Genomic DNA, 70861 nt, shown 5'->3' on the forward strand with positions numbered 1-70861 from the left:
AGCTAGTCCGCCATCTTGTGTCTTAGCCACACCTACCGCGCCGCCATCTTGCGACGCTTGGGGCCTCCCCCTTCCACCTCCCCCTTCGGCGAGCTCCCCCTCAGAGCCGCTGCCGGCAGCTGCCGCCGCTCCTCCCACCCTGCCGACTAACAACCCCTGGCTGCCTTCTACACCTCAAGGCAACCCTTAGGACAGCGCTGCCCCTGCCCCCACTCCCGTGCCAGGCCCTCTACTTTGGGTGCACCCCGCTAAAAGCCGGCTTAGGAAAATTTGCCCCGCAGTGCGGCTCTGGATCAGCCTAGCTTCAGATCTAGTCACTCTGGCTGTTCATGTATTTCGAGAGCCGCCGGAAAAAATTGTTTGGCCCCTGGACGCAGGCCAAACCCGCCTGCTTATACGTGATAACCCAGACATGCAAATCCTCTTAGAAGGATTTCAGGGGGAATTCAGCTGCCACTATCCTAGCCATCGACTGTTACAGGGGCTCGCCAAGCTTCCCTTCCGCAGCCCCTTCCATCCTTTCCCCTCCTCTGCACCCATCCCGGGTGCCACTACCGTCTTCACTGACGCCTCCAAAACCCGTTTCGCCTTCCTTTCTTATTCTCAGGACCACCCAAGACCCCGCCTATTCAGCTATGTCAACATTCATTCAGTCCAAGTGGGGGAAATTCTGGCGGTATCCTACGCGCTAAACGCCCACTGCAACCACCCAGTAAACATTTTCACAGACAGCCTCTACACGTATCAGGTCTGCCGAGTCCTCGCGTTTTCCACCTTTTTCCAGGGAGACTCGGCCATTGATAAAGCACTTTCTAACCTCAGAAGCATCCTGGAGCATCGACAGAATCCTTGGTTCATTAGCCACATTCGTAGTCACTCAGGCCTTCCGGGGCCCCTGGCTAATGGCAACAGTATAGTAGACCAAGCGGTCTCAGCTCAAAATACCCAAGCTATGCTGACCCACACAGCGGCCCCTCCGGGGGACGCTGTTAACCAGGCCAAGTTATTGCATTCCAGGTTTCACTTTTTGGCTACATCGTTACATCATTTATGTGGCCTCCCCCTAGACACCTGTAAACATCTTGTCCGCAATTGTACAACTTGTGCGCCCTTCGCGCCGCTTGGCCCCCTGCAACCTCAGGGAGTCAACCCACGAGGCCTAAAACCCAATTCTAGATGGCAAATGGACGTAACTCACGTTCCGTCCTTTGGGCGCCTCAAATATGTACATGTAATGATTGACACCTTCTCAGCCATGTGTTATGCAGTCCCCCTCGCCGGGGAAACGGCCAAACACTGTATCAAGGCCCTGAGACAAGGAATTCTCTTCATGGGAGTCCCCTGGGACCTAAAAACGGACAATGGGCCTGCCTATCGCAGTGCCTCCTTTGCGGCCTTTCTTCAGTTATATAACATCACCCATCATTTCGGCATCCCCTATAATCCACAGGGGCAAGCCATTGTGGAAGCAGTCCATCGCTGCTTAAAAACACAAATTGAAAAAGAAAGGGCAATGCTCCCCCAGGCGACTCCAGGGGACCTTGTTATAGCAGCCCTTATTCACCTTAATCTACTCACATTCAATAAGGAAGGGCTTTCGCCCCTACATAAACATTGGGGGCCCTCGTATAGGCCCACCCAGGCCCCGATGGTCTACTGGAAGGACCCAGAGAATAATGCCTGGAAGGGTCCCTCCCCACTCCTCGCCCAGGGGCGTGGGTTTGCTTGTGTTTTCCCAGATGATGCAGCACAACCAATCTGGATCCCAGGAAGGGCAATCCGGCCTGCCACCAGCAACCACGCGTCTAACGAGATGAGAACGCCGTCGTCTCCGCAACCTGGTGCACCAGATGACAAGAGTACACCTGGGCCTGGACCCCAGTCCGAGTGAACCCCCTTTTTCCACAGCCCTCCAGCCGCACCTCAGCTCCAACCAGCCGCACCTCATCTGCAAACAACGCATCGCCAACCCCACCACCCCAACCTTTTCTGCCCCCCTCTCGTTACTCCTCTCCCCTCCTCGGCCTTATCCAAGCGGCCTTCACCTCAGTGAATTCCTCCAACCCCAATCTTACCTCCTCTTGTTGGCTTTGCCTCTCCACCTCCTTCCCCCTGTATGAGCCAGTTGCCTCCAACCTCTCCTTTTCAGAAACACAGAGGACAGCCCCTCGAAATGCAATTGGAATACCTCTGCCGTCCCCCTAACCTTTCATTCAGTCTCCTTTACAGGAAAGTGCATCCGCCCTCGCTCAAGTAACTCTCCCAACCTCACAGCTTGTGCCAACTACTCATCTCCCAGCAGCTCTGCCAAATTTCTCATTCCTCATAACTCCTCCCAATGGCTCTGCCCCTCTACAGGGCTTACCCCCTGCCTTAACGTGCAAACCATCAATATAACTAATGAAACTTGCCTCCTAATTGTCCTTATCCCTAGGGTCCTATACCACAGCGAAGAAGACTTCTTCCTCTGCCTGGAAAGAACTGCAGCTCCTGCCCCTCTGCAAAAGCGAGAGCCCATCACCGCCCTCACAATTGCCTCCCTCCTAGGTCTTGCAGGCGCTGGCACCGGAATCGCTGCATTAGCCAGTCAAGTTTCCGCCCTAACTCACCTCCGGGCGGCTGTTGACGAGGACATTCGTCACCTACAAAACGCTATTTCCCATCTTAAAAATTCTGTGAACTCCCTCTCTGAGGTAGTGCTCCAAAACCGCCGAGGTCTCGACCTTCTTCTCCTCAAAGAAGGAGGCCTTTGCGCCGCTCTAGGAGAAGAATGCTGTGTCTATGCCAATTCCACAGGTCTCGCCGAAGACAGCCTAAAGAAAGTCCGAGAGGGACTAGAACAACACAAAAGGGACCGTGAAGCTGCCAACTATTGGTCCCACATCTTTACCTCCCTCTTCCCTTACCTCCTCCCCCTCATAGGCCCCCTACTAATAATTATTCTAGCTCTCACCCTAGGGCCCTGTATTATCCGCAGAATTGGCCAACTTGCTAAAAGCCAGGCCAATACCAATGCTGTCCTCTCATCATTTGTGCAAGTCCAGTATCAACAACTTGCCTCCACTGAAAAAGCTAACCCTCCTCAGCGTCGCCACCCTCGTCCATCCCGCAAGCAGCAAGGCCCCTGTCGAGCGCCCGGGCGCCACACCAACGCCGAGCTCCAGCCTCGCTGAGCCACCGTCAATCCCTTTTCCCCTCCCTGGCCTCCCCCTTCCCTCATCCCTTAGCGGACCTCTCTGGTAAGCTTCTTCCTTCAATTAGAAAAGAAGGGGGAAATGCGGGACACTGATTACGTGCTTCAACTTGGCGGGCCTGGGCCAGGGGACCGGATCCGCCCCTGGGGAGGGTGGTGGGCACGGGCGACAGCGCCCTCCACAGCCCCCCAGGCCTGAGAAGTGATGGCCGGAGGCAGGCCCCATTTCCTCACCCAAAATACCACCGTTAGGGGAGGCTTGCCGGGGGGAACCGCCTTTTCCCCACCCCCTTATCTTGCCCGGACACTCCCCGTTGCCAGTGCAACTCCCATCACCACCAGTGCGCATACATTGTTGCCAGACACCGTTACCGGAGCAACTCTCGCCCCTTTTCAATCAACCTCCGCGCCCTCTCAGAACCAATCCAAGCCTTTAACCTCTACAGCTACCCCGCCCTCTAAACGCCCGATATAAGCTTGTACTCTCCCCTAATAAACACTCTTGGCTTCTTCACCGTCAAAGAACCGTGTCCTGCCTGTTCCTTCTCGCCGCCCTCCACACCTTGCACGCCTCCGCCGGGGACCGGGCCCAGTCCCCCGCCTCGCCCTCGCCTCCGGGAAAGAGCCCCCGCCGCCGGTACCCTCCGAGCAACGCCAAGAGCTGAGGGTTCAGCAACCGGCCGCCCCCCCCCAGACGAATCAACTGCGACCGCAGGGCATGTGCCGGAAGTGCCGTTTGCCTAGTGGTTTTCGTCTCAGAGCATGTCTTTCAGGAAAATTCTGGAGGTATTTGGGTCATTAGAGGTCCTATGTCTACATAGTCCAGCCTCTCTGGCTATAGGTCATGTCACTACTAGTTAACAACATTAACTACCGTTGCTGGGCTCTTCCAACTACTGCTTCTTAAGCCCATGAACAGATAGACACTATCTTTAATTTTGATGATTAGTAGAATGTGATGATTTTGATCCCAGTGGATATATTTTCCCCAATGATGGGCTTTAAATATTTTACAGATTTTTTTAAGAGTGTACCAAAAAGAGTACTTTGGAGACCCTGGAATGTTTTGTTTGTAAGAAAGGAAAAGAGATTAAAAATAAAATAACTTCAGGAAAAAGGTGGTGACTATCCAGGCAAAAATAAAGACATAGGAGTCTAAGCCCCATGCCTCACGTCTGAAGCAGGTAACTTTCCTGACCCAGTAGAAAGGTATTTTCCTTTTAAGTAGCACAACATAGTTGACTAAGCTTTTGCTCTTTAAAAAATACCCCTTCCCTCGTTACCTCAGGAAGAGCAAGTGAGGATAAAACCACCGGGGATGCTCGCTGCCGCCTGGGACGCCTTCGGCTCGGAGGTGCGCCTGGGCCCAGCCCCGGGTGGTGGAGGGGGAGCCGCCGCCCCAGCACCTCGGGGTGGTAAAGTGCGCCTTCGACTCCAGGCAAGCAGCCCAAACTCGGACAACTTCATCTCCTGCTTTTGCCAAAGAGCCAGCTGCAAGATTCTGGTTCCATCGCTATTAGGGAAAAAATGACTTAATCGTAAACCCGTGGCCTCACCCTAATAACCACGTACTAGTCATTTCAAAGGAAAGCTGCCCTCTCCATTCCTGTCAACTTGCAAACGAAACAAATTACATCTGAACATGATAATATTCATTAGCAGTTATTCCATGAGTTTACCCCACACTTAACCCAGACAACTAAAACTGTAGCGCATCCCCCCGCCAAGGAGTGGGTACGCTCGAGGGGCCCCGCTCTGTCCCACGGTGAGCCCAGGAGCCTCTTCCCTCCGTGGAGACCCGGCGCAGCCGAAGAGAAACCAACCAAGGGACCAGCCTAACAGGCAGCATTAGAGAGACATTTCTCTGATTTAAGTTAATTCTTATGGAAAATAGTGACTGAGGCACAGCGAACAAGGGGGCAGGGGGCACGCGGGGCTGCGGCTCCAGTCGTTCAGCAAACCTGCGATTGCAGCGCCTGAAGGGAGCTGGGGGCTCCTCGGGGCTCCGCAGTTCCCCGCATGCCCCGCTCCCTGCCCTCACCCTCCCTCTCGCAGGAGCCTCTCAGAACTTGCGGAGAGCGCACGGGCCCTCCAGAGCCCCTGGCTGAAGGAACAAAATATAAAATAGTATAAAAAGAAGGAAACATCCAACAGGGCCTCTGCCTGGATCCCTCATATTTCCATTAATTCGGGGAGACTTTTCAGAGCTCGACTGACTTCATCCATCTGTAAGCACAGAACCAACGGTCTCGAAACAGCCGTAACTGGACAAGTGGGAACGTTCACAACCGTCAGGCGCTCTTCAGAGCCAGCCTTGGCCCCCGAGCTCTCTTGAGTTGTATCTACTTTATTTCTTGGTTACAACTGCTAGAAGCCTGCCTGCCCTGGCCTTTGGGCCGTGGGCTGGACCGTTTCGTGCAGGACATGTCATTATAGCCTGGAAACGGCTGAGTTAGTGCACAACTCAGATGAAACCAAGCACAAATATGTACTTTTAAAGTTATACAGTTTCTAATCAATTTATCATGTTCTGTGGAAAATAATCATGCCGAAAAAATGCAGGCACAACTCGCTTTATTGTGCTTCACTTCATTGTGCTTCGCGAATACTGCATTTTTTACACTTGAAGGTCTGTGCAATCTTGCATAAAGCAAGCCTATCGGCACCATTTCCCAAAAGCATCTGTCACATTTTGTTAATTCTCATAGTATCTCAAACATTTTCATTATTATCCCATCTGATATGGTGACTTGTGATCAGTGATTGTAATCGCTTCGGGGCACCGTGAACTGCACCGTGTAAGACGGCGAACGTAGTCGATGAATGTGTGTGTTCTGACTGCCACGCTGACCGGGGTTCCCTGTCTCCCTCCCTCTCCTCGGGCCTCCCTATTCCCTGAGACACGACGCATCGAAATTAGGCCAGTTAATAACCCCACGATGGCCTCTGAGTGCCAGGTGAAAGGAAAAGTCGCACTTCTCTCACTTTAAGATTAAGCTCCCGAGGAAGGCATGCCTGAGGCCGAGACAGGCCCAAAGGGAGGCCTCTTGCACCAGTGGTGAATGCCCAGGAAAAGCTCTTGAAGGAAATGAGAAGTGCTGCTCCCGTGAACACACGAATGATGAGAAAGTGAGGAAGTTTCATGATGTGGCCAGAAGACCAAAGCAGCCACAACATGCCCGTAAGCCAAAGCCTAATCCAGAGCAAGGCCCCAACTCTCTTCAAGTCTTTGAGGACTGAGAGAGGTGAGGAAGCTGCAGAAGGATGTTGGAAGCTACCAGAGGTTGGTTCATGAGGTTTAAGGAAAGAAGCCATCTCCATAACGTAGAAGTGCACGTGCTGATGTAGAAGCTGCAGCAAGTGACCCAGAAGATCCAGCTAAGATGATGGATGATGGCAGCTACGCTCAACAACAGATTTTCCGTTAAGTGAAACAGCCTCCTTTGGAAGATGAAGTCTAGAATATTCATAGCTAGAGAGGAGAAGATGATGTCTGGCTTCAAAGTTTCAAAGCACAACCTGAGTCCCTTGTTAGGGGCTAATGCAGCTGGTGACTTTAAGTTGAAGCCAGTGCTCATTTATCATTCCAGAAGTCCTAGGGTCCTTAAGAATCAGCCAGATCTACTCTGCCTGTGTTTTATAGATGGAACAACAAAGCCTGGATGACAACACATCTGTTTACAACAGGGCTTACTGCACATTTTAAGCTCACTGTTGAGACCTACTGATGAGAAAAAAGATTCCTTTCAAAATATTACTGCTCATTGACAGTGCTTCTGCTCACCCAGGAGCTCTGATGGAGACGTACAAGGAGATGAACGGTGTTTCCCTGCCTGCTGAACACATCATCCGTTCTGCAGCCCATGGATCAAGAAGCCCTTTCAGCTTTCAAGTCTCACTCGTTAAGAAATACGTGTCATAAGGCTACAGCTGCCATAGAGTGATTGAACGTAGTTGCAATGACAACAAAGGATTAGAATATTGCATAAACTTGGGTGATAGAACAGTGGCAGGGTTTGAGAGGATTGACTCCAATTTTGAAAGAAATTCTACTGTGGGTAAAATGCTATCAAACAGCATCACACACTACAGAGAAATCGTTCATGAAACGAAGAGTCAACTGATGCACCAAACTTCATTGTGGTCTTATTATAAGAAATTCCACAGCCACTGCAGCCTTCATCATCCACCACCTGATCAGTTGGCAGCCATCGACATTGAGGCAAGACCCTCCACCAGCAAAAAGATGACTCACAGAAGGCTCAGGTGATGGTTAGCATTTTTTAGCAGTAAAGTATTTTTAAATTAAAGCAGGTATATGGTTTCTTAGGACATAATGCTATTGCATGCTTGATAGACTACATTATAGTGTAAACATAACTTTTATTGCACCGGGAATCCAAGAAATTTGACTTGTTTTATTGCGGTGGTCTGGAGCCAAGCCCCTGCTGCCCCTGAGGTGAGCTGTAGAAGGGCTGGTTTCCCTCCACGACAGGTCAGGAAAGACACGTAGGGCCACATAACAGGAAACGCCTTTTGCATTAGAGATATCGACCTCTCTGATTTTGTGTCTTCTTTCGGTGAGTTGACTGCATTTGACTAGATTAAGCACAAGGTCAGCTGATTTACCTTCCTCCACCTTTTAAGAGTTTTGTTCTTTGCAGAACTGGGTTTAGTTGTGGGATTGATGTTGACACAATGACCCCGAGGTGGGGGCCACTGTTTCCTTAGAAGGTGGAGGTGCTGAGAGGATGTTGGGATCCCGAAACAGATTCTATTCCATTGCCCCTTGTGCCAGAGATAGCTGCAAACCTTAAGGTGTATTTCAGGTGTTTTCAAAATGCTGAGAACAAGTGCTCCTGAGCCCAGCGGGCTCTCCAGCCTCTTACTGAGCTCTAGCTCCATGTCCTCATGTCCTTGTCCCTGGCCCCCAGGTTAACTGAGCCGAGTCCAGACTTGTTGGGAGCAAGGTCAAGGGTCATGACAAACCCTGGCTACTTTGCAGAAACCTCCATGATAGAGATCAAATATGTATTTCTGTGTAAACACAGGCACATGCACACACATTCAGGGAAATTAAAACCTACAAACCACTAGAATTAATTTAAATAAAAACCCCAATTTTCTAAGTGTGCTAGCTTTTTGGTTCAGATATTTTAGGGGCTGCAATGCCAAATGCACAATTCAAATAGGAAGAAAATAATTCTTACTGGATTTGTTTTGCTTCAAAAATAAACTTATGATGCAGTGGTGAACCTAAGTGGTTCTCATTTTACAGCAAAAATTATTAAGCTGATTCTTTTCTCTTTCTGCATGGCTCAGATACGGGGAGCGGCCTTTTGACGGTCTTAATATGTAATGAGTCGCTTCATGTCTGTTTGTCCCTCCTCATCCGAGGCAGCAGGAGAACAGGAATTGATTCTTGTTTTTCCCTTTATTGGCACAAGGTGTGTACACCTGCACGCTCGTAAAGGAGACGACGGGTGTGTGGATGGCTGGACAAGTAAGTGGAAGGAAGGAAGGAGGGAAGGAAGGAAGGAGGGAGGAGGGACGAGGGAAGGAGGGGAGGAGGGAGGGGGAGGGGGGGAGGAGGGGAGGAAGGAGGGGAGGAGGGAGGAGGGGAGGAGGGAGGGGGAAGGGGGAGGAGGGGAGGGGGAGGAGGGGAGGAGGGAGGGGGAGGAGGGAGGAGGGGAAGAGGGAGGGGGAGGAGGGGAAGAGGGAGGGGGAGGAGGGGAGGAGGGAGGGGAGGGGAGGGGGGAGGAGTGGAGGAGGGAGGGAGGAGGGGAGAAGGGAGGAAGGAGGGAGGGAGGGAGGAGGCAGGTGGAGACCAGGGGGCAGTGGGGTCCTTTTCATCATGTCTTTCCTTCTAAAATACAGTTTCTCTTTTAAATAAAATGAAAGCAAAAATGCTACAATGTTGCTGTCGGAAAACACCTTTCTCTAACAATGAAACCAGTTGTCTTGTGTATATTTTCTGTAATGTTTGTGTTGGCCTCTTTGCCGTAGTCAAATCTTGTGAACGTTCAAGATTTGTGACTTTCTTGAGAAAGACCAGAAAGCCATCGACGGTCGGAGTGGCCGTTCCGCCGCCCAAGCCCGTTCGTGCCTCACGCAGTCGCTGCCGGGGCCCCCGCGGCCCGTCGTGCCCTCGCCGAGCCCCCTGCCCACCAGCTGCGGCCTCCTCGCCCTGCGGCCTGTCCCTGTCGCTGCAGAAGCTCCCTCTTCCCCTCCTAAGGGGTCCGGGCGGTGCTGGAGGAAGCAGGACCGTGCCCTCCACACGCCGCTCCCCAGATGACCTACCCCAGGGGGCTCGGCTCATGATTGCTTAGAAAACATTTCAGAAAAATGGTTTCTATTGGCTGAGAAAAAGTAAAAGCGCCCCGTCCCCCTCCTGTCACCTGCCCTGAGGCCCTCGGGGGCCAGGGGCGGAGCTAACCGGGGGATAGGAAATCGCGGTGGGGGGCTTTCCTGCAGTCACCGCGGCGACTGTTCTGCGGCCCACCACAATTTTCAGGAATGTATTTGATACATCCACACCTCAGCATTTTATGTCATTTCTTTCAGGTTTGTCATGTTTTACTCAATAAGATAGGTAAAACCTATTTTTTCATATCAAATCTTGAAATATTTTTTGCAATTACAGTCAATCCTCATCTTATTTTATCTCATATTTTCTACTGCTAAAAGCAAAAGTGAACTTACTTTCAGTTATAATAAAATTTTAGATATAAGACTTAATGTGTGCATTACACGAGCAAACGCTCTGTAGGAGGTGGAGCAGCGCAGTCGTGTACAGGCCACTGGCGGCCCCTCCTCCCACCGGCCAGAGCCCCTTGGCTTGTGCCGCACCCTCCAAAGGGGCCTCTTTTCAGAAAATAAGAAACTCTCACTTTCTGTTCACCCAGCACTTGGATGATCGAAGTGCTTCTCTAGGCCCGCTACTAATTTTCACTTGTTTAGCCCTAATTGTAGTCTAATTGGTGGCCATGATTGTGCCCCCAGTTCACATTTGGGGAAACCGAGGCAGGAGGCCTGTGCAGCTCGCCAGCAGCTGGCTGCACTGACATGGAGGCCCAGAACCTTCCCTGACTGAGGAGCAGGACAAGTGTCAGGGATCGGTTTGCAGCACTGAGTGTGATTGGCCCCGTCATAGGCACCAGGGGAGGAGGTGCGAGCGGCCGAAGACGGTGGACGTCGAAGCCCCCAGCCCTGGGGTTGGGTTGGAGGAGAAGGTTCCGTCCCCGCGCTCCTTAGAAACAGGCTTGGAGAGGGACATTGGGTGTCATCGAAGGGGAGTAAAATCTGGAACACAAAACGCTTTGTGGCGATAACGTATAAGGCAGTGAAGCAAAGGACTTTATGTATTTACCCAGCATTTCCTTAATACACAGGGATAACACGGCACCACCTGGCTGGTCCTGACATCACACTGTTGGTATTAACTGGACAAACCAGTAGCAAATTTTCAAGGAATCAGAGGCAATGCAGTTTCTCTCCGTGGTGCAAGCTCTCCGCAGCTCTGCTGGGGCACTCGGCAGCGGGGGCGTCCTGGGCATGAGGGGCCCAGGGGAGCCCGGGGTTTCTCCCCCCATATCCAGGCTTTACCTTCAGCAAGAGGGAAAATCTGTGGGATATTGTGTAGCTAAACTATTAACGGTAGATGTAGCTCTTGTATCGGGAGAGTCCTAACTCTTCATTTATTTGCACAAACAGGCTCACTGCTCCTACACCGCCTAAGGCTGTCCTTAGCTGGGGCCCGTTTGAGACTGTGGCCCGGACTCAGGGGAGGAAAACAAGCTGGAGGAAAGAAAGCTCAGCTTGCTTCTGAATTTAAGAGGGAAAGTAAAATGTTATAAAAGGGAGAGTTTAATGTCTTTTAGTTTCATTTTGTGCATGGTGAAGAAAGAGAGGACAAGGCTAGACTAAGGGATAAAGAAAAGAAATAAAGAAGGCACGTGTGGGGAGTGGGGGGTCGGGGATAGAGACCCACGGCGGGAGGAGGTGGAGGGACAGACAGACAGACAGGGCCCTCAGTCATCGGCTGCCAAGGTCTTAGTGGACCCGAGCTTCTCTGACCACTCTTGGCTTCGCCGCCCTTTGGACTCTAATCAGCCGAGTGACCCCGCGCGCAGCCCCCACTGCCGACGGGGAAGTCACGCTCCAGGTAGGAGCCCAGGAAGCCTCCCCGCCCGGGCGCACCCAACACAAGTCAGTCTTGGAGGTGGCTTAATTTCCAAAATGAAGTGTTCCTGCAAAACTTTTACTTAAAATCAGTATTTTAGTATGCGCCCTAACACCTTTCAATACAGAGAACTCTTCCCTATGGACAGCATTTTGAGTTACACTCTGTTCGATTCAAATCTGTTCACTATTTGTACACAGCTCTACAAAAAGATACCCGTGCACATGGAGGAAATAAATCTGGTCCTAGGCAGGCTCTGCTGAGCCTTTGTCATGTTAATGCTGCCACAAACGAAAGCAAAGTTTTATTTTTAGGTTTAGACTTGTAAATTGCCTCAAAGTAATTTTTTATTTCCAGCTGATTTATTTGAAGAAAATAAGCTCAGATTTATTGAACTTGTTAATAAAAAGAAAAGATTAAGTGACCTCCTATAGTTTTTGCTGCTATTCATTGATCTCTTTCAAATTTAGCAAGCAATTCAATCTGCAGCAAGGCGTATTGGATGAGATGGATGGCGAATGTGAAAATGGAACCAACAGTTAGAAAGCATTCTCAGGTCCCAGAAAGTAGCTTTTAAAAATGAGAATGAGTCAAATTTACATAACTGCAAAAAAAAACAAAAAAAAAAAGAGTGCTTTTGTTTTAACGGTGAACCGCAGAACCTGTTACTGGATTGGTCCACAGAGCACTTTTAATTGGCTGGTTCATGAGGTGGGTCATGGCTCTGAGGAGCACGGGGTCCACGGGGTCTTATTCCCTCAGGATGTCTGTCTTCAGGGAGTTTGCCTTGAAAAATGGCTTCTGACATCATCAGGGGAGTTACTCCTGCCTTCTCCACCCAACCCCTGACATGACAAAGACGACGGCTACTCCGGCAATAATAATTAGTAATAATGATAACAATACTCTGAGAGCACACATGACTCCAACATGAGAACTGCTGAGAGTACGCGCCCAGACTAACCCTGGCTCCCACCCACGGGCATCTCGCAGTGCATCTCCTAGTTCTCCTCACTCCTTTTTTCTTGAGAATCCTTGACTTCCCCACACCACGTACCATTCTGCACTGGCTCTCAGAAAACTTCAGTCCTCTCCTCTGGGCCTCTCTCCAGGGACCCCTCGATGCAGCCAACCCTTTAACCCACGGCTGTGCATGGGCCTCCCCTCCAGTTCTCCTCCTCCCACAGCCTCGTCCAGCCTTGGCTTCGAATCACCTTCTGCCTGGAGTTCTCTGTCTCAGCTCACCCCTCATACCTCACCTCAAACTCAGCAGGTCGAAGCCGAGCTCACTGTCTGGGGAGGCCACTCACCAGCAGAGCCCCAGGACACAGGAGCGTTTGTGGCTCAGGGGGTCCGTCCACCCCTTGGGACGGTGCTCGGAGGTGGAGAATGCCGTCCGCCCCTGCACCTGGTGGGACTGTGGGTCTCGTCTTCCCATTCAGCCGAGCCTCCCTCCCCAGCGCAGGTGTCTTGACCCCAAATGTGGGGGGGAGCCCTGGGGAAGATCGGCTCCCCAAACCCCTTCCTTCTTCTCTGGATTAATTTATACTGCCTTCCATCTGGTGCCCCAAGCCATCGTCCCCAAATGCAAATCCCATTGCGTGCTCCACCTGTCAGACCTCCCAAAACCTAAACCCACAGAAGGGCCTGGTGGGTTGTCACCTGTCTGTCTGTCATCCCTTCTGCCCAAGCCTAAACTAGTCAAAATGAGTTCTCTCAGGCCGAGCCGGGCTCCTCTCTGCTTCTATAGCAACCTGCACAAAGCACAGTGTCCTTCACTCGCTCCCTCGTCCACTCGTCCACCCGACTCACCCAGGCCAGAGCAGCACCAAGGCAGAGCTGCCCGAGCACGGGAAAGTGGTTAAGACAAAGCCGTCTTCGCCCTCACAGAACCCAGCTCCATCTAATGGGGAAGCAGTGAGCAAAAACAGAGCCAAGTAAGGAAAAGAGGACGGAGAGCAAGGGACTTGTGTTAGGAATGCGGGGACCGGCCTCCGGGGAAGAAGCCGTGAACTGCGGAGTGAGTCATGAGAAAGAGGGGCTGGCGGAGTCTGGCAGGGGAGCGGTGAGGCCCGAGGCTGGGGGGGGAGTGGGAGCCGGGTAGGGGGTGGGCAGGCGAGACTGCTGGGGCCTGGGGTCTGTTCTGCCCCAGAGCCACGGGGTTGAAGCAGATGGAGGTTTCTGTGCCATTCTGAGGGGGATGGGGCGGGGGTACCCAGAAAGGAGGGTGCGCAGGGGGTGCCTGGAGAGGAGGGAGCTCGGGGGGGCACCCAGAGAGGAGGGAGTTTGTGGGGGGCACCCGGAGAGAAGGGCGCACAGGGGGCACCCAGAGAGGAGGCGCGCGGGGCCCTAGCCCAGGCTGGGGCTTAGCAGAGGGGCAGCAGGGCCAGCAGGAGCTGGGGTGGCGAGTGCCTGGCACAATCTTTCTTGACACCTATTTTCTTGCCCCAGAAGGGTCTGATGGGGAGGCAGAGGGGGAGGGAGCCAGGCTGGGTGCTCAGGAAAGGCCCGGGGTCAAGGGGCCTCCGGCTGTAAATGTCTCTGCACTTGAACTGGGCACGCAAGCCCCTGCATACACCCTCCTGGTGGCCTGGTGGCTCCAGTTCCCGTCTTCCCTCCCTCTTTCCATGGGCAGTGAGCGAGCTCTTGCTTTTTTCCATCAAGGTCTGGGGGTGCTAGCTTCTCACTGAATCTGGGGAGCTGCCTGAGAGTGTCGGCAGGTTTGGGGCCGGGTGCTGGTTCCGAGGGGCACGGCCGCCCACCCGCAGGTGGTGGTGCTAGGAGCCCTGCTGCGCCTCCTGGAGCCACCCTTGTCTCTGAAACGGACGGACAGCGGACGCCGGGGCTACGGCGAGGCTGGAGACCAGCACGCGCGGGAGTCCCGGGGGGCCCAGGAACAGATGCAGGGAGCGCCGAGCTCGCCCCACATGGGCCCTGCTCCTGCCCATGCTTAGATCTCGCAGCTGCCTGGGGGCAGACACTGTCCTCGCTCTGATCACTGGTCCCAGGCGGGCCTCGCACAGAGAGGAGGGGTCCGGGGCCCCAGCCCCAGACCTCAAGCCTCCCCGCCTGCCCTGCCCCGAGGGGGCTGTTGACAACAGATGCAGGGACCCGGGGGGCCGGCCCAGGGCTGGGTCTCAGCCCCTCCTCTCCGGTGCCCCCCACGCACCCTCCTCTCCGGGTGACTGTGGTGGTTTGGAGCCCTGTGGACCCCGGAAATCATGTTCTTAACTTAATCCATCCCTGTGGGCTGAGCCCCTCGAAAGCAGGACCTTCTGATGCGGTGACTTCAGTCAAGGTAGGGCCCAGCCCAGTGGGGGGGGCCTTAGTCCTCTCCCGAGTCCTCTGTAAACAGAATGAAATCCAGACATGGGGGGAAAGCCGTGGGAGTGAGAGGCTGGGCGTGGGGGGAACCCGGAAGAGAAGGAAGCGGCCGCCATGTGTGTTTCCAGGTGACGAGCCAGGGGCCAGGGGCTGCGGGCAGCAGCCCCAGAAGGCCATCATCGGGAGAAAGCACGGCCGTGATGGCGCTGCGGCTGGGACATCTTCCCAACCTCATAACCATGAGCCAATAAACCCCACTGTTGAGGCCACACCACTGCGCGTTTGCGCGAAGGCCTGGGGGACGCAACACCGGCCTCCGGCGCAGGTGCAAGGGGGTCCATGCCCTGCCGTCCTCAGCTGCCCACGGCATCTCGACTCGGCTCGGGGCGTTACAGCAACAAGGCGTGTGCCACTCGAGTGATTCAATACCCTTGCTGCTTGTATTCTCCAGCCACAAGCCTTATAATAATGAAAAGTTCCTAAAAGTGAATAAATATTAAAAACCTAATTTGCTCAGGCACAAGGAAGCACAGAGGCCAAGTAAACAAGCAATCGGGGCACTGATTTCTTTAGAAAATAAAAGAAGTAGGAAAAAACAAACTAAAAAGTGCTAAAATACATGTAGTAAAATAATACTGGAAAATTCTTTCAAGTTACTGTATTCTGGAAAGTCGCCGTCCACAGAAGGCATTGCTGGTTATAGGTCTGCCAGGAGGGTTTTTTAATTTTTTATATTAGGTATTTGCTGCGAGCTCTGCCCTCCATCAGTGCCCGGGAAAGGGCAGGCCACTCTGCAAGGTGACGCCGGCTGATTCTACATTTGAGTCTTGTGTGGCTGTGCTGGGAACACAGCGTTACGGGGTCACTGCACGTCTCCCCATTACGGTGTCACCGCGCATCTCCTCGTTACCTGTTGAGCTCAGCGTGTCACTGTGCATCTCCCCATTACAGTGTCGCCGTGCATCTCCCCGTTACAGTGTCACCGCGCATCTCCCCGTTACAGTGTCACCGCGCATCTCCTCGTTACCTGTTGAGCTCAGCATGTCACTGCGTGTCTCCCCGTTACGGTGTCACCGCGCATCTCCCCGTTACGGTGTCACCGCGCATCTCCTCGTTACCTGTTGAGCTCAGTGTGTCACCGCGTGTCTCCCTGTTACGGTGTCGCCATGCGTCTCCCCGTTACGGTGTTGCCGCGCATCTCCTCATTAGCTGTTGAGCTCAGTGTGTCACCGTGCATCTCCCCGTTACGGTGTCACCGCGCATCTCCCCGTTACAGTGTTGCCGCACATCTCCGTGTTATGGTGTCACCACGCATCTCCTCATTACCTGTTGAGCTCAGCGTGTCACCGTGCATCTCCCTGTTACGGTGTCACCGCGCATCTCCCCGTTACGGTGTTGCCGCACATCTCCGTGTTATGGTGTCACCATGCATCTCCTCATTACCTGTTGAGCTCAGCGTGTCACCGTGCATCTCCCTGTTACGGTGTCACCGCACATCTCCCCGTTATGGTGTTGCCGCATGCGGGATACTGATTACGTGCTTCGACTTGGCGGGCCTGGGCGGGGGGACCTGATCAGCCCCTGGGGAGGGTGGTGGGCACGGGCGGTAGCGCCCTCCACAGCCCCCCGGGCCTGAGAAAGTGAGGCCGGAGGCAGGCCCCATTTCCTCACCCAAAATACAACCATTGGAGGAGGCTTGCCGGAGAAAACCATCTCCCTTATCTTGCCACACACTCCCCATTGCCAGAGCAACTCCCCCACCGCCAGTGCACATGCACCGTTGCCAGAGCAACTCCTGCCCGCGGCAAACAGCTTCCGCGTCCTCTCAGAACCAATCCTAGCCTTTCTCCCCTCAGCATTACCATTTAAGGCCCTTACACCCCTACACCAACCCCGCCCTCTATGCCAGCCTATATAACTTGTGCTCACCCCTGAATAAAGGCTTTTGTTCTACCCCCCTGAAAGGAGAGTGTCTCATTTTTCTCCCTCGCCGTCCTCCACACCTTGCACGCCTCCGCCGGGGACTCGGCCAAGTCCCCCGCCTCGCCCTCGCCTCCAGGAAGAGCCTCCGCCGGTACCCACAAAGCAAACCTAACAGCAGAAGGTTCCGTGGGTGCCCGCCCCTACCTAGCTGCGACCACAGCCGCACATCTCCGTGTTATGGTGTCACCACGCATCTCCTCATTACCTGTTGAGCTCAGCGTGTCACTGTGCATCTCCCCAGTAGGGTGTCACTGTGCATCTCCCCATTACGGTGTCGCCGCACATCTCCGTGTTACGGTGTCACCACGCATCTCCTCATTACCTGTTGAGCTCAGCGTGTCACTGTGCATCTCCCCAGTAGGGTGTCACTGCGCATCTCCCCGTTACGGTGTCACCGCGCATCTCCTCATTACCTGTTGAGCTCAGCGTGTCACCGTGCATGTCCCCATTACGGTGTTGCCGCGCATCTCCCCATTACAGTGTCACTGTGCATCTCCACGTTACGGTGTCACCGTGCATCTCCCTATTATGGTGTCACCATGCATCTCCTCATTACCTGTTGAGCCTGACGCCTGTTTCTTTGTCCTGAGCCCCGAGGGAAGGCAGAGACACAGCCTAGGAGGGTCCGGGATGACCGAGGCCCACTGGGAGCACGGCCCCTACATGCGGTCGCAGTTGATTTGTCTGGGGGGGGAGGCGGCCGGTTGCTGAACCCTCGGCTCTCAGCGTTGCTCGGAGGGTACCGGCGGCGGGGGCTCTTTCCCGGAGGCGAAGGCAAGGCGGGGGACTGGGCCCGGTCCCCGGCGGAGGTGTGCAAGGTGTGGAGGGCGGCGAGAAGGAACAGGCAGGACACGGTTCTTTGAGGGTGAAGAAGCCAAGAGAGTTTATTAGGGGTGAGCACAGGTTATATAGACTGGCATAGAGGGCGGGGGTTGTTACAAGTCAATGCTGAGGGGATAAAGGCTAGGATTGGTTCTGAGAGGGTGCGGAGGTTAGGATTGGTTCTAAGAGGGCACGGAGGTTGTTTGAAAAGGGGCGGGAGTTGTTCTGGCAACGGTGTCTGGCAACAATGTATGCGCACTGGTGGTGATGGGAGTTGCACTGGCAACGGGGAGTGTCCGGGCAAGATAAGGGGGTGGGGAAAAGGCGGTTCCCTCCGGCAAGCCTCCCCTAACGGTGGTATTTTGGGTGAGGAAATGGGGCCTGCCTCCGGCCTCACTTTCCCAGGCCTGGGGGGCAGTGGAGGGCGCTGTCGCCCGTGCCCACCACCCTCCCCAGGGGCTGATCAGGTCCCCCAGCCCAGGCCCGCCAAGTCGAAGCACGTAATCAGTATCCCGCACCTACAGAGACCCTTGGCCGAGCGGGAGGCACCTGCTCACTGTCACGTGAGCGGAGTAGGTCTGATAAACTCTCCCTCCTTTGGGGTCTCTGCCTTAATGGGACATACAAGTTGAAGTTTTATTAATTTCCCAAGAGGCTTGGAGAATTGTCGCAGTGCGGTCGGGGTTACTGCTTCTAGGGGGAGTGGCGGCCGGTAGCCGAGCCCTCAGCTCTCGGGGCTGCTTAAAGGGTACCGGCGGCGGGGGCTCTTTCCCGGAGGCAAGGGCGAGGCGGAGGACGTGGCCAGGTCCTCGGCGAGAGGCGTGCAAGGTATGGAGGGCGGCGATAAGGACAAAAACACTCTTCATCCAGTAGGAGTATGCGCCAAAGAGATTTATTCAGGGGTGATTACAGGTTATATAGGCTGGTAAGAGGGGCAGGGCTGGAAAGGAGGTGAAGTAGCCTAAAATGGCAATATTGAAGGGAGAGGGGCTAGGATTGGTTCTGAGAGGACGCAGGAGCCGTTGCAGCGGGCGGGGGTTGTTCTGGCCACGGTGCATGCGCACTGGCGGTGGCAGGAGTGGCCTTGGCACAAGGGAGTATGTGGGTAAGATAAGGAAGTGGGGAAAGGGCAGTTGGGAGAAAGGCGGTTTCCTCCGGCAAGCCTCCCCTGCCAGTGGCATTTTGGGTGAGGAAAAGGGAGCTGCCTCGACCTCGCTCCTCAGGCTCGGGGGGGCTGCAGAGGGCACTCACGCCTGTACCTACTACCCTCCCCAGGGGGTGATCAGGTCCCCTGGCCCAGGCCTGGTAAGTCGAGGCACAAGCTCAGCTACCCGCATCGCAGAACAGGTCATTTCAGGCTTAAAGCTATATAAGTCAGACAGAAAATGGAAGCACAACCAGCAGCCCCCCAGACGCCATCCTGGCCGGCCGAGGCCTGTCTCCCACACATCCCTGCAGAGCTGAGCCTGAGGCCTGACTGCCAGGATGTTAGGGTCAGGACCAGATCTGATGACCCAGAACTCAGGTAGATGGACAGACAGGCTGCCAGGGGGTGGAATGAGAAATGTTGTTCTCCACCTCGTTGGTTCTGCTCCATGCAGCAGACGCCAGCTGGGCAGAGAGGCCCCTGTGCAGCCCTCCCTGGCACCGTGGAGCTGGAGAGGTGCTGACCACCCTCTCAGCCAACCTTGGGGCCCAGGGCTGCGGGGTGGGGGGCTCCTTGAGGGGCTGGAGCAGTGACGCAGCGACAGTGGTGCCCATGGAACTAGACACTGTGCCAAATGCTCTCCAGACATCATCTCGATGAAGCCCCAGAGCAGCCCCCTGGGGTGCCAGGGCTCCTTGCACGAGGGGAGGAGAGGCAGGTGAAGGACCCTGCACAGCCTGGAGCTGTGGGCTGATTCAAGGTCACACCCAGCGGGGCCAGCCCCAGAGCCCGAGATCGAAACGGCATTTATCGTTCAACTGTCTTTATTAACGTGGGAAACGAGGGGCACACAGGCATTTCATGCATCTGAACATGCCTGTTTTTAACTCCATGTCAAAATGCATGCACCCCCACTTTCTATCTGTTACCAAACACACAGACGAGAACGGCAGCCAGCCAGAGTCACGAGCTGTGAGGACCCCTGCCCGAGAGAATCCACTGGAATATTTCAGATGTGACACCGAGTGCCCAACTGCCACAAAGTTACTCACGTAAAAAACAAAACCTGCCAACGTTGAGCATCTGGATTTCCGAGCGCCACTTGCTGCTCTGACTGATGATGCCACACTTCTCCATTCATCATTTTCAGTTTTATACTCTCGAGTGTAGGTTATCACAACTATCAAAGCAAACACACAAAGACTAGGAAACATCGCACTTTAGTAAATAATGGCTTAGGATCCTAGTAAATCAAAAGAGCAAGGGGAAAAATAAACCAGGCAGTTAAGAAGCTGCCTGGAGATTGTTTATCATCAGCCTGTGACTGGGGCTTGCAGGTTTTGGTGTTGTAGATGCCACCCAGAAGCGAGTTGGTCACGTCCCTGGGCTGCGAGTAGGGATGCATGCCTGCACCCAGGGCCGACCCGCAGGTGTCCATAAGAGCAGCAAGGTCTGCCGGCAGTACAGGGGTAGAATAACACCTGCGTGAGTAGTCCTCACAGGAAGACAGGAGGGTCACCATGCCCCCCAATGCACACAGAACGTGCAACACACACGTGTGCAATATATACATGCAATACATGCGCAATCTGCACACATGTGCAACACAAACGTAACATGCACACACATGCCATGCATATGTGGGCACACAGACACACAAGCAACATGTGCAACAGACACACACACATAAAGAGGCCACACATGTGCAGTCACACACAGACACACGTATGCAATGCAATGTGCAACAATACAATCTGCACACATGTGCAATGCACACAAGCAACACAGACACACGTGCAATGCATACACATGCAATGAATATGTGGGCATACAGACGTGCAACACACAGGTGCAACAGACATACACATGTGTGCACAGAAACAGGTAACACACGTGGGCATACACATGCAATGCACAGGTGCAACACAACACAACATGCGTATATGTGTGACACACATGTGGACATAGACACATGCATGTGCAATGCAAAGAAACACGTGCAACAGACACATGCACACAGAAGAAGGCAATGCACATACATAGGCAGACAGCAATGGACACATGCAACATGCACACACAGACACATACATTTATGCAACATAGTGCAGCAGACATACACACATTCACATAAAAACAGGCAACACACATGTATGGACACACAGACACATATGTGGAATGTATGCACACATGTACAACAGGCATGCAACATGTGCAACAGACGTGCAACATGTACACATGCCACACAGGTGTGCACACATATGCACACATACATACCCCAAACATAGGTGTTCAAGCACACATAGGGACACATGCATACCACACATGCATGCACATACATCACACACAAACCACATGTGCACACACATGCATGCACCACACACAAATATGCAAACACATACATAAGCACACACATGCATCCACACACACATACATACTTATGCAACACAACATACATACATCTGCACACGTGCAAGCACACACAGATACAAGCAATGCACAAACACTATTATGCACACATCCACCACATACATTCACACATGTGCACACATAAGACCTATCACACATGTACACACAGACATGTGTGTGCACATAGACACGTACCTCCACATGCACACATGCACACATCAGTCCCTGCACTCTTCTCCCATGGATAGAAACCCAAACTGTGCTTAGGTTCCCTATTCTGCCCATTCCCTCGTCGTTTCTCTCCACACAAACTTGCATTTCACTGTGGGGATGTGGGTGAGATGCGAGACACTGATTACGTGCTTCAACTTGGCGGGCCTGGGCTGGGGGACCTAATCAGCCCCTGGGGAGGGTGGTGGGCACGGGCGACAGCGCCCTCCGCAGCCCCCCGGGCCTGGGAAAGTGAGGCCGAAGGCAGGCCCCATTTCCTCACCCAAAATACCACCGTTAGGGGAGGCTTGCCGGAGGAAACCGCCTTTTCCCCACCCCCTTATCTTGCCCGAACACTCCCCGTTGCCAGTGCAACTCCCATCACCACCAGTGCGCATACATTGTTGCCAAACACCGTTACCGGAACAACTCTCGCCCCTTTTCAATCAACCTCCGCGCCCTCTCAAAACCAATCCAAGCCTTTAACCCCTACAGCTACCCCGCCCTCTAAACCGCCCAATATAAGCTTGTACTCTCCCCTAATAAAGCTCTCTCTCTCTCTCTTAATTTCTTCACCCTAAAAAAAAACGTGTCCCGCCTGTTCCTTTCTCGCCGCCCTCCATACTTTGCACGCCACCCCGCCGGAGACCTGGCCAAGTCCCCCGCCTCGCCCTCGCCTCCGGAAAAAAGCCCCCGCCACCAGTACCCTCCAAGCAATCCTGGGAGCCTAAAATTTAGCAACCGGCCGCCACCCCCCCCCCAAACGAATCAACTGCGACCGCAGTGAGAGACACGCAGGCTCCCTCCCCACTGGCCCAGGGGCTGAGGACAGAGCAGACAATCTGGTTAGAATTTCAGTCCCAGGAGAGGCCACAAAGTGAAGGTGTATGAACGGATGGCTTCAGACGTTCTTGGCGAGTTCATCCTGCGTCACCTGACCTCAGATTCCCACACATCAGCCCCAGGCGAGTCACACTGGGTCTGTGGGGTTAGTGGGAGTCGTGCATGGACATCATGGCCCACAGGGGACCCACCCCTGGAGGGTTTCTGATCCGGCAGAGCTCCTGCGGTCACACCAAGTTCTCCAAATGGAAATGCCAAGTGAGTGCCTGATACCCCATGCTCGGCAGAAAAAGCCTCATTCCCAAAGATGAAAGCAAGGCTGCATTTCGTATTTGCAATTAGAGGCCTTTTGGAAATGGCTAAATCTCATACCATTATCTATTATTTGCTATCCAGGATTCCTTTTTATTATCAGCTGTGACCAGGCACTGACTGTTGTGAGAACAGGTTCTAGCCCTCTATTCGCACTTCAGAGATGAAGAAACGAGCAGACTCCGGTAGTGATAATTCAGAGTGTTCTGGAAGCGAAACAGTAAACTGGGCCAGAAAAGACAGTTTCTTCCATCCACCTGGCAGATGGTCAGGGCTGCCCTGTCATTTCTTGGGGGACACGCTTCCAGCCACATTTGGGGGCCAGGAGTGAGGAGCAGCGAGTTCCGCTCTGATGAAAGGTGATGACTCAGCACGCTCGGCGCACGGTGACGGGAGGGCCAGGCCGTGTCCAGGCCAGCGAACTCAGCCGCTGGGCCTGGGTCTGGGGCACTGCTGCAGCCCCCCAGTGTCCAGCAGGCGTCATGGACGCGGGCCGCAGCTGTCGGAGCTGGTCCTGGCCCTGAGACCTGCGCTGTGGCCCCTTCTCGCCCAGGGACACCTCCCCCAGAGTCCCGGCCTCCCCTGGCCTCCACCTGGCCAGCAGCGGGTCACGTTCCTCCTCCAGAATCCACAGGTGGTGAGGGGAAGGGAGTTCCAGGGTTGGCTTGAGGAGCAATTTACCGTCCCCTTCCCTGGCTCCAGGCTCACCCTCCCTGAGCTCAGCGTCCCCAGAAGGGGCTGGACAGCAACTGCATGGGGGTGTGTCAGCGGGCAAGGGTGTGGGGCTGGGGCGGGTGACCCTCAGGGTCCACTGCCGTGTGGTCAGGGGCTGGGGGCCGTCCAGGGCAGCGTGGGCAGCCTCAGCCCGTCCTGAATCCAATGTGATGCGATCAGGGCAAAGACGAGCCCTAGAAGCCGCGGCCGCGAGGCAGCTCAGCTGCAGTTTCCAGGCCACCGAGCAGGCTGCTGGTGCCGGCTGAGTGGCAGAAGAGAACGCCCAGGACACGGAGCGAGGGTCAGTGCGCAGATGCCCAGAAAAGGCGCTGCACGGAGGTGACAGCCCTGGTCCGAATGTGCTGTGCATCCGGGGGGGAAACCGAGTCCCTGCCCCTGCCCCGGGTCCCTGGAGGGCCTTGTCAGAAAACAGCCTCAGTTACACCGAACACCTGAAAGCCATGATCTGTCACGCAAAGCCAGGGTTAGTGCGACTGGACGGAGTGAAGTGGCGAATGCAGCCGCTCCCTGTGGACTCTCATCTGGGCTCAGGTTCGGGATCTTCTTTTGGTTGGAGTGGTTTGGACACCTCAGTGTGGACTCGGCATAAAGAGCAGTTTGTTTTCTAAAACTGTTGACCTCTGGAGGACAGAGGACGACTGTGTAATGGCACGGACAGCTCTGCACGTGCTCTGCTGGGCCCTGCGTTGCGGGTAGCTGAGCTTGTACCTCGGCTTGCCAGGCCTGGGCCAGGGGACCTGATATCACCCCCTGGGGAGGGTAGTAGGTACGGGCGTTTAGTGCCCTCTGCAGCCCCCCCGAGCCTGAGGAGCGAGGTCAGGGCAGCTCCCTTTTCCTCACCCAAAATGTCACGGGCAGGGGAGGCTTGCCGGAGGAAACCGCCTTTCTCCCAACCGCCCTTTCCCCACTTCCTTATCTTGCCCGTACACTCCCCTGTGCCAAGGCAACTCCTGCCACTGCCAGCGCGCATGCACCGTGGCCAGAACAACCCCCGCCCGCTGCAACGGCTCCTGTGTCCTCTCAGAACCAATCCTAGCCCCTCTTCCTTCAGTATTGCCATTTAAGGCTGCTTCACCTCCTTTCCAGCCCTGCCCTTCTTACCAGCCTATATAACCTGTGATCACCCCTGAATAAAGTCTCTTTGGCGCATACTCCTACTGGATGAAGAGTGTCTTGTCCTTATCGCCGCCCTCCACACCTTGCACGCCTCCCGCCGAGGACCCGGCCAAGTCCTCCGCCTCGCCCTCGCCTCCGGGAAAGAGCCCCCGCCGCCGGTACCCTTTAAGCAGCCCCGAGAGCTGAGGGCTCAGCTACCGGCCGCCCCTCCCCCCAGAAGCAGTAACCCCGACCGCACTGCGTGGTGTTGGCTCCTGCTCCTTCCCCTCGGTCCTCGGTGCTGAGGAGAGGCTCACCTGCCGGGTCCACCAGGCCCGGGGGACTGGACGCTCTTCCAGGTGGCCCAGGTGGATCGCAGTGGCTCGGCGGCAGAGGACCAGGCTTAAGCCAGCCCAGCCTTCCTGCCAGCTGTGGCTCAGCAAAGCGCGAACCGAGCCTTCGTAGCCGATGCTGATCACTCGCTTGGCGTCCCTGGGCCCCAGCTGAGGCGAAGGACGGGGTGAGTGTCTCTCTCAGGTAGAATGAATGTGGGTGGGAAAATGAGCTTCCGGGAGTATGAAGAAATTCCTGGCACGGTTCCCGATGGGAGCCAGGAGGCCTCCGCCCGCCCAGGTTCACTTCCAGGAGACTCGCCTTCGGCAGCGGCTGCCACGCCTGGGATTGGGGATCACGACAAGCGAGCCGTGTGGCAGAGGACTCAGGTGCATTTCCACATGGCAAATGTTATTATTCCAAAATGTAAGCACTTCGGTAGAAGCGTTTTTCGCCGTGGGAGGAGCACAGCCTGGCGTCGGTTACGGGAACGTGGCTGTCTCTGCACGAGCGGAACTACCCGCCACCGGGTCTGGCCCCACACCACCTCCTGGGTCTCCTGATTGGACAAAGGGGGACATGGAAGAGATGGAGGGCGGGCGGGAGGAGAGTGGGAGATGAGCCGAGGGGAGGCCGCTGCCCCTGGCCCCCCAGAACCCCGCTGAGGGGGACAGCGAGCCGGCCTGGTGATGCCATGGACCCCGGCGGCCTCACCAGCAGCTGAAGCGGCAGAGACGCCCGGCACCAGGGCCCATCGGGGAAGGTCATGCCGGACACGTGCCGAGCTCTTCCTGTTTGTCCTCTCGCCTCCATCAGTGTCAGCGCCGTCTCCTGACTGTGTGTCCGGACGCACCATCTCCAGGTTTGGTCTTTGCGCTTCACTCTGTCATCTCCACTTTCATTGATTCACTTTTCCTCCTAAGAAGCTGCCCCTCTGGCTCTGTGCTGATGTTCTGTAGTCGACACAGACCCCTGCCCCTCCGGCCGTGGCCACTGTCCCCCAAAATGCCCAGCGTGTCTCCCTGGGCTCAGGAGGGTCCGCTGGTTCTGGCAGGTGGACGGCCTGTGGGGCACACAGAGGGCAGCCCCGGGTGCTGTGTGCAGGGAAGGGTTGGCTCGGCCATGCTGGCACTGCGGGAGGGAGACCTCTGGGTGGACACGGGCCGGTCGTCCCCACGGCCACGAGGGCTGGGCCTGGAGCCCCAAGAAGCTGTCAAATCGCCGTCCTGACTGGCAAAGCCAGGGCAGCCCCCACTGCCAAGCAGTCGCCTTTTCTGGTGGGTGCTCTCAGAGTGTGCAGGTGTAGGGCTGCCTCCTCCCAGGGAGCCGACTGGGATGGAGGGACATCGTGGCTCTGCCGTTTGCAATTTGAAATCTTCTAGCCCAGCTCTTGCCGGCTGCTCAGCGAGTGTATCCTGGGGCTGTCTGCAGCCCGGCTGAGGCCACGGGGGCAGAGAGGGAAGAGGATGGAGGTGGGGTCTGCCCCTGAAGCAGTGAGGACGAGGCTGCAGGAGGCAGCAGGGGCCACCAGCTCCAGTCCCTGCAGACGCTCTCGCCTGGCCGGCCTCTGCTTGGCACGTGCAGGCTCCCGGCCTCCCCAGCCCCTTCTCTCTGCTTCCCCCACTCTCGCCCCCAAAGCCCTGGCTCCAAGCTCAGTGTCCCCGACACTCCTGCCCTCGGAAAGGCTGCAGGGGCTCGTGAATCCAGGAGCCTCCCCCAGGGCAAGCACCCAGGTCACGCCTGCCAACCCCTCGTGGGGCTGCGCTGAGCGCTGGGCGAGCGTCGGCCCCGGGGCCCGGGACCAGCAGAGCCAGCTCCGGTGGCCCCTGCAGGGCCAAGGCAGGACCTCGGGGGCTGGGCTCCCTGACCAGCCGCCCCCCGAGAGCCCCCCCACCAGCCTCGTGGCCTGAGTCCCTCTTAAACTGGGGTTCCTGAGACGGAACCTTCAGCCTGCCAGACTCTTCTCTCCTCATGGAGGAGCGAGGCGGGTGGAGCGATGGAATTAGGTCGCGCCTACGCGGAGTAACTGGGCAACGCCCGTTTGCTATGAGATTGTGTCACCACGAACCCTAGTCATCAGGGTGGCTGAGGCCAAACCGTCTGTGGTGGGCTCTCGGCGCCGAGTTCATCTGTAGCGTTTTCGTCTTTAATCCGCGGCGCATGGACATGTGGAAAGCAGCTGCACGTGTGGTCAGCGGGGCCAGCCCTGCCCGGGAAGGGGCGGCAGCCGGAGCCCCCAGAGCTCGGGGGACAGGCTCACAGGGAGGAAGCAGGGGGAGCGGCGGAAAGGGGGTTGGACGCCAACATTAAACCTTCCCTGCGTTCCCAGGAACGTGCAGAATCTCTTTCACAGCCACTCTCTGACTCCACACCCCCTGCAGACCTCCCCCCCGTCTTCCACCTTGGCGAAGGCCGTTCTGACCGTGGCGGAGCACAGATGCCTGTAAACTCGGCTGTGAAGAGCTCAGCTCGCACTGAAGTCAGTGCCAGAGCCGCCCGGGGGCCGCCCTTCCCACCGTCCGAGTGGCACCGGCCGGCTCCGCTCCGCAGCGCAGGTGGACAGAGCGAGGAGGGAGGGATGGCCAGCTCCGTCCGTGAGGACACACAGGGCCCCAGCCCTGAGCCGCCAGCGGAACTGATGCTGCTAAAGAAACGCTGAGATGCCGCATCACCACGGCCGCATTTCCAGGCACACACTTTTTTTTTTTTTTTAAGGAAACAAGTTGTAGTAAATGGAAAATAACAAAGCGTGTTCCTTCTTGGAATCATAAGTAGCAGGTACGATGAAGTAAAATAAAATTGCGAGTCAGAATTGAGGAACACTGCTTTCCTGGATTTCTCCGGACTCCTGCTCTCAGCCCCCTTTGACCGATGGGTACACCCCACACGTGGGGCCTTCTTCCAGCTTGCAGCCTGCGTGGTCCCGCACTCAGGGAACAACTCAAATCCCCAGGAAAGAGGGTGAAAGTCTCAGCCCAGCCCGGTACTTATTCCTGAGCTGCTCCCGACCTTCCAGGTACACCGGAAACGTTACTGAGCCCTGAGCCTCAGTTTCCTTTTATGTAGAACAGAGACTGGTGGGGTCAGAGGTTCCCAGGGCCCCACAAGCGCCCACACTCAGGAGAGGAGGGGACGGCAGATCCCAGACTCGGCCCGCTCGGGAGTGCCCCCCCTTCTTCTGTTTCTCTTCCAAGGAAATCTGTCTCTGGATTGTTAGGTCAAATCTTCTGAATTTTAAATGTTGTCTCAAACATTGAAAAAGGAAACTAACAGCCAGCAGGCCAACTGGATCAGGTCTAGGGTCCTTTGAAGTTCCGACCTTCTAAGATTCAAAATTTCCCGGAGGCCTGTCTGGAACTCAGTGAAAGTTTCGGTCCCCAGATTTTCTTCCCTTGGTGAAGGTGACGAGGAAACGCCTTCCCCCTTGCACACCAGCAGGGGAGCGTCCCCCTTGCACACCAGCAGGGGAGCTGTGTGCCTCGTCCTGCAGGCAACGGCCCGGGTTAAGCCTGGGACAGCTGTGCGTGTCCACGGGAAAGTCGATCGTGTGAACTGCAAGTCACCAACGGGGAGGGGACAGCGGTGTGAGCGGAGCAGAGGGGAGCTGCGGGAGGCAAACTGATCCGAAATCAGCTAAGGACATGAGAAAGAGGAAGGAAGACGCCCGCGGAGGAGCCGAGGAGGACGACTGACCGGAGATTCCGGCTGCGTTCTCACGTGGGAGGGTCGCCTGCAGAATTTTCTGCAAAGGGCTTGTTCGCCCAAGGAGCAGGGAGGGTGTTTGGGGGAAGCTCGCTGGCCTTAGGGGCAGAGCTGGGGGAGAGTTGGATTTTTTCCTGCACAGAGCAGAGTGGACTTACCTCGAGGAGGCGCCCACCGCTCACTACCTCGCCCTGTCGTGTCCCCACGGCCACCAGCATTTCAGAGGTTTCCCGGCAGACGCTTCTTTCCCCTCGTCACGGGTCCGCTCTGGCCTTTCTAGCCACCCCCAGACCCACCGGGCTCCAGCCTGATTGCCGCGATGCTGCTCCCACCACCCTTGGCCTGTCGCTTGTGCCAGGGCTGTCCCCTGCTCCCGCCTGAGCCCCAGGCCTGGGGCGCTTCTGCCCCGACATTCCCTCGGCCCCCCACCGATCCGTGCCTGGGGTCCTGGACCCTCCTTCCCTGACTTGGGGATCGCGGCTCCGTTTAGCGTCTGGGGGGTGTGCACTGCCCCCCACAGGCACCGCTCCGCTCCCGGATGTCCTCCTCTGTGGGCTGGGCCTGGTGGGCACAGAGGGACCCTCAGATGAGCTAGAGAAAGGGGTGGAGGCCAACGAAGACCTCGGATGTGAGGGAAGAAACCCTCCAGGTATCCCGGGGGTCATGGCAGACAGGGTGTCGTTGCCCACAGCCCCCGCCTGCTGCCCCCGTCTGCTGCTCCCGTCTACTGTCCCCATCCACTGTCCCCATCCACAGCCCCCATCCACTGCCCCCATCCACTGTCCCCGTCCTCTGCTCCCGTCCACTGCCCCTGTCCGCTGCGCCCATCCACAGCCCCCGTCCACTGCCCATCTGCTGCCCCATCCGCTGCCCCCGTCCGCTGTCCCCGTCTGCTGCCCCTGCCCACTGCCCCCGTCCGCTGCATGCCACTGAACCCTGCAGGCTGGGGAGATGCACGCAGGGCCCCTGTGGTCCCCTTGAAGATGGGGGCATGGGGTGGGGGCGGCAACCACAGGCCTGGCTAAGCCGAGCTGCCCTGGCACCAACATGTGCAGGAGGGCGCGAGAAGGCGTGAGAAGGTGCCCGTTGCTATGGGGTCGTTGGCTCCTGAGGCAGAGGCTGTGTCCCCCGCCTGCTGGCCCACCAGGAAACCCCACGTCACACCGTCTGCACAGGGGATGGAGCGGCCGCAGTGCCGTGGAACCAGGCTCATGGACCCGGAGCGAAGGCTCCAGGAGCCCCAAAGACGCCTCTGCCGACTCTCCTGGGCTCCAGCAGCGCTGGCCAGGGGCCCCTCCCACCGTGGACGGGGTCTTTGACCTCGTCACCCTGAGGGAGCCGGTGCCAGGTCATGGCCGGGGGGGCCGAGGGGTCCAAGGGGGTACCCCCCGACAGGGTGCACCAGGCTGGCCTGCGTGAGGGTGAGGGGTCTGCCCCATGGCCGGGAGACCCGGTGGGGGGGCCGTGTCTGGCCTCTGCTGGCCCCAAGCGCGGCCGAGGGTCCGGGGCCAAGCCGAGCCCCCAGGTAAGGTTGGAGCCCCTGGGAGTGCACACGCGTCTCTGCCTCCAGGGCGTGGAGAAAACCTCTTTAATTTTCCACAGTTTGTCACAATGAACTGCTAATAATCACAAAGAGACTTTTAAAATCTAAGAATTATAGGAGCTTGGACATGGTTGAGTTTCCAGAATACAACTTGTTATTGTGCTTGCTAAGTGAATGAGCAGATGAGTTGAATAAACAACATTTGAATATTAATCTGAAAATTGTCCCAAACTTGTTGGTTACATCTAGACACAGTTTATGATTTTCTACCCTCCATTCTCCTAAGGTATCATACAGCTCAGCTCGCCGGCCCAGGTGCACAAGACGGTGAGTGTCAGAAATGAGCAGCAGTGATCAGTCCAGGAACAGCGTTTGCATTTGCTTGTGGAGCAACCGCAGGTCACGAAAGGAGGCGGCTCAGGTCAGAGGAGGTGCACACAGCTCACACTCTTCCGACGGTTCAAACCAGGGAAGTTAGAATTCACACTGGGAAGGAGGACACGAAACGAAAACATCTGCCCTGCCCCAGGGGCTGCGGTCCCTGGAAACACAGACTGTGGGCTGCCCGGGCAGGGGGCCGTCAGGTCACCCAGCGGAGGCCCCCGCGAGGCCCAGGGCTCTGCCCGCTCATGGGGGGCCAGCGGTTCTCAGGGACGTGATGGGACGGGCAGCCCCGAGTGCCCCTGAGGCGAGGGCTGGTCTTGGACAGACAAATACGAGCACCCCCTCAGCTGCTCGTTTCCTCATGGCACGTGTCTGTGTATGTTTACACACACGTACACATGTGCACACAAAGCGTACACACACACACACACTCTTAAAAGAGGTACGTTTAAAGAAGATGAAAAGTTACAATGTGACACAGTTCCGAGAAATAAATGCCTCATTTGTTAGCACTCGGCGTGAGTCAAGAATCCCCTCCCCTCAGAGCTGCATGGCCTCAAAAAGCCACGATGTCCTGCTCAGCCACAGAATCAGGGGCTCCCACCCAAACCCACCACGCCAGGCCCCTCATCACTCACACCGTGTGGTATGTAGAGGCATGTTTCACTTTAAAATAATGAGCAAGACCACGATCTTTTGATTACAAACCCTCTTCCATCTTAATTTTATAAAAAGCCACAGGGAAGCTTCTCAGCACGACACGTCCCCCCACCCCCACAGTAGACACCGTGACCGACTCACCATGGGCTTGCTCCCGGGCTCCGCCTGCCTTGCACGGTGCTCCATGCTGAGGGGACGAACCTCACGCTCCGCCTGGGCTGTTCCAGCCACTGAGCCCAGGAAAGCAGACATTGCAGCCGCTGCTTTCATCCAAGGCAGCCGCCGTCCCCGCGGCTCGGAGTCCCGGAGAAATAGGCGAGGTGGGTGCGGGCGCTTCCCACAGGGGTGACTCAGGGCCCAGCTATGGGCCGGGAGATAATGACAGGCTGGAGCAGCCGAGCCTCCCTGCCCGGGACAGGGCAGCCCCCGCCCCTGCGCCGGAGCCACCGGGTGGGGCAGACGTCTAATTGCAGATCTCCAGCTCCCCGAGGTGTGCGCAGTGGCAAGGGGTGGACGTCGGGGTGCAGGAAGCACTTGGCGAGTGCGGGAAGGCGGAGCATCCAGGCCGTTAACTGCTGCTGCTCTCGGCCTTTCCTGACAAATGGTGGGGGAAGAAATCACGTGGTCGAGACCCTGGAAAGTGGCGCCTGTGGTCCTGTCCTCAGCTAGGAGGGACAGTCGGAAAGGCCAGGGCCCCTTCCCTCAAGAGAGGAGAGAAGGAAACGAGCTTGGTGCAGCCGGCAAAGGCGCTGGAAGGGGCTCACTCATTTAGTTTTGTGGACACGTGGCCTGTGCATGTTCAACCATTTTGTGGACAACCAGATCCAGTGAGGTTGCCCTGGCTTCGATCAGAGCAAAACTGAGGGCACGCACGGTGTCTCCTTCTCCGCCTTTGCCAGCCTCTGACCATGCAGCACGCTCCGTGCCGTCCTTCCTGGTGAAGTGTGGCTGCAGCCAGGAGCCCAGCTTTGTCTCTAGGGCCTGGGGCACCCGAGGCCGACACTGCCCTGGGCAGCAGAGACTGACCACGCCAACCACGTTCCCCGCAGGGGGCTTCTCCCCTCGCCCCGTGTGCTCGGGGATTTCCAGGTGCCCGATGTTGGATGTTTACCCAGGAGGGCAGTCACTGAGCCTGGGACGGTCTCTCCATGTCCTTGGTGCCCACATGGGGCCAGCCTTGCCAGAATAACAGCTAAATCCACAAAACCGAACACGTACCAGCAAGAGCTCGGGTGGGTGCGGAGTTGGCCCAGGAACCGTCAGTTCTTGGCAATTTTGCAGGTAAGGAGATTCTACATTTCTTCCCTAGAATCCCAAGGAGGCGGAGGGCAACTTGCCACAAGCCTGGGCCCCCAGAACCAGCTGCCCGGGCTGGGGTTCTGGGCGGGAGCGCCATCACTAGCTCCCAGAGGCGGAGAGGACGATCCGGGCCGGCGGAGATTTCTCTGTTGACAAACAGGCGCGCACTGCGTGTGGGTCATGTGGACACTCGGAAAAGCCACCTGTAAGCCCGTGATTCCAAAGTGAAACTTTTTTTTTAAACTCGAGGCATCCTGATAACCAAAGGGCCCTCCAGCTTGTGTGGGGAAACGTCGCCAAACGGGCCTGTGAGTGGCTCCCCCGTTTGCGGTGAGGGGACCCTGCTGGGGCCTCGCCAGCTTCTCCTCATTCACAATAACTTATAAGAAAAAGACGCAAGAATCAGCTGATATTTCCCAAAAAATAAAAGTGGTTTCAAGAGCCACCATAAAGGATGAAATGGTGATGGCGTGCAAAGCCCCCGGCCCCGCCGACGGAAAGGTACGAGACCCTCGAACCCCCGTGTGGTTTCTCAGGCGGCTCCTTCCGGCCGAGTCGGCCCGAGGCTGGGCTGGAGTGCGGGACACTGATTACGTGCTTCGACTTGGCGGGCCTGGGCTGGGGGACCTGATCAGCCCCTGGGGAGGGTGGTGGGCACGGGCGACAGCGCCCTCCACAGTCCCCCAGGCCTGGGAAAGTGAGGCCGGAGGCAGGCCCCATTTCCTCACCCCAAAGTACAATCGTTGGGGAGGGCTTGCCGGAGAAAAACCCCACCCCCGTGCCTTACCCGTGCCCTCCACCCTCTTCGTTACCGGAGCAACTCCCGCACCTTTTCAATCAACCTTCACGCCCTCTCAGAACCAATCCAAGCCTTTAACCCCTACAGCTACCCCGCCCTCTAAACCGCCCGATATAAGCTTGTACTCTCCCCTAATAAACTCTCTTGGCTTCTTCATCCTAAAAGAAAGGTGTCCTGCCTGTTCCTTTCTCGCCGCCCTCCATACTTTGCACGCCTCCGCCGGGGACCGGGCCCAGTCCCCTGCCTCGCCCTCGCCTCCGGGAAAGAGCCCCCGCCGCCGGTACCCTCCGAGCAATCCTGAGAGCCTAGGATTTAGCAACCGGCCACCACTCCCCCCCAATAGACAAGTCAACGACGACCGCACTGGAGCGTCCCGCTGTGAGGCTCCTTTCACCCGGCCCGAGAGCCCTCCTCGACGGTCCCCGCCTGCAGCCTCATCACAGAGGGGTAGTGGGTTTACCTGCAGGAGCTGCAGGGCACACACTGGCTGCAGGGCACGCATCAGGTCTGCTGCCGTCCACTCTCACTTTACAGGATTGTTGGAACAAAAGGAACCAAATTGAATTACTTTATGGAACAAAAACATCTGAAGTGCAGCCTGTCACACCATTCCTCACAGTGGGCACGGCCCCCTCCTCTGGGTGTGCACGGACCCTCCCCACTGTGTGCACAGCCCCCTCCCCACTGTGTCCATAGTTCCCTCCCCACTGTGTCCACAGCCCCCTTTCCACTGTGTGCACGGCCCCCTCCTCCCCACTGTGTCCACAGCCCCCTCCCCACAATGTGCACAGCCCCTCCCCACTGTGTCCACGGCCCCCACCCCACTGTGTGCACGGCCCCCTCCCCACGGTCTGCACAGCCCCCTCCTCCCCACAGTGTCCACAGCCCCCTCCCCATGGTCTGCACGGCCCCCTCCCCACGGTCTGCAGGGCCCCCTCCTCCCGCTGCGCACCCCACCCCCCAGCGTGTGACGGGATGTCTCTCCGCCATTTGTGCCGCAGACCCTGGCTCTTTCCGCCCCACGGCTCACGGGAATGTCTTTGAGGGTCTGAGAGGAGGGAGATGGGCCTGATGTGAGTCTGGGGCCATTGGGCCTTCATGCCCCTTGGGCCCCTCGTGTGGGAAGGGCCTCGGCGTCCAGGCAGACGCAGAGGCCTCAGGGACAAGTCAGCAGTGCAGGTGACTCAGAGCAGTTTCACAGAGGGAAAAAGAGGGAAAAAGGGTGCGTTTTAACCCTTGATGGGCCGGTGGAAACAGCGCCCTTGCCTTTAAAGCAGCAGAAGAGACGAACGCAGAAGACCATTAGCTGCAGATGAGTTTTCCCAACTTGCAAAACTTTCCCAGGTAGTTCAGCAATGAAGACCTCTTCTGTGCAACGTCGACGTTATTATGTGTGCACCGCCACCCGGAACGGAGCCGTTTGTGTGCACTTTGTGTGAGGTGTCGTGCTCAGCCAATGGGTGCAGCTCTGAATGGATTCGCAGAGGGTTCTGTCTTTAAAGTCACCTGAAATGACTGTTTTTATCATGCAGAATGTGACACACAAAAATAGCTTTTTGAATTATTTCAGTGATAGGCACACTCTATTTCGGTCTGGCAGTCGGTATCACTATTTCCAACAAAGAGTAATGTGTCACTCCTCAAAGCAGCTAAAGAGCAGCTTTATAGGGCTGTTTTGGGCTGCAAACAAGGTCACTGGAGACAAAATAAAACCTGGCGAGGAGCAGACGCCCGTGCTGCTCTCTCAGTAGAGCAGGAGACCCGGGCTGGCGTGGAGCCTTGGGCGGGTCACACCCACCTTCGGTTTTCTGTTCGGTTATTCCACAGGGTTTACCAGAATCACAACAAAAGGAAAAGCCTCTGGAAGTGCTGATGGTGCCCCGTACATCTGGTGCCCATGTCCCAGCACCACGAGGCGCCCCTTAGCGTCTTCAACTCCAGGACCGGCACACACATCACCCCACACCCGGCCCCTCCACTCCCCCCTGGCTCCACACCGAGGTCCCGACCCACGCCCGGCGCCCCCTGCTCAGGGGGCCTGCGCCCCCGACTGCCCTGGGTTCGTTTCTCACAGGGGGCTGCTACCCCCATCCAGCACCTTCGCCCCCTCCCACTGCCCTGAGTGCCAGCTCCGGCCCCTGGAGCCCTCCCAGGCGCAGAGGGTCCCACAGCTGGGGGAGCCATTCCCAGGCTCCCGGCCCAGGAGCATCCCCTCGTCGCGGACCCACGTTGTGGCTACAAACCCAGTCGGCACATTATCATCACTTTTAATGTTCTCTCATCTTCCTGGGGATGGGGCTTGTGTCCCCACATGGCTTGTAAGTAGTAGATTCTTAATGAAACTTATGGATTGATTGTTGGTCATGAGATGCTTTCTTCTAGGGGATTTATATAATAGGAAACACTCATTTTCTTGCTTCCTTATCCATCCAACGCTTACTGAATCCCCCATGTCCCTTCATAATCTCCTAATTGTACTTATTGGAAAGTTTCGAAACAATGACTTGAAGAATAAAATTATAAATGATAAATAAATGTTTATAGTAATATCCCCTCCTTCCCAGCTATTTCTCTTGGCTGGGATTATTTGCTCTTTAAAATAGAGAATTTCCCTGTGCCATTGCTCCAGTTATTTACGTGCTGCATATGTAACAAACCACCCCCAAATATAGCGGCTTTCAAATGGCCCCTGATGGGTGTGCTCCGCAGTCTGTGGGTCGACGGGCTCAGCTGGGCAGTCCTGGCTTTGGATGTGGCTCGACTGCGCTGCATGTCCACGACGGCCACCACCTGGCAGGTCACAGTGTGCGGGTGAAGCCCGAGGAAAAGGAAGGAACGGCGGAAGGAAGGGAGGGGGCAACGCACTTCCAGGCAAGCAGCTGCAGCCCGGAGGTCGCCAGCTCTCGGCCACAGTCCCCACTGCAGTTGAGTGAACACTTCTGGATGTTCAAGGCTCTACACACTTTTGTTTTATGGAAAAATGGCCTCTAGTTTTAGGTGACACATTTCAAGGGTATAGTTTCAACCAAATGAAAACTCAAAATACAATCTGAACTAAAATTTATTGCAACTCCCAGTTTCTGGTCCAAAGTGTAATGAAGCTTGGAAGTTGTCACTCCCATTCTCACAATAGGAAAAAAGCTGAAAAGCTGAAAATCAACAACTCTTCTGTCTTAGAATTGATGTCACAGGGCCACCACCACCCCAAACCTGGAGAGACAGGTGAGGACAGAGAGCAGAACCCGCCGCTGCAACGACAAGGGGGAGGACACTCGGAGGTGACTGATGAATTGCTGGAGACGGTGTGGCTCAGCTGGGCAGTCAGAAGGTTGGTAGGGGGGCAGTCTTAGCAGAGGCCCCTCACTTTAGTGCATTTTATCTCCAGAAACCTCACCAGGTCCTTAAAATGAAGATGGGAGAAAACTCCCCTCATGCTTCCCCCAGAGGGAGGGGAAGTAATGCTTTTGAAATGGGACCAGAGAGAATTCCCTTCTCCCTAAAAAGGGCTGCTCTCAAGGAAACCATTTCAGCAGAGCCACCCATCTGGGCTTCACCAGAGCCCGACAGACCTGGGGAGGAAATAGTCAATTCCTCCCCCTCTAGTCTGGGACCTGCGGAGGCGACACCCAACTCCCACCCCCCTCTAGCCTAATGGACCTGGGGGGGAAGCACCCAACTCCTCCCCCACTTCTAGCCTAGGAAACACCAACTCCCTCCGTCCTGCCTTCCTGGGACCTAAGTGCAGGGTTACAGAACACTTCCTCCCTCTGACCTCACCACCACATCAGGCTTCTGAATCATCACAGAACTTTGCCACTGAAAGAACCACCAGGGAGGAGTCTCCAGGGAAACCAAAAGACCGCAGAGGAGACCCAAACAAGGAGAGCAGAGGAAATGTGAGCCTCTCATACCCATGACTACAGAAAATGGTGAACAGAACCCAATTCCCAGCAGATAAACATAAAACCTCAGACTAAAGGCCTATTCACCTCTGTTTCTTTCTCCTGGTACATTGTGTCCCGCATTCAACAGAAAATTACAAGGCAAAGCTAAAAGGCAACCAAAACACTTCTGAAGGGAAAGCCCAAGCACCAGTGCCAGACTCAGATATGACAGATGTCTTGGAATTATCAGACTCTAATGGACAAAGTGGACAATGTGAAAGGATAGATGGGCTATGTAAGCAGAGATACGGAAACACTCAGAATCAAGAGGAGATGCTACAAATCCAAAGCAATGCAACAGACATGGACAGTGCCTTTGGTGGACCCATCAGCAGACTGCACAGGGCTGCGGGAGGAACCACTGAGTCAACAGGGACTTCCCAAACTGAAAGGCAAAGAGGAAAAAAAAAAAAAGGAACAGAATACCCAAGAACAGGAACAATTACAAACGTGTAACACGTGCAAGGGAAATACTAGAAGGAGAAGAAAGCGAGAAAGGAACAGAATAAAGATGGGAAGTAGTAATGGCTGAGAATTTTCCGAAGTTGCTGACAGACACCACAGCACAGATCCAGGGAGCTGGGAGAACACCGAGCAGGACAAATGCCAGAAAACCACACCTTGGCACGTCGTCTTCGAGCTGCAGAAAATCAATGACAAAAAGAAAGTCTTGAAAGAATTCAGAGAATAATCACCTTCCCGGTACGGGGACAAGGCCAAGGATTACATCAAACTTCTCTTCAGAAACCACGTGAGCACTGAGAGTGGAGGTAAATACCTAAGATGCTGGAAGAAAGCAAGCACCGACCTAGAATTCTGTACCGAGTGAACTACTCTTCCAAACTGAAGGAGAAATAAAGACTTGACCAGACAAGCAAAAACAGAGGGAACTGTTGCCAGCAGACCTGCCTGGCAAGGAAGTTCCAAGCAGCTCTTCCGAGAAGGAAAGCAATGCCGGCCAGAAGCTCGATCTGCACAAAGGAGGAGGAGATTTCAAGAAGGAAGGTAAGCTATGCTCTCTTATTTTTCTTACTCTGACTGACCTAGCAGCTATTAGTGTGTTCAAAATAATTACAGCAGCAGTGTTTTCCGTGATCGCAGCTTGTGGGTGACTGAGGTGACGAGGGCTGTGCCCTGAGGACGAGGAGGGCTGGCTCTCCTGTCAGCTCGGAAGGGTGTGAGGCTGCTCCAGGTGGACTGGGGCTGGCCGCAAATGCATGGTGCGAACTCATGGGAAGCCATCAGATTTACTGCAGAGTAAGAATTCTTATTCAATGGAACAAATGCTTTCTCGTGATTTTTAAACTATTTTGAAAATAAGGCTAAAGTCAACACTACTGTCAAACAGGGGCTTTGAAAAATGGCCAGGAGATGAAATTTTGCATTATGTTTTAATACAAGTTGGATTTTTAAATAAACATTTGCATCACTAAATAAAACACAATTCAGAGAACAGCTCAATTTTTTCTGCCTGTTTTCGGCGCGGCAGTGGCACTGCTTGGAAAGGATTTTCTCTCCTTTTTCATTTTTTGTCCTTTCCTAACAGGAGGAAGGGGGCCTCGGGTGTTGCTTCTCCGGGAGCCAAGTGCACCTGCGTCTCCAGTCTCCACTGCAAACAGGAGACTTCAGCTCGGGGAAAGGAGGGCGGTGAAGGGTTCTAATGTTGCTTAAAATTTACATCTCCAACCAGAAACCACTGAAGTAAGGAGAAGATAGAAACTCAACCCTCAGTGACGCTGCAGCGACGGGGTCCGGGAAACGCGGGGCTCCCACCGCCCGGGCAGGTCGGTGCCGGCTGAGCCCGCCCCAGGCTCCCGGGCGGCCGGGGCTGAGGGTCAGTCCCTCTCCCGGCAGGTTCTCCCGGACCAGGACGGGCGGGGAAGGCGACTCCCTGCGCGCTGCCACCCCCTGCCGGCCGAGGCGCACCCTGCAGGCGGGAGCGCGGCCGGGGGGAGCCGCTCGGAACCGGGGGCGCCCCTGCGCGCCCCCCGCCCCCGGCTCCCGGCGCCTGACGCCCCCCGTCCCGCGCCCTCCATCCTCCGCCCGCCGCCCTCCATCCTCCGCCCTCCGCCCCCCGCCCTCCATCCTCCGCCGCGCGCCCCCCGCCCTCCGCCCTCGGCTCCCGGCGCTTCCTGGAAGACGGGGCAGCTCTGTGCTCCGTCGTAAATCTCACCCTTGGGCTTGGCCCGTTTAACTAAAACTGTCGGAACTCTCCTTAAACACTGCTATATGACTCGGGGATTGTGCGTGTTTTTATGATTTCCAAGCCTCTTTCGTGGTTTAAAAACCATAGAAGATGTTTACTGATTATTCTACAGTGTAGTTTCTGGGGGACAGATTCCTTCAGTAGCTGCAGACTCACCTGCAGCCGCGGCCCGTTTCCTCCGCTGGCACCGCCCTCGCCCCTCGTGGGGACCACTGGCCCAGGCCGCAGGTCCCGGGGAGCCGCCACTGCACGTTGCGCAAGAGCTTTAAAACCGCCAGGCCTGACAAGACGCTTTTCACACCCACGTATGATAGCAGCTGCGGGTTTCTGTGCCAGGGGCTCCTGGGTCCCAAGAGCAGTGCCCGTGCCTGAGAGGCTTTCATCCTGTCTCCAGTCCAAACCCCACCAAAGCAAGGCAGCGCCCACCTGACCCATGCCACCATGGTATTTACGTTCTAAGTTCTTGACATTTGCAGTATGTGTGTGTGTGCATGTGCATGCATGAGTGCATGAGTGGGTGTATGTGTATGTGTGCTTTGTGTATGTGTGTGGTATGCCTGTGCACGTGTGTGTATAAGTGTGGGTGTGTGAGTGAGCATGAGTGTAGTCTGTGTGTATGACTTTCTGCCTCTGCCTCTGTGTGTGCATGGTGTGTATACATGTGAGTGTGTGTGCCTGTGCATCTGTGTGTACATGAGCGAATGTGTGTCTTTGTGTGAGTATAAGTGGGCTGCATGTACGTGAATATGTGTGTACATGAAGGTGTGTGTGCATGTGAGTGTGTGCCTACGTGCATGAGTGTGTGCATATGCATTAGTGGGTGTGTGTCTGTGTGTGCAAGAGTGTGTATATGAATGTGAGTGTGCATGCCCTGTGTGTGTGCATGAGTGGGTGCATGTACATGAGTGGGTGTGTGCACCTGTGTGTGTGTATGGATGTATGTGTATGTGAGTGTATGCCTGTGCATGTGGGAGTGGGTGTGTATAAATGAGTGAGTGTGTGCCTGTGAGTGTTTATGTAGCTGTGCATGCCTGTGCCTGTGTGTGCATAGTGTGTGTGTGTGCATGAGAAGATGCGTGTACATGAGTGTGTGTGCCTGTGCATGTGCATGAGGGTGTGTGTACATGAGTGTGAATGAGTGTGCATCTGTGTGTACACAAGTGAGGGTGTGTATGAGTGTGAGTGGTATATATGCCTGTGTGTGTGCATGTACGAGTGGATGCATGTACATGAGTGGGTGTGTGTGTCTATGTGTGCACATGGGTTTGTGTGTGTCTGTGCATGTGTGAGTGGGTGTGTATACATGCATGAGTGCATGAGTGGGTGCATGCATGTGTGTGCCTGTGTGTGTGCATGAATGGGTGTGCAGGCTTGTGTGTATGTGTCTGTGCATGAGGATATGTGTGCATGTGAGTCTATATGTGAGTGTGCATGCCTGTGCATGAGTGGGTGCATGTACATGTGTGTGCACACCTGTGTGTGCATGTGCTCATGTGCACCCGCATGCACATGTCCTGCTGTGAACTGAGCTGAGCTGAAGGTCCCCCAAAGGCAGGCGCTTTGGCTTTTATTTCTTCACCGTTCTGCAGATCCCAGTGTGAGTTTCCACTGAGTGAAGAAGTCAAGCCATGTTTGGCCACTGCACTTGGCATTTCTTGGAAAGCTGATTATAGGAAAAGCCTCAGGAGGGCACTGGACCTTGTCCTCCTTAACGAATGTGTCTGATTTGCAGAGACACTGTCTGTGTACCCTGCAGGCCGCCCGTCTTCTAGTCCCTGCAATTAGTATAATTACTCTATTGAGGCCTTGCCTTCCATCGATCCTTGTCGTTCAAACAGTTTGCAGCCGAGGGACGTGCTGACAGACGAACCAATACATCTCCCAAGACCTCTGACGGCGTTTGTCCTTCTTGCTTTTCAGAATCGGTTTGGCCTGCGTTTGTTTTAGATTGCACTTTCCCCTTCTCCCTCCCCCAAGTCTGCTGTGTGGGCCGAACACTTAACACAGCCGAGAGGGCGTGGAAGAAGCTGACAACAAAAGCTTGGTGGCTACGCAGACTAATGCGATCAACTGCGGGACACTGATTACGCGCTTTAACTTGGCGGGCCTGGGCTGGGGGACCGGATCCACCCCTGGGGAGGGTAGTGGGTACGGGTGAGTGCGCCCTCTACAGCCCCCCGGGCCTGGGAAAGTGAGGCCGGAGGCAGGCCCCATTTCCTCACCCAAAATATACCAATGTTAGGGGAGGCTTGCCGGAGGGAACCGCCTTTTCCCCACCCCCTTATCTTGCCCGGACACTCCCCGTTGCCAGCGCAACTCCCATCACCACCGGTGCGCATACATTGTTGCCAGACACCGTTGCCAGAGCAACTCCCGCCCCTTTTCAATCAACCTCCGCGCCCTCTCAGAACCAATCCAAGCCTTTAACCCCTACAGCTACCCCGCCCTCTAAACGCCCGATATAAGCTTGTACTCTCCCCTAATAAACTCTCTTGGTTTTTTCACCCAAAAAGAAGCTTGTCCCGCCTGTTCCTTTCTCGCCGCCCTCCATACTTTGCGCGCCTCCCGCCGGGGACCTGGCCAAGTCCCCCGCCTCGCCCTCGCCTCCGGGAAAGAGCCCCCGCCGCCGGTACCCTCGGAGTAATCCTGGGAGCCTAGGATTTAGCAACCGGCCGCCACCCTCCCCCAGACGAGTCAACTGCGACCGCAATCAACCTGTCAAATAAGGCGCAAAGCCTTAGAAATAATCAGCAAGGTGTTTATCCAGTGCACCACGCGGAGGTTATTCAGGGCTTTCCGCTAATAGCAGGGGTTGAGGCTGGAGTCCCCGGTTCTGAAAAGACTCTCACCAAAGTGTTATTAAAGCGACGAACGAACCTTGAGGAGGCAAAACATCAGGCATGGTCCTGAAAAACGCTGCCTGGAGCTCCTGGAAACAAGAAGTGTGCGGATGTGGGGATGCGGAGAACCTGCTCCCTGGGCAGCCTGGGCAGCGACCCCACTGCGCCTCCCCGGAGCCCGCGGGGTTCAGCGGGGCCCGCGCCCAGCGCCCTCTGTGCTGCGGGCGGGACTGGAGGCCACGCACCTCCGTCACCCCTGTGCCCTGGGCGCCCGGACCCCGCCTCGGGCCGCACCCCCACTGGCCGTGAGGCGGGTCCCCCTTCCCCGAGGCTGACGCTGGTGGCGCTGGTGGCCGTCGCGGCCTCACCGCACAGCGTGATGCGAAAATGCAGGATTTCTTTGACCCGCGAGACTGGAGAGAAGGGCGACCTCCAGGAGTCCTTGAGTAACACACACCTTGATTTGGTCATTTATTTGGCTGTTTCCTGGGAGGCCGCGTGCGGGTGGTGCTGGCCTGTTGTGATTTAATGATTCCGTGATGTTTGGCTGCCCAGCGTCTGCCCTCCTTCCGGTGGAGCAGCCTGGCTCTTCTCGGGAATCGGACTCTTCTCGCCCTTCCCTGCGGCCTCCCTACGCCTGGCTCTGGGGCTCAGGGGGCCGGACCCGCCGATCCCCTGGCGGTTTCCTCTAGGGCTGCCCGTGGGACTCAGGCAGAGCGACTCAAGCGCGGTGGAGTGGAGACGGGAGCGTCCAGGGCCCTGAGGCCGGCGTCGGGCAGGGCTGGAGACTCAGAGCCGGTGTTGTCCACCACACAGTGATTAAAATGTGTGGATGTCACGTCTAGGCCCTGAGTTTTCAGTTACATCCACCAGTGAATCCCTGCTTTTCCCCTGTGAGCCAGGTTGAGTAGGGTGTTGTTCCCATCTCTAAAGGTGGACTTAACACAGGATGGGACTGAATTGCCTCGGGACAGAGCTGCCTTCAGCAGCCTCAAGTGTGGGAAACTCGCCACTGTCCTGTGACATTGTGGTCACTGTTGTAGAACGCTGGCCCACCCTGGCTGCTGACCCCTCGGGGCAGCCTCGTGTGCACTCGCGGTGGCTTGGGAGAATGTGTGTTCCATGGAGAGGTGTGAAATTAAATGGAATCATCCACGCATTGCTGACACAGGCCACATCTATGCTTGTGCTGTTCTATGACGCTTTATTCAGGCCGTTGCCATAAGTCGCCATGAGATGGATATTTTTAAGAAAGGATAGGCTTAGAACCATCACTGACACCAGGAAATTCCACCTGCATTGATGGTGAAGCTGTTTCTGTCACGTGCCTTGTGCAGCTTCATGCTGCATGTACAGGAGTCTCACCTCCCAGGACGGGCAGGCAGGCAGGGCCGATTTGAGGACATGGCCCAAAGTGATTGCCATCTGCTGATCATTGGTCTCTCTCCAGTTCCCCAGTGTGGTTTCCACATTGACAATGATTCACCCACACATTAGCATCAGTGTAATTAAGCACCACACATCTGTGCGTGGACAGGCCCCAGGCCAATGCCCCTTCCCGCTGAGAGGCAACCTCTGCAGGGACCTGCAGCCTGTGCACGGAACACCCCAAGGCCGACTGAGTTCTCGGATGAATCATGGATTTCTCAAAATGGGAACCCAAAGAATATGTATGAGGTTATCCATTATTTATTTTTGATCAAGAATATCCTTTGTCCAAAAATGACTTAAAGCAGCTTACAGAGTTGCACATAATACAGCTATATAAAATAGATTTAAAATAAAAACAAAAATAAGGCAACAAGACAGTACAAGAAAATCACACCAGGAGTGTGATTAAATTTAAAAAATGTGCTGTGCAGACTGAGGTATTTGCTTTCTAGCATGAAATATTCAGAGGAAAACACTGACTGGTTAGAGTCACAGTGTTTGTACAGTAACAACAAACCAGCAAAGACAGACAAACCCCAGTGTTCAGTAAAGCAGAGCCAGAGAGGACCCTGCCCTGGGCTGGTGGGGTTTAGGGGAGCGAAGCCCCCGCACCAGCCCGTGTCCCCGCCCTTCACCCAGGCCACCCAGCACCCGGAGAACCTGCTCTGGTGGCCTCTGCCACCCCCTGGCAGGCCGGGGCGGGGGCTGGAGCTCGGGTGGCCGCCTTCTCTGCCCCATTCAGCTCTTTCGGAAGCTGCTGGAGGACAATGAAGAAAACATCTCTAGGTGGCTTCCGTCAGGCTGACGTTTCTTTAAGACGTTCCCCCAAATGACCAGGTTGCTTCTGAAGAGTCCACCAGGAAAACCAGACGCTAACCTTGTTAACAGACGGTGGGCGGGATCACGACATTTTATTGTGTCACGTTCATTTCATGAAATGGAAGCCCGAAGCAAACCTTGTGCAGAGTCCGAGCTTCAGTGTGTTCACGGGCAAGAGGTTGACTTTGCTGTCCTCTGAGCTTCTCAAGCTCGGGGCCAGCAGAAGGGAAACCATCGGGGGTGGGTCCGTCCTCAGGAGGGGGCTCAGCTCTGCCCTGGGCCGTCATGCCCACGCTGCTGGGCTCACACACCTGCCGCCTTGGCATCCCGGCCGACAGGTGGGAGTGACCCAAGAGATGCGCAGCAGCCTGAGGAAAGCAGCTGAGCTACAGTGGGTCAGAGATTGGGGCTCAGCACCTCAATACGAGCAAAACTGGCCTGTCTGAGCAAAACTGTCCCAGGACCAGAGGAAGAGCCAAACCCCACGCCGAGCTCTGCGGCCGTCCGTGCAGATACAAGTCCCACGCTGCACACACCCAGTGCCGAGCTCTGCGGCCGTCCTGCAGATACGAGTGCCACGCTGCACACACCCAGCCCCAGGCTCTGCGGCCGTCTCTGCAGATATGAGTCCTGCACTGCACACACCCAGTGCTAAGCTCTGCGGCCGTCTGTGCAGATACAAGGGCCATGCTGCACACACCCAGTGCCGAGCTCTGCGGCTGTCCGTGCAGATACGAGGGCCACGCTGCACACACCCAGCCCCAGGCTCTGCAGCCCTCTGTGCAGTTAGGAGTCCCACGCTGCTCATACCCAGTACCGAGCTCTGCGGCCGTCCCATGAGGATGCGAGAGCCACGTCACATGCATTCACATGGGCATTATACACACACACACTTGACATGAGGACCCCATCTGACCTCATTCTGCATATGCCTAGTGTTAGCTCACAAGCGTGGGGAGGGCAGGTATGGCCCAAATTCTCTCCTGACACCTGACAAGCCCGGCCTCCTCGAGAAATGCAGAGGCAGCAGCAGCCTCTGAGGCCTTGAAGAAAACCAGCCCGCGGCAGTAGGAGACTAACTGCCTATCCAGGACTGACGTCAACTGAAAAACCGTTTGCTACAAACTTTTCTCCCTCTTCCTCCTCCCTCCACAGGTTCCCACGCGCAGATAACGCCTTCTCCCTGCCACGGCCAGTGCAGACGCTGTTTGTGTGCCGCCCAGGCGGGCTCCTTCCAGCTCTCAGAGTAAATGCCTGTGCCCGACTCCTTGGCTGTCTCTCCTCTCTGGGGATCCGGGCACCTTTCAGCACCTACTAATGTGACACATTTGTGAAGTTTGCACTGATGAGGATGATGAAGAAGAGCGGTGGTGGGTATAAAATGAGAACACTTCCCATCTGTGCATGGTCCGCTCTGAGTTAAGAGTAGGTTAAAGAGGGAGGGGTCGGGAATTAGGGGAGTCAGGACAAAGCAAACCCTGGAAGAGGTGAACCCCCAGTCTGGCCACCCAGAAGTTTCCCTCAAGGAGCCTCCTGAATGGTTTCTTAACAATCCTGTTTATTCACGGCAGGAGACATTTCACTGTGTTTGAGGATGTATTTAATTACTGTCATGTTGGTAATGAAGAGCCTCTCCACCTATAAATGTAACCGTAACCAAAACCGTAGTTGCCCCATCTTTTCTTACCGCCCCCCGCCAAAGTATCCCCTTCCATTCAAAGCTAATTCAAAACCCCCTCCCATGCCCCCTCCACCTCTCAGAGGTTCCCCATCAATTACTCGTTTCATCTAGTATCTGCCTCCTTAGTTTATTCCCAAACATTTCTCACCTTAAAAATAACCTCCCTTGGTTCTCCTTGTTCTCTCACATTCCTTTTCCATTACAGCTTCTAGAAAGAAGAGCCAGCACCCGTCTCACCTTCCTGCAGGTGGGATCACCTGGGGAGCCTCAATCCCCTGCCGCTTGGCACCCTCTGCCCCTCCTGTTCACAGTAATTTCTCAGCCCTTCCTCTCCTTAGATGACCTCACCTCCTATGTCAGCCTCGATTGTCTCACATGTCTGCCTGTGTTGCTCCCAGAGAAATGAAGCAAAGAGCTGCCCGTGCCCCTGGTGGCTTTGGCCCAGCACAAGGGCCCCTTGCCAGCACGGCACCCACGCTCCTCGTCCCCGGTCCTGGTGGCTCCAGGCCCTGCCCGACCCCTCCAGGTGCCCCACACCTGCGCCCTGGCTCACAGGTAGCTTTGAATGGGCTCCCTTCCCGCTGTCTGAGCTTTGGAGGAGAGTGTTTTTCCACCTTTAAACATCTACGCCCAGCACAGATCTTGGGCCTTTGTAAGTTTGGTGAATAACTAAAATTAATACTCAGTTCTCGTCTGATGGCTGGGCATGGCCTTTTCTGGACGCTAACTTCCGAAACGTTTTCGTACAGTGACCACCACGGCCTGCGAGGACGGCAGAAAGGAGCGGGACGGGGAAGGGCAGAGAGGGAGGGGCGGTCGGGAGCTGAACCCCCGCAGGGCGTGGCTGGTTCTCCCTCCGGCCTGGCCTCGAGCATCTGAGAGACACTTTCTCTAAGATGGGGTTGCGCCCAGCAGGCCCACATTCGAGGGACTCTCTCTTCCACAGAAAGAAAGTGTTCTGAGCAGCTGTGCGATGTGAAACAGATCGTTGCTTTATAGTAAAAAACAAAAAAGGAAGGTTTGCCAGATGAGCCCCTTCTCTCCGGGAAAGTATGACTTGTTTATTGCTTTATTTTCTTCTCTTTCAGGCCTGTTTCTTTCTGTTTGTTTGTTGTTTATTTTACTGGTTTATAATAATCACACCCATAAACCACCACAGGTGAAAAAGTGAGGGAGATGGAGAACAAATGCGTAGCGTGTGGATAGAGCAGGAGCCCAGGTGTCCCCAGGGGAGGCTGGGATGGAGGCTAGGGATGGAAGTGGGATGGAGGCCAGGAAAGGAGGCCGGAATGGAGGCCGGGATGGAGGCTGGGAAAGGAGGCCGGGAAGGAGGCTGAGAAAGGAGGCCAGGGATGGAGGCCAGGATGGAGGCCGGGAAAGGAGGCCAGGAAGGAGCCTGGGGATGGAGGCCGGGAAAGGAGGCCGGGGAAGGAGGCTGGGATGGAGGCTGGGTATGGAGGCCGGGATGGAGGCCGAGAAAGGAGGCCAGGGAAGGAGGCCGGGAAAGGAGGCCGGGGAAGGAGGCCGGGATGGAGGCCAGGGATGGAGGCCAGGGATGGAGGCTGGAATGAAGGAGGCTGGGAAGGAGGCCTGATTAGACCCTCACTGCTGGCTGGGAGCTGGTTAGCAGGTGAGCAGAGGGGCTCAGGTTTAATCTCACACCAAAGGCAAGGGTCAGGCCCATTCCTTGTGAGCTAATTTGCATTCCAGTAGACGTATGGCCATAACATCACCTTCAGGTAATCCCTGGTCAAATACTGATTACATAGGAATGTGCAGAAGCTCGCATTTCTGCAGCTTTTACACCTCCTGAGCCAGTTTTGATGTATTACGTCCCCCAAAACACCATTATCTTTGATGCAATCTTGTGTGGGCAGAGGTATTAGTGTCGATTTGATTGTAATTTTTGATTGAGTGTTTCCATGGAGATGTGACCCACCCAACTGTGGGTGATAACTCTGACTGGATAATTTCCATGGAGGTGTGGCCCCGCCCATTCAGCATGAGCCTTGATTAGTTCACTGGAGCACTATATAAGCTCAGACAGAAGGAGCAAGCTTGTTACAGACAAGAGGGACACTTTGAAGAATGCACAGGAGCTGAGAGAAGAGCTGCAGATGAGAGGCAGTTTGAAGATGGCTGTTGGAAGCAGACTCTTGCTCTGGAGAAGCTAAGAGAGGACAAATGTCCCAAGAGCAACTGAGAGTGACATTTTTGAGGAACTGCAGCCTAGAGAGGAACGCCTTGGAGAAAGCCATTTTGAAACCAGAACTTTGGAGCAGACGCCAGCCACGTGCCTTCCCAGCTAACAGAGGTTTTCCGGACACCATTGGCCATCCTCCAGTCAAGGGACCCGATTGTTGATGACTTACCTTGGACACTTTATGGCCTTAAGACTGTAACTGTGTAACCAAATAAGCCCCCTTTATAAAAGCCAGGCCATTTCTGGTGTTTTGCGAAAAGGCAGCATCAGCAAACTAGAACACCTCCTGTTTGAAGTAATTCAACAAGGACAGTGCTGTGGTCTTGTCAACAGTAAATTATGGACTTTGGTAATTGCTAACACATTGATTATAAACAACCCAAACTCTTGGACTTTTATGGTTCCAGAAGCAAAGCCTCTGATTCATGGTGGTCGCCTTTTCCTGACAATCTCCCCCCTGCCTTTCCTGAATTTTAGAAAGAGAAAATGAAGATGGTTTGCACACACGTTTTGGCAATCACCTTGGGGTTCTGCAATGATGATGAACGATTAGCCAGGCTTTCCGGGCAAAGGGTCTGACTGCTCCTGCCTGTGTCTTCAGTGCTGACCGTCCACAAGAGGGCAGTGAGCGAGTGAGGAGCTGCCTGGAAATTCAGTTTCTGTGTGTGAAAGGGGAGGGCGGGGGATGAGACTTGCTCTCAGAAGAAAAAAGTATCTATCTGATGTTTTACGTTGTTGTCTATTCATATGCCAAATAAGCCCATAGCATATAATTAAACACTCTACTGGGTAACACATTGTTTATCTTAACAGTTAAGCTGCGTATCATAACAAAAATAACTCAATTGGTCTACAGCTCCACTGCATATGACAAGAAGTTAACATTTGTCTTGGAGAAGTTAGAGTGTTCGAAGCTTATTGGCACTAACTTGAAAATAGATGAACTAGTAGGTCTGTTTTGGATTCCTGAGTGAGTGAGTGCTGCGTGCGAGGGTCTTGGGGTGACATAAAAGCGAAGCACGTGAGGCTTTCCTCCCCCACGGGGGCAGCAGAGAATGTGGTCGTGCACTTACACAGCTGTCACACAGGTTACAGGTGAGAGAGACATGGGTGAAAAGCTGTGTCATTACAGAGGAAGCAGAGACGACTTTTAACTGGGGACTCTGCACTTCCAGCATTTGCCCTGATGACCATGCGGAGCCCAGACTTGCAGAACTGCTGCACAAAGGTAAGAAGTAGAGCACACCTGGGGCAGGTGAGGGGCTGGGGCCACTCAGCTCATTTGGCGGCAAAGAGCATATAAAAGGTAGGAGTGGGTGCAAAGCCGCAAAGGTGAGCTCGGCTTTGTGCTGGGGCTGACGTCGATGTCATCCTGGAGGCGATGGAGGGTCACAGGGGGTTTCTGGGCTGAGGAATAGAGGAGCCGCCTGGGATCGGCACAGCAGCCCAGGCTTGGAGCTGTGGCCCTTTCCAGAGCAGAGCCGATGGCTCAGAGGCGGGACGGGCGCGGCGCAGGTGGGATGGGGGGCCCTGGGCACCGACTGAGGGCGGGTGGGGCCTTGCGGGGGGGGAGAAGAGGGGCGAAGGGCGCGGCCCAGGAGGACGGGCCGTTAGCAGAGGGCGGCAACACGGCGCTGGAAGAACGCACCTTCGGCTTAGAGCACGCGGCTCCACCACATCGTGTCTAACGTTTAAGCAGCAGACAGAAGGAGCGTCTACAGTAATATGAGAGACTTGGGTAAATTACCCGAGGAGACAGCAGAGTGACTCCTTGAAGGTTTCCACTCTGCCCCCTCAGCCACTACGGCGCTAGAGACGGCGGAGGCCCTCAGTGGACGGGACCCGAGGGGAGGCGGAATGACGAGGACAGCGGCTGTCCCCTCCCGGAGGCCCGTGCTGCCTCCTGGGCGCCAAGGCCCGGGTCCTGCTCGTGGGAGCGAGGAGGCAGCGACGTGGAGGGCAGGAGGCGAGAGGTCCCCTCAGCGGGCCGGCAGCGGACACGGCTCCCCTCCGCAGCTCCCGGCCTCAGGCGCTGACGCAAAGTGCCCTGACCTCGGCTGTCCCATCCCCGGGTCCACGGCCTGGACGAGGACACTGACGCTCGGGGCAGCTGATGAGAGGGACGGAAGGGGCGCCAGCTCCAGGGAGCAGAGCTGGAGACACGGCCGTTCCCAGGACGCCCAGCCACTCGGCACAGCGAGCCCTCGGCCTCCCTGCTGCAAGGGCCTTTGCCCTTAGTGAACACACACGCGTGTTTGTTGGGGCGAGTTAGGCTCTTCCGGGTGAGGCACTGCGGGACACTGATTACGTGCCTCAACTTGGCGGGCCTGGGCCAGGGGACCGGATCCGCCCCTGGGGAGGGTGGTGGGCACGGGCGACAGCGCCCTCCACAGCCCCCAGGCCTGGGAAAGTGAGGCCGGAGGCAGGCCCCATTTCCTCACCCAAAATACCACCGTTAGGGGAGGCTTGCCGGAGGGAACCGCCTTTTCCCCACCCCCTTATCTTGCCCGGACAGTCCCCGTTGCCAGTGCAACTCCCATCACCACCAGTGCGCATACATTGTTGCCAGACACCGTTGCCAGAGCAACTCCCGCCCCTTTTCAAACAACCTCCGTGCTCTCTTAGAACCAATCCTAACCTCCGCACCCTCTCAGAACCAATCCTAGCCTTTATCCCCTCAGCATTGGCTTGTAACAACCCCCGCCCTCTATGCCAGCCTATATAACCTGTGCTCACCCCTAATAAACGCTCTTGGCTTCTTCACCCTCAAAGAACCGTGTCCTGCCTGTTCCTTCTCGCCGCCCTCCACACCTTGCACGCCTCCGCCGGGGACCGGGCCCAGTCCCCCGCCTCGCCCTCGCCTCCGGGAAAGAGCCCCCGCCGCCGGTACCCTCAGAGCAACGCCGAGAGCCGAGGGTTCAGCAACCGGCCGCCCCCCCCCCCCCCCAGATAAATCAACTGCGACCGCAAGGCACTGCTGCTGGCACCCACACCATCCGTGCCTCCGAGTTTGTGTCTTGTACGAAGGCATTTGATTTCCAAACGCCCTGAAAGTCGGAATGCTTTTCCGAGAGCCCAGAGTGGCTTAACATTAGAGAAAGGGTAGGTCACTCGGAGACAAATTATAGCTTTTGGAGACCACCAGTAAACTTCCTCAATTTGCTATTGATAAAAATATTGAGTATTACTTTAATACCAACAGCAAACTACTACACAACTTTGTCTTTCACAGAATGTTGAGAGTCCTCATTTCTTCCAGTATTTATTTATTTATTTATTTTTCCCCACATACCACCCATTATTAACACCTTGCTTTGGTGTAGGACATTGGCTACAATTGATGAAAGCACATTTTAATAATTGTACTATTAACTATAGTCCATGGTCTAATTTAGGGTTCACTTTTTGTGTAGTGTAGTTTCCTGGAGTTTTAAAAAGATATTTATTCTGTTACCATATATACAATCTAACATTTCCCCTTTAATCACCTTCAGATATATGTTTCAGGGCTGTTAATTTTGTTCACAGTATTATGCTACCCTCACCACCACCCATTACCGAAACATTTCCATCGTTCCAAATAGGAACCTGCACATTTTAAGCCTTAACTTCCCCTTCCCTATCCCCACCCTGCCCCCTGGTAACCTGTATTCTAGAGTCTGACTCTGAGTTCGTTTATCCTAATTGATTCAAATCAGTGAGATCATACAGTGTTTGTCCTTTTGTGTCTGGCTTATTTCACTAAACATGATGTCTTCAAGGTTCATCCATGTTGCATGTGTCAGGACTTCATTTTTAGGGCTGAGTAATATTCTGCAGTATGTATTTACCACATTTTATTCATCCTTCATCAGTTGACGGACACTTGGGTCGCTCCCATCTTCTGGCAATTGTGAACAACGTCACTGTGAACATCAGGGTGCGAGTGTCTGTTCGAGCCCCTGCTCTCGGTTCTTCTGGGTGTATACGTAGTTTCCCCTGTTGTTAGCATCTTGCACTGGTGTGGTACATTCGTTACAATTGAACCAATGTTGATAGTCGCAGAAGGCCACAGCTTACTTTAGGGTTCACTCTGTGTTGTAGGGTTCTGTGGGTTTCAACAAATGCAAAATGTCATGTATCTACCACCAAGGCATCACACGGGACACCTTCAGTGCCCCCAAAACGCCCCTCGCTCCCTGTTCACCCCCCTCCCCGAAGCCCTGGCAGCCGCTGGCCTTTCTGGGTACGTTTGTTACAGTTGGTGAACACCACTGATATTTTCACTGTGTTTGTAGGTTTGCCTTTTCCAGAATGTCATCTAGTTGGAATTATACAATATGGAGCCTTTTCAGATCGGCTTCTTTCACTTGAAGTGCATTTAAGTTTCCTCCGAATTTCTTTGTGGCTCGAGAGCTCATTTCTTTTTTCTCTGAATGATTCTCCATTGCATAGATGTTCCACAGTTTGTTATCCATTGACCTATTAAGAGATATCTTGGTTGCTTCCAATTTTTGCCATAAAATTCATGTGCAGGTTTTTTGCATACAGGTCTTGGCACACTTAAATCTACTTTTCCTTCTTATTTTAAAAGCATTAACTTTTATGGTAAAAAATCAATGTTTTCTCCCAAGTGCGGGGTAGTTAGCAGAAGAAACAAGGCTATTGGAGTTATGAGACATAAGGAAAAGAAAGAAATCCCACACGGGAGGAAGCAAAGGCATTTGGGGGAAACCCAGAGGAGAAAATGAGCCTGCGTGCACAGCCATATGTGCTGCGTAAACCAACACGTTGCTCACATGTGCTAACTACACAGGTTAACTAGAGACGCAGGTTAACTAAAAACCAGCCCCAGACGCAGCAGGACACGAACCTGAATCGCCCATCAAGAGAAGGGAACCTAACATAGTTAGGCATAAGCGAGTTGTTTATTCCCTGCGCCTCCCTCCCCACTGGGCTGCGCATCCGTTACTGAGCACGAAGGCGGCTGGGAGGCCCCGGGGCGGCGTCAGCGAGCTGTCCGCTCCCCAGTCCCTGGCAGGCCCTGGCCTCGGCAGACGCTGTGGGGCCCTGCGACGGCCGTTCACGGCCCTGCTCCTGACCGGTGAATGTGAGATGCCTGACGCCCGGCCTCCTGCACCCTGGATCTTCCCCAGCCGGACGAAACACTCGGATCTTCTCCTCCTTCTTCACTGTCTGGTCCTCCCTCCCATGAGAGTGAAGGGATCTCACATTCCGGAAGCCCAAGCCCGGCCCGGGATCACCGGCTGTGGTTTGCGGAACTTGAGGGGCCGGGTGAGAGGCAGCCCCAGGGGACCCATGTCTGGAAACCAGAGAAACTCTTCAAGCAGCCAATCAGCGCCCGGCCCGGGTCTCAGACGTGGGGTCCCCAAACCTACGCCCAGGCACCCAGACCATGGCCCCCACCCCACCCAGGGTCTCGGAGCTTCCAACGGGTCCCAGGCTCCGGAAGCCCCAAGTTATCCCAGGGCCAGGCCAGGGAGGCATGGGGTGGGCCGGCGTCTGTCCAGGGCACGGGGTGGTGTCTGTCCAGGGCACCCGGGTGAGGAGGCATCTGTCCCAGCACCGGGGTGGCACCTGTCCAGGGCACGGGGTGGCATCTGTCCAGGGCACCGGGGTGAGGAGGCATCTGTCCAGGGCACGGGGTTGCGTCTGTCCAGGGCACCGGGGTGAAGAGGAGTCTGTCCAGGGCACCAGGGTGGCGTCTGTCCAGGGCGGTGCAGCTCCTGCGCAGGGCAGGCCGCTGCTCCGACGGGCTCATGGCTGCAAGCCCAACTGCCACAAATGCTGTGAGCCCCTGGGTGGTGCCAGAGCAGGGTTCCTGTCTACCAGATACTTAAAACCTAATGTACAAAAGCAGATTGTAAGGTTACTCTTCAAATCCTTACACTATTGGAATGGAATTTCTTCCAGGAGGAAGTGGAGTCTCACAAAGGAAGGCGGCTGTGGTAAGCGAAGGCTGCATCAGGAGCTATTATCATGCAATTTCAATCCTCAAAGGCTCTGCCGTCTCCTAGGAGACGGGCATGTCGGCATAAACGGGTGAAGACAGCGGGTCTGGCATCAGCTTCCCACAGCCCGCGGGGGCGCAGAGCACGGGGAGCAAGAGGCAGCCGGAGGGTCACAGCTTTGTCCCCGAGGTGGATTTATTTAGGAACTGGCCCCCACCTCTGAAGAATGCAAGTGGCCCCGGCTCAGGTTTGGCGGAACTGACGGCGTCATCCGTTCGCTCCCCGACCCCAGGGCCAGAGGTGGCTCCCCAGCCCAGGCACCTTTCTCGGCACATTTCAAGCCAACGGGGCTGTCATTAGGGCGGCTTTAACCAGCCGGTTTCCCAGGGTCTGAAATGCGGCAGAAGCCCCTGTCCCAGCGGTGGAGATGGAGCCTGGAGCCCTTCTCTGGGGGAGAACACAGCGGCTCTTCAGCTGGGAGGTCCCGATCTGCAGGCCGTCTGCCCTCGGGGCGAGTGGGGGCTGCCTATTTGCAAAGCAACCCTAGGCTCCAGAGGCCTGGCTTCAGAGGGCCTGTTTCCTGCACCGATGGGGGATCGTTTCCTAAATCGGGAAGGGCATGCTTGGGCTTCAGTCGGTGCAACTTCATGCAGAGTAACTTCCCAAGGTGGACGGAGGGACTGGATGGGGCGTGCTTAAGGCCCACACTGCCCCCGACTGTCTGTCTCTCCGGTTTTGGAACACTGGATGTAAACGCACAAGAGCCCTGCTTTCGCGTCCTGCTGACAGCTGTCCTTCTGTCCACCCACCGTGCTTCCCAGGCTGGCCCAGCCTGCCCCTGCCCTGCCCCTCCCCAGCCCTGGTGAGCATCAGCTAGAGAAGCTCACCAATTCCTACCAGAAGAGAGTGGCCCCAGGGGGGCTGAGATGCAGCCGCTGTGATGGGGGCGCATGTGTGGGGCTCGCCAGCGACCCCCCCAAACCACATAAGCCAGTTGGCTAACTCCTTCCCTGCACCTGGCAGTCCATATGGAGCTGCTTCCTTTCCTTGCAGAGGCAGCCTGGAAACTCACCTTGTTCTGCTTTGGACACTGGCTGGGGTCACAGTTAAAGGTGCAGCCAAAGCTGGAGCCAGTTAAAGAGAAACGGCAGTCTCAGAGTCCAGAACTCTACCTGCTTTATTTTGTTCCTTAAAAACTAGTTATTTAAAAAGATTTTTTGTTTGAAATACTTCCAAACGTACAGGATAGTTACAAAAATAATAATAACCCCATACAGAGAACTCCAACATATCCCACTCCCCAGAGACCAGATCCACCAATTACAGCATTTTGCCACATTTGCTGTTTCATTCCAGCTTCCTGTCTTTCTATCAACCCACTTCCTGAACACTTGAGTGTGGGTTGTGTACATTGTGCTCCTTGAACATTTACTACTTCCATGTACACTTCCTAAGGACGAGGAGATTCACTTATGTGACCAGTTATCTAGTTAAGGAAATTTAACACCGACATAAGCTTGTGTCTACATTCCAGTGTTTTTGTGCCAACAATGTCCCTTGAGCTTTCTCTTCTTCCTCCCTGGAACCCTCCCTGCATCATGTATATTGTGTCTTGAGTTGCTTTTAATTTTAAAATCATAATTGTGGGAACATATATATAACATAAACTTTCCCATCTCTACCAGTCCCAAGCACACTATTGAATGGGGTTATCACATTCACAATTGGGAATATACTTACTAAAACCATCCAGCACTAAAACTTTCCCCTTTCCTCAAACAGAATCTCTACGCCTGCCAGGCATTAACTCCCCGTTCCCCCTGCCCCCCACCCCTGGCAACCTGGGCTCTAATTTCTGTCTCTATGAGCTTGCATATTCGCCAGTATTTTCTTTGTAATTACCATGGGGCTGAAATTTAACATTCTAAATGTGTAACACTCTTGTTTGCTTTGATACCAACTTAACTTCAATGGTGTACACAAACGATGTTCCTTTACCCCCCGTCTCCCCACTTTCTGTAGTTCTTGTCACAAATTACATGTTTACACGTTATAAGCCCCAAATGACTGGCTCATTAGAGTTTATGCATTTTCCTTTTAGATCCTGTTTGGAGTATAAAGTGGAGTAAAAAACCCCAAATACAGTACTACATTTATACTTACTCTCAACAGAGCTCTCCGTTTTCTTCATGTAGCTTCTCTGTCCTATGGTCCTTTCCTCTCAGCCTGCAAGAACTCTCTTCAGCATCTCTTACGGGCCGAGCCAGTGCTGACGAACTCCCTCAGCTTTTGTTTATTCAGGAAGATCTTACTCTTTCCTCATTTTTGAAGAACAGTTTTGTCAGATATAGAATTCTTGGTGGGCACTTTTGTTTTATTTTATTTCATTATTTTATTTTATTTATTTATTTTGCTTTCAGCACTTTAAATATGTCATCTCACTGTCTCCTTGCCTCCGTGTCTACCAGTGAGAAATCAGCACTTAATCAATTTTATCGGGGCTCCCCAGAACAGGAAATGTTGCATTTCTCACCGGTCAGAATTCTCTCTCTACCTGTGGCATTTGACAGTCTACTTACAACATCCCACAGCATGGGTCCATTTGGGTTTATCTTGTTTGGTGTCCATTGAGGGTTCTGGATGTGTATATTCATGTCGTTCCTTAAATTTGGGAAGCTTTCAGCCTTTATTTCTTTGGATATCTCTCTGCCCCTTTTTCTCCTCTCCTTCCGGGACTCCCACGGGTTCCTCAGGCTCCGTTCACTTTTCTTCATTCTTTCTTCCTTCTGCTCCTCAGACGGGAGGATTCCAGTTGTCTTATCAAGTTCCCTGCTTCTTTCTTCTGCCAGCATTTGAAGTCCTTTAGGGAATTTTAAACTTCTGTTACTGGGGTCTTCAGCTCTGTTGGTTCCTTTTCATAATGTCCATCTGTCTATTGTTATTCTCTTTGTGTTCCTCTATCATTCTCATGCTTTCTTTTAGTTCTTTGTCCATTTTCCTGCAACTCTTTGAGCACATTTAAAACCATTTTAAAAAATCTCTGTCTGGTACATCCCGGGTCTTGTCCTCATTGATGGTTTCTAACGCTTCAACCTTCTCTTTTGCGTGGGTCTCACTTCCTGTTTCTTTGTAGGTTTTATAATCTTTTGTTGAAACCTGGACATATTGATAATTTTTAAAGTTTTTTTTAATTAAAAATTTCTATTGGAAAAGTTGTACGTTTACAGAAAAATAATGCATAGAACACAGAATTTCCACATACCACCCTATTCCTAACACCTTGCATTAGTGTGGTACATTTGTTGAAATTGATAAGTGAACATTTTAAAAACTGTACTGTTCACAATAGCCCATGTTTTACTTCAGGGATCACTATGTTGTACAGTCCTTTGGGATTTTTTAAAAATTTTATCCTAATAAAATATATAGAACCTAAACTTCCACATGTTGTGCTCCCAACACCACCATCTGCGGTCGGGGTTACTGCTTCTGGGGGGAGGGGCGGCCGGTAGCCGAGCCCTCAGCTCTCGGGGCTGCTTAAAGGGTACCGGCGGCGGGGGCTCTTTCCCGGAGGCGAGGGAGAGGCGGAGGACTTGGCCGGGTCCTCGGCGAGAGGCGTGCAAGGTGTGGAGGGCGGCGATAAGGACAAGACACTCTTCATCCAGTAGGAGCATGCGCCAAAGAGGCTTTATTCAGGGGTGATCACAGGTTATATAGGCTGGTAAGAAGGGCAGGGCTGGAAAGGGGGTGAAGTAGCCTAAAATGGCAATATTGAAGGGAGAGGGGCTAGGGTTGGTTCTGAGAGGACGCAGGAGCCGTTGCAGCGGGCGGGGGTTGTTCTGGCCACGGTGCATGCGCGCTGGCGGTGGCAGGAGTGGCCTCGGCACCAGGGAGTGAGTGGGTGCGGGACACTGATTACGTGCTTCGACTTGGCGGGCCTGGGCCAGGGGATCGGCCACCCCTGGGGAGGGTAGTGGGTACGGGTGAACAGTGCCCTTCACAGCCCCCCGGGCCTGGGAAAGTGAGGCCGGAGGCAGGCCCCATTTCCTCACCCAAAATACCACTGTTAGGAGAGGCTTGCCGGAGGGAACCGCCTTTTCCCCACCCCCTTATCTTGCCCGGACACTCCCCGTTGCCAGTGCAACTCCCATCACCACCAGTGCACATACATTGTTGCCAGACACCGTTGCCAGAGCAACTCCTGCCCCTTTTCAAACAACCTCCGTGCTCTCTTAGAACCAATCCTAACCTCCGCACCCTCTCAGAACCAATCCTAGCCTTTATCCCCTCAGTATTGACTTGTAACAACCCCCGCCCTCTATGCCAGCCTATATAACCTGTGCTCACCCCTAATAAACTCTCTTGGCTTCTTCACCCTCAAAGAACCGTGTCCTGCCTGTTCCTTCTCGCCGCCCTCCACACCTTGCACGCCTCCGCCGGGGACCGGGCCCAGTCCCCCGCCTCGCCTTCGCCTCCGGGAAAGAGCCCCCGCCGCCGGTACCCTCCGAGCAACGCCGAGAGCCGAGGGTTCAGCAACCGGCCGCCCCCCCCCCCAGACAAATCAACTGCGACCGCAACTGGCGCCCAACGTGGGGCACCTGCACTTGGAAGTCCTCTCCACGCAGCGGTCCAGTGACGCCACTCGCTCGCCCGGACGCCTCTCCAGCTCTCCTTCTCCTCGCCTGCAAGGTAAGGGCCGCCTCTCCCTCGCCGCTCCCGGAGCCGCCTCTCCCTCGCCGCTCCGCGTCAGGGGCCGCCTCTCCCTCGCCGCTCCTCCCTTCCCCACTACCCATTCTTCCGTCTGCCTCTCGTCCTTTTCTTCTATGACCCCCATTCCTCCAGACACTCTCCCTCTTCCCCTCCATTACCTTGCTGTGGTCCTTTGTGTCTTTGTCTCTTTGTTTGGCGCCGTGTGCCTCTTTGCAACCGCCCCCCCCAGACTGCTCCAAAATGGCGAACTTCCTTCTTCTTCTACTGAGGGGAGGAAGTGCTCTAGTGATGACGTCAGCCCTAAGCTGGGCCGCAAACCGCATGCGCTTTACCCCGCCCTTTCACAGGGCGGAGCTAGTCCGCCATCTTATGCCTTAGGCCCCGCCCTTTCACAGGGCGGAGCTAGTCCGCCATCTTATGCCTTAGGCCCCGCCCTTTCACAGGGCGGAGCTAGTCCGCCATCTTATGCCTTAGACCCCGCCCTTTCGCAGGGCGGAGCTAGTCCGCCATCTTGTGCCTTGGACCCCGCCCTTTCACAGGGCGGGGCTGGTCCGCCATCTTGTGTCTTAGCCACGCCTACCGCGCCGCCATCTTGCGACGCTTGGGGCCTCCCACTTCCGCCTCCCCCTTCGACAAGCTCCCCCTCGGAGCCGCTACCGGCAGTTGCCGCTACTCCTCCCACCCTGCCGACTAACAACCCCTGGCTGCCTTCTACACCTCAAGGCAACCCTTAGGACAGTGCTGCCCCTACCCCCACTCCCGTGCCAGGCCCTCTACTTTGGGTGCACCCTGCTAAAAGCCGGCTTAGGAAAATTTGCCCCGCAGTGCGGCTCTGGATCAGCCTAGCTTCAGATCTAGTCACCCTGGCTGTTCATGTATTCGGAGAGCCGCTGGAAAAAATTGTTTGGCCCCTGAATGCAGGCCAAACCCGCCTGCTTATACGTGATAACCCGGACATGCAAATCCTCTTAGAAGGATTTCAGGGGGAATTCAGCTGCCACTATCCTAGCCATCGACTGTTACAGGGGCTCGCCAAGCTTCCCTTCCGCAGCCCCTTCCATCCTTTCCCCTCCTCTGCACCCATCCCGGGTGCTACTACCGTCTTTACTGACGCCTCCAAGACCCGTTTCGCCTTCCTCTCTTATCCCCCAGGCCACCCAAAACCCCACCTATTTAGCTATGTCAACCTTCACTCAGTCCAAGTGGGGGAAATCTTGGCAGTGTCTTACGCGCTAAACACCCACTGTAACCACCCAGTAAACATTTTCACAGACAGCCTCTACACGTATCAGGTCTGCCGAGTCCTCGCGTTTTCCACCTTTTTCCCGGGAAACTCGGCCATTGATAAAGCACTTTCTGACCTCAGGAGCATCCTGGAGCATCGACAGGATCCTTGGTTCATTAGCCACATTCGTAGTCACTCAGGCCTTCCGGGGCCCCTGGCTAATGGCAATAGTATAGTAGACCAAGCGATCTCAACTCAGAATACCCAAGCTATGCTAACCCACACGGCAGCCCCTCCGGGGGATGCTGTTAACCAGGCCAAGTTATTGCATTCCAGGTTTCACTTTTCAGCTACGTCGTTACATCATCTATGTGGCCTCCCCCTAGATACCTGTAAACATCTTGTCCGCAATTGCGCAACTTGTGCGCCCTTTGCGCCGCTTGGCCCTCTGCAACCTCAGGGAGTCAACCCACGAGGCCTAAATGTAACTCACGTTCTGTCCTTTGGACGCCTCAAATATGTGCATGTAATAATTGACACCTTCTCGGCCATGTGTTATGCAGTCCCCCTTGCCGGGGAAACGGCCAAACACTGTATCAAGGCCCTAAGACAGGGAATTCTCTTCATGGGAGTTCCCTGGGACCTAAAAACAGACAATGGGCCTGCCTATCGCAGTGCCTCCTTTGCGGCCTTCCTTCAGTTATATAACATCACCCATCATTTCGGCATCCCCTATAATCCACAGGGGCAAGCCATTGTGAAAGCAGTCCATCGCCGCTTAAAAACACAAATTGAAAAAGAAAGGGCAATGCTCCCCCAGGCAACTCCAGGGGACCTTATCATAGCAGCCCTTATTCACCTTAATCTACTCACATTCAATAAGGATGGGCTTTCGCCCCTACATAAACATTGGGGGCCCTCGTATAGGCCCACCCAGGCCCCGATGGTTTACTGGAAGGACCCAGAGACTAATGCCTGGAAGGGTCCCTCCCCACTCCTCGCCCAGGAGCGCGGGTTTGCTTGTGTTTTCCCAGATGATGCAGCACAACCAATCTGGATCCCAGGAAGGGCAATCCGGCCCGCCACCAGCAACCACGCGTCTAACGAGACGAGAACGCCGTCGTCTCCGCAACCTAGTGCACCAGATGACAACAGTACACCTGGGCCTAGACCCCAGTCCGAGTGAACCCCCTTTTTCCACAGCCCTCCAGCCGCACCTCAGCTCCAACCAGTCGCACCTCAGCTACAAACAACGCATCGCCAACCCCATCACCCCAACCTTTCCTACCCCCCTCTCGTTACTCCTCTCCCCTCCTCGGCCTTATCCAAGCAGCCTTCACCTCGGTGAATTTCTCCAGCCCTAATCTTACCTCTTCTTGTTGGCTTTGCCTCTCCACCTCCTTCCCCCTATATGAGCCAGTTGCCTCCAACCTCTCCTTTTCGGAAAACACAGAGGACAGCCCTTCGGAATGCAATTGGAATACCTCTGCCGTCCCTCTAACTTTTCACTCAGTCTCCTTTACAGGAAAGTGCATCCGTCCTCGCTCAAGCAACTCTCCCAGCCTCACAGCTTGTGCCAACTACTCCTCTCCCAGCAGCTCTGCCAAGTTTCTTATTCCCCACAACTCCTCCCAATGGCTCTGCTCCTCTACAGGACTTACCCCCTGCCTTAACGTGCAAACCCTCAATACCACTAATGAAACTTGCCTCCTAATTGTCCTTATCCCTAGGGTCTTATACCACAGCGAGGAAGACTTCTTCCTCTGCCTGGAAAGAACTGCAGATCCCGCCCTTCTGCAAAAGCGAGAGCCCATCACCGCCCTCACAATTGCCTCCCTCCTAGGTCTTGCAGGCGCTGGCACAGGAATCGCTGCATTAGCCAGTCAAGGCTCCGCCCTAACTCACCTCCGGGCGGCTGTTGACGAGGACATTCGTCACCTACAGAACGCTATTTCCCATCTTAAAAATTCTGTCAATTCCCTCTCTGAGGTAGTGCTCCAAAACCGCCGAGGTCTCGACCTTCTCCTCCTCAAAGAAGGAGGCCTCTGCGCCGCCCTAGGAGAAGAGTGCTGTGTATATGCCAATTCCACAGGTCTCGCCGAGGACAGCCTAAAGAAGGTCCGAGAGGGACTGGAACAACGCAAAAGAGACCGTGAAGCCACCAGCTATTGGTCCCACATCTTTACCCCCCTCCTCCCTTACCTCCTCCCTCTCCTCGGCCCCCTACTAATGATCATTCTAGCTCTCACCTTAGGACCCTGCATTATCCGCAGAATCGTCCAACTTGTAAGAAAACAAACAGATGCTATTTTTTCCTCGTTCGTGCAAATCCAGTACCAGCGACTCGCCACCTCTGACGCTCCCTACTCCGAGATGACAACCAACCCTCCGCGACCTCACCGCCACCGGTCAACCCGCCGACCGCGAGGCCCTTCTCAATCGCCTGAACCTCGTACCAACCTCGAGCTCCAGTTAAACCTCCCACCTTCGCCCATCCTGCTAGCAGCAAGGCCCTTGTCGAGCACCCGGGTGCCACACCAACGCTGAGCTCCAGCCTTGCTGAACCACCGTCAACCCTTTTTCCCCTCCCCAACCTTCCCCTTCCCTCATCCTTTAGCGGACCTCTCCGGTAAGCTTCTTCCTTTAATTAGAAAAAAAGGGGGAAATGCGGGACACTGATTACGTGCTTCGACTTGGCGGGCCTGGGCCAGGGGATCGGCCACCCCTGGGGAGGGTAGTGGGTACGGGTGAACAGTGCCCTTCACAGCCCCCCGGGCCTGGGAAAGTGAGGCCGGAGGCAGGCCCCATTTCCTCACCCAAAATACCACTGTTAGGAGAGGCTTGCCGGAGGGAACCGCCTTTTCCCCACCCCCTTATCTTGCCCGGACACTCCCCGTTGCCAGTGCAACTCCCATCACCACCAGTGCACATACATTGTTGCCAGACACCGTTGCCAGAGCAACTCCTGCCCCTTTTCAAACAACCTCCGTGCTCTCTTAGAACCAATCCTAACCTCCGCACCCTCTCAGAACCAATCCTAGCCTTTATCCCCTCAGTATTGACTTGTAACAACCCCCGCCCTCTATGCCAGCCTATATAACCTGTGCTCACCCCTAATAAACTCTCTTGGCTTCTTCACCCTCAAAGAACCGTGTCCTGCCTGTTCCTTCTCGCCGCCCTCCACACCTTGCACGCCTCCGCCGGGGACCGGGCCCAGTCCCCCGCCTCGCCTTCGCCTCCGGGAAAGAGCCCCCGCCGCCGGTACCCTCCGAGCAACGCCGAGAGCCGAGGGTTCAGCAACCGGCCGCCCCCCCCCCCAGACAAATCAACTGCGACCGCAAGTGGGTAAGATAAGGAAGTGGGGAAAGGGCAGTTGGGAGAAAGGCGGTTTCCTCCGGCAAGCCTCCCCTGCCCGTGACATTTTGGGTGAGGAAAAGGGAGCTGCCCCGACCTCGCTCCCCAGGCTCGGGGGGGCTGCAGAGGGCACTCACGCCCGTACCTACTACCCTCCCCAGGGGGTGATATCAGGTCCCCTGGCCCAGGCCTGGCAAGCCGAGGTACAAGCTCAGCTACCCGCAACCATCCATCACCAAAACCTTTCCATCATCCCAAGCAGGAACTGTACAATCGAAGCCTAACGGCCCAGTCCTATCCCCACCTGGACCCTGGTAATCTATATTCCAGTTTATGACTCTACGAATTTGCTTATTCTAATTATTTCAAATCAGTGAGATCATACACTATTTGTTCTTTCATGTCTGGCTTATTTCACTCAGCCTCTTGTCCTCTAACTTCATCCATATTGTCGCAGGTATCAGAACTTCGTTTCTTTTATGGCTGAACAATATTCCATTGTAATGTATACCACAGTTTGTTTATCCATTCACGGGCTGATGGGTATTTAGGGTGCTTCCTTCTTTTGGCAATTGACAATAAGCCACTGGGAACATCAATGTGCAAATATCTGCTCGAGTCCCTGATTTCAGTTCTTGGGTGGTGTACACCTAGAAGCGGGGCTGACGGGTCGTGGGGTAATTCTATACTTAACTTTCTGAGGAACTGCCAAACTGTCTTCCACAGCAGCTGAGCCATTTTAATTCCCAGAAGCAATGAATGAGTGTTCCTGTTTCTCCATATCCTCTCCAACACTGATAATATTTTTTAGTAGTAGCCATTTTAGTGGGTGTGAAATGGTATCTCGTTATGGTTTTGATTTGCATTTCCTAATAGCTAGTGATGTTGATAGTCATGTGATTTTTTACTATGTCTATTCAAGTCTCTTGCTCATTCTATGATTGGATTGTTTGTCTTTTTGTTGCTGAGTTGTGGGATTTCTTTATATATTCTGGATATTAAACCCTTATTGGATATGTGGTTTTCAAATATTTTCTCCCATTGTGTGAGTTGTCTTTTTACTTTCATGATAAAGTTCTTTGATGCACAAAAGTTTTTAGTTTTGATGAGCTCTCATTTATCTATTTTCTCTTTTATTGCTTGTGCTTTGAGCATAAAGTCTAAGAAACCATTGCCTAGCACAAGGTGTTGAAGATGCTCCCATGTTTTCTTGGGCGGTAACTGCGCCCTTCCAGCCCCCAGGCCCTCACATCCGCCCACCAGCCTTTGCGGTCACTTCACTCTCTCATCATCTTAACCGTCACATTTTTTCAGGGCGCAGGTGTCATTGCCCCACCTTCCAGGTAATGAGCGGGTCATACATAATTGCTCTAATTACCACATAAAGAGCGTATATAGTGCTTAAAGTCATTCAGCTGGGAAGGGGAAGGGGTGTGAGCCCAGCACAGCCCTCCAGGGTGCAGGGTGTGTCCCCGTCCGTTTCACCTTCCGGAACTCTGGTTCTTCGTTTTCCTACCACCCCTAGGCAGGGCCGGCGTGCGGGTTTGTGCGTCACCTCTTTGAAAGCTGATGTATGATTATTTTTGCACATTTGTTTTTAGCACTTTTTAACACGTGCATCAGTTTAGCGTCAAAGCAGAAGCTTTAGGGACTGGACCCTTGGTGCTGACATGCTTTGATTACGTGCCACTCTGAGCTAGTTTCCTGCTAACAGGGCCGAGTTCCCTCAGATACACCCACCCCCGCCCATCAGGGTAACGTGTGTCACTCACTGAAGAACTCACCCCGGACCTCTGCCCCCCACTTTCTGCTACCACTTATGGCAAGGACGGTTTTAGGAATCAGAAGACTCTAAGGTGATTAGACTAAAAACGATTAACTTTACCCTGTTAGAAAGTTTCATTTCTGCTCTTATGAAGTGGCCGTGATGGCCTTGCCACTTGCCTACTTCCTTTCGAGGGTGTGGTCTGATTAGCAGGTGGGTGAGTGTTTCTGGAAAGCTCCACCTTCAGCTCACCCTCTCCAAGGGCCCTGCGTGGAGCAGACGCCAGTCTGGAAGCCAGGAAGCATCATCAAGGGTGCACAGGCTGCAGTGGAGACCCCCGGGCTGGCGTGGAGACCCCCGGGCTACTGTGGAGGCCCCCAGCTGCTGTGGAGATCCACAGGCTGCGGTGAAAACCCCCGGGCTGGAGTGGAGACCCCCAGGCTACTGTGGAGACCCCCAGGATGCTGTGGAGACCCCCAGGATGCTGTGGAGATCCACAGGCTGGTGTGGAGATCCCCAGGATGCTGTGGAGACCCCCGGGCTGGGATGGGCAGGTGGGATGTGCTCTTTCAGAGTGGAGCGGTGCGGGTGACTGAGCTTGTACCTCGGCTTACCAGGCCTGGGCCAGGGGACCTGATATCACCCCCTGGGGAGGGTAGTAGGTACGGGCGTGAGTGCCCTCTGCAGCCCCCCCGAGCCTGGGGAGCGAGGTCAAGGCAGCTCCCTTTTCCTCACCCAAAATGCCACTGGCAGAGGAGGCTTGCCGGAGGAAACCGCCTTTCTCCCAACCGCCCTTTCCTCACTTCCTTATCTTGCCCGCACACTCCCCTGTGCCAAGGCAACTCCTACCACCGCCAGCACGCATGCACCGTGGCCAGAACAACTCCCGCCCGCTGCAACGGCTCCTGCGTTCTCTCAGAACCAATCCTAGCCCCTCTTCCTTCAGTATTGCCATTTAAGGCTACTTCACCTCTTTTCCAGCCCTGCCCTTCTTACCAGCCTATATAACCTGTGATCACCCCTGAATAAACTCGCTCTCTCTCCTTGGCGCATACTTCTACTGGATGAAGAGTGTCTTGTCCTTATCGCCGCCCTCCACACCTTGCACGCCTCCCGCCGAGGACCCGGCCAAGTCCTCCGCCTCGCCCTCGCCTCCGGGAAAGAGCCCCCGCCGCCGGTACCCTTTAAGCAGCCCCGAGAGCTGAGGGCTCAGCTACCGGCCGCCCCTCCCCCTAGAAGCAGTAACCGCGACCGCAACTGGTGCCCCGTGTGAGGAGCGTCTCCACACAACAGTTCGGCAGGTCGCCCGCTCGCCCGGACGCCTCTCCAGCTTCCCGTTTCCTCGCCTGCAAGGTAAGGGCCGCCTCTCCTTCGCCGCTTCCGGAGCCGTGTCAGGTTCACTGCTCCGAAGCCGCTCCTCCCTTCCCCCACGCTCTCTTCGTCCTCTTGTATGCGCACTTCTATGACCCCCGTTCCTCCTAACGCTCTCCCTCTTCCCCTCCATTACTTTGCTGTGGTTCTTTGTATCTTTGTTTCCTCATTTGGCGCCGTGTGCCTCTTTGCAACCGCCCCCCCCCCCCGACTGCTCCCGTTGCCAAAGGGCACTGCTTTCCGCTCTCGCCGTCTCCTTCGGCCTCGCGGCCACGGTTTATCTCATTCTCTCTGCTCGGTAAACAACCCCCCCTCCTCCCCCCTCAGCTATGGGTAATCGTCTGTCTACGTGCCAGGCACCTCAAGTTCGTGCTCTGGCGGGTCTCCTAGACACTCATCGCTACAAAGTGTCTGTTCGGCAGCTGCAAGTATACTGGGACCTCCTGCTGCCCTTTAACCCATGGCTCACCACTTGCCATCTTTGGGACCCTGTTATTTATGATCGTCTTATTGATCGAGTCACCAACGCCATGGAACATGAGAGCAAGCGCTTCCCTCCCGGCTTGCTCCCCACTCTGATAACCATCCGCTCCTGCCTTCAAGGCTCCCTCCCCCCTGATCGAGGCCCCGTTAAATCCAAAGAGGCCCTATCAACCCAGCCAACAGATTCAGATAGCGATACTAATTCAAATCATGACTCGGACACGGAGTCCTTAGTCGAGCAGATTAACAACGCGCTCGAGGTGACTCCCAAAAAGCAAAATAACACTGCGCCACGCCAAGATGGCGAACTTCCTCCTTCTTTTTCCATCGAGGGGAGGAAATGCTCCGGCGATGACATCAGCCCTAAGCTGGGCGGAAACCGCATACGCTTTACCCCGCCCTTCCACAGGGCGGAGCTAGTCCGCCATCTTATGCCTTGGACCCCGCCCTTTCACAGGGCGGGGCTGATCCACCATCTTGTGTCTTAGCCACGCCCACCGCGCCGCCGTCTTGCGACGCTTGGGGCCTCCCACTTCAGCCTCCCCCTCCGGCGAGCTCCCCCTCGGAGCCGCTACCGGCAGCTGCCGCCGCTCCTTCCACCCTGCCGACTAACAACCCCTGGCTGCCTTCTGCACCTCAAGGCAACCCTTGGGGCAACGCTCCCCCTACCCCCACTCCCGCGCCAAGCCCTCTGCAAGCGCGTCCTCCTTTCTCTCGTGCTTTTCGCTGCTTTCCTCTTAACCTTGCCCCCACCCCACAGAAACCGCATGACTGGTATCCCATTGACTTAGATACTATCAAGCAGCTTCGCAGGGCCGTCAAGGAGGACGGGTTAGGTAGCCCATGCGCTTCCCAAATACTGCAGGATCTCGGCATGGACTATTGCATCCCCCAAGACTGGGCCTCGCTTGCCCGTTCCATTCTTAACCCCGGTCAGTTTGTTGACTGGCGTGCTCACTTCCAGGCAGAAGCAGCTAAGCAAAGTGAGCAAGATGCAGCCCTTGGAGTCTATCATCCCCCCGAAGCCTATTTGGGCACTGGAGCATTTCTAAATGCGTCTGCTTATATTAATGTCCCTGCTACCTTCTGGACTGTCCTCAGAGGCATCGCCTTACGCGCGTTTGCCAACTGCTCTGCCTGTCGGCCTAATAAATTCACCAAGCTCTTCCAGGAGCCGAGTAAGCCTTTCGCCACCTTTGTCTCCAGAGTCGAAGAAACCTGCGCTCAAAAGGTAAGTGATCCCCAGGCCCAATATTACATGTGCCCATCCTCAAATCCTGGAAAATCGTGCTGTAATTCCCCCAACGAGTACTACTGTGCATACTGGGGGTGTGAAACACTAACCACTAATTGGAAGCCTCCTGTTCCTGATCATTACCTTACCCTAAAGTGGGCCCCTACAAGGTGCAAACTCCCTACAGTTAACTGGCTCGGCCAAGAAAGTAAGGGATCCTGCACACATCTTAATCTTACAGTGCAGCTCCCCACTGATCCCTCCTGGTTACTCGGTCAAACTTGGGGCTTCAGAATCTATGAGAAAGGAACCGACCCAGGATCACTTATTCTCATAAAAAAGGAGGCTACAAGCCAACCAGCCCAAAATACTGCATTAAAAACACCCTCTAGCATAGGTTCCAACCAAGTCATTAACCCCCTTTTTCCACAGCCCTCCAGCCGCACTTCAAGTACAAGCAGCGCATCCGGAGGCCGCACCTCAGCTGCAAACAACGCATCGCCTACCCCACCACCCCAACCTTTTCTACCCCCCTCTCATTACTCCTCTCCCCTCTTCAGCCTTATCCAAACAACCTTCACCTCACTAAATGTCTCCTACCCCAATCTTACCTCCTCTTGCTGGCTCTGCCTCTCCACCTCTTCCTCACTGTACGAGCCCGTTGCCTCCAACCTCTCCTTTTCAGAAAGCACAGAAAACAGCCCCTTGGAATGCATTTGGAATACCTCTGCCGTCCCCCTAACCTTTCATTCAGTCTCCTATACGGGAAAGTGCGTCCGCCCTCGCTCCATTAACTCTCCCGACCTCACTGCCTGTGCTAGCTACTCATCTCCCAGCAGCTCGGCAAAATTTCTCATTCCTCATAACTCCTCCCAATGGCTCTGCTCCTCTACAGGACTTACCCCCTGTCTCAGCACAAATATCATCAGTGAATATAAAGAAACTTGCCTCCTAATTGTCCTTATCCCTAGGGTCCTATACCACAGCGAGGAAGACTTCTTCCTCCGTCTGGAAAAAACTGCAGCTCCTATCCTTCTACAAAAGCGAGAGCCCATCACCGTCCTCACAATTGCCTCCCTCCTAGGTCTTGCCGGCGCTGGCACCGGAATCGCTGCACTAGCCAGTCAAGGCTCCGCCCTAACTCACCTCAGGGCGGCTGTTGACGAGGACATTCGTCACTTACAAAACGCTATTTACCATCTAAAAAATTCTGTCAATTCCCTCTCTGAGGTAGTGCTCCAAAACCGCCGAGGTCTTGACCTTCTCCTCCTCAAAGAAGGAGGCCTCTGCGCCGCCCTAGGAGAAGAGTGCTGTGTATATGCCAATTCCACAGGTCTCGTCGAGGACAGCCTGAAAAGGGTCCGAGAGGGACTGGAAAAGCGTAAAAGAGATCGTGAAGCCACCAGTTATTGGTCCAGTTTTTTCACTCCCATCCTCCCATACATCCTTCCTTTTCTTGGCCCCCTATTAATAATTATTCTAGCTCTCATCTTAGGACCCTGCCTCATCCGCAAAATTGTCCAGCTTGTAAGAAAACAAACGGATGCCATTTTTTCCTCGTTCGTGCAAATCCAGTATCAGCGACTCGCCACCTCTGACGCCCCCCACTCCAAGATGACAGCCAACCCTTCGCGACCTCAACGCCACCGGTCAACCTGCCGACCGCGAGGCCCTTCTCAATCACCTGAACATCGCTCTCGCCTCGAGTTCCAGCTTCTCTGAACCCCTGAACTTTAAACCCCTCACCTTCGCCCAGCCCGCTGCAGCGAAGCCATTGTCAAGCGCCTGGGCACCACACCAGCACTGAGCTCCAGCCTCACCGAGCCACCGTCAACCCCTTTTTCCCTTCCCTGACCTCCCCCTTCCCTCACCCTTAGCGGGCCTCTCCGGTAAAGCCTCTTCCTCTAATTAGAAAAGAAAGGGGAATTGCGGGTGACTGAGCTTGTACCTCGGCTTACCAGGCCTGGGCCAGGGGACCTGATATCACCCCCCTGGGGAGGGTAGTAGGTACGGGCGTTAGTGCCCTCTGCAGCCCCCCCGAGCCTGGGGAGCGAGGTCAAGGCAGCTCCCTTTTCCTCACCCAAAATGCCACTGGCAGAGGAGGCTTGCCGGAGGGAGCCGCCTTTCTCCCAACCGCCCTTTCCTCACTTCCTTATCTTGCCCGCACACTCCCCTGTGCCAAGGCAACTCCTACCACCGCCAGCACGCATGCACCGTGGCCAGAACAACTCCCGCCCGCTGCAACGGCTCCTGCGTCCTCTCAGAACCAATCCTAGCCCCTCTTCCTTCAGTATTGCCATTTAAGGCTACTTCACCTCTTTTCCAGCCCTGCCCTTCTTACCAGCCTATATAACCTGTGATCACCCCTGAATAAACTCGCTCTCTCTCCTTGGCGCATACTTCTACTGGATGAAGAGTGTCTTGTCCTTATCGCCGCCCTCCACACCTTGCACGCCTCCCGCCGAGGACCCGGCCAAGTCCTCCGCCTCGCCCTCGCCTCTGGGAAAGAGCCCCCGCCGCCGGTACCCTTTAAGCAGCCCCGAGAGCTGAGGGCTCGGCTACCGGCCGCCCCTCCCCCTAGAAGCAGTAACCGCGACCGCAGAGCGGTTTGCAGCTGGAGCTCTGGGGGGCAGGAAGTTGGGAGTGGGTGTTGGGGTGAGAACTGACAGTTT

General features: G+C 55.0%; 1 protein-coding gene and 1 long non-coding RNA gene across 2 annotated transcripts in view; one reads left to right on the forward strand and one right to left on the reverse strand.

Moving 5' to 3' along the window:
- The first annotated feature begins 37225 nt into the window (after nt 1-37225).
- LOC119539820 lies at nt 37226-46587 on the forward strand. Its single transcript, XR_005217949.1, has 2 exons — nt 37226-37921; nt 45368-46587. It is a non-coding gene; the product is annotated as an uncharacterized LOC119539820 (long non-coding RNA).
- Nucleotides 46588-52029: 5442 nt separating this feature from the next.
- Nucleotides 52030-70861, reverse strand: part of SAMD5 (sterile alpha motif domain containing 5) — a 521996-nt gene continuing 503164 nt past the window's right edge. The window contains exon 3 of the mRNA XM_037843635.1: nt 52030-52183. Coding sequence (XP_037699563.1) covers nt 52157-52183 — 27 coding nt within the window. The 3' untranslated portion in view covers nt 52030-52156. The remainder of the gene's footprint in view (nt 52184-70861) is intronic.

The sequence above is a fragment of the Choloepus didactylus genome, chromosome 7 (assembly GCF_015220235.1).
Source record: "Choloepus didactylus isolate mChoDid1 chromosome 7, mChoDid1.pri, whole genome shotgun sequence".
NCBI classification, from domain to species: Eukaryota; Metazoa; Chordata; class Mammalia; order Pilosa; family Megalonychidae; genus Choloepus; species Choloepus didactylus.